The following is a 72,089-nucleotide window of genomic DNA, read 5'->3' as shown; positions in this document are numbered from 1 at the left end:
TTTCCTCTTTCACTCTTTCGATTGCCTTCAGGGTTGTAAGTTGTGGTAAGGGAAAGCTTCATTCCTAATCTGGGAAAGAACTCCCTTGGTTCCCCGGTATCTAGTTCACCTCAGTTTGCAGTGATCTTTCCCACACAACCAAGCTTCCGTGGTTTTTACTCTTTATGCTCTCCCTTCAACCTAGGTCCTCTCGTGCAAGAATTAAGTATCTCATCTAACTAGAACCGCAAGCCATTTATAGTGCATGGCTAGTGGATACGTAGGGTGTAACCCTTCACGATGTTGTACTTTTGAATACATTTGACAAGTTACACATGACTCTACAAACTAAGATACATCTTTATACATACCCTTCCACCATTATTTTTCTTCTAACTTGGAGAAGGTTGCCCACACACCCCTGTGTCCAGCCCATAGACTCTCATAAAACTCTTGCATGAGCTTTAGTTGAGCGTCTTTTTTACATATAACCCTTTTTTGTGTAACACCCTTTTGTTTAGGATGCTTCCACAAGTAACCATTACTCAAAAAGGACCCATATGCTTTCCTATGTATCCTCTTGAACTCTTGTTCCGACCAATCATCCTGTTTTGTTAGAGTACTCAAGCTCGGGGGGATCACTTAATAATTTTGTGACTATCATGTGAGTGCAGCAGAAGGGGTTATTTATTTTCATTTTTTCTCACCTTTTCACGTACATAAGGATAACATAAAATGAAATTAGGAAAAAAAATACAAATTGAATCAAAAAAAGGGTGTATTTTATTTGATAAAAATCTACACAAGGAGTTTTAAAATAGTCCATGAATGCACGCGATATACACAATTTATACATGGTGACCCCTCCCCCCGAGTACTCAAGTAGCTTCCAATAAGAATCCAATCCCCTTCATAAATCTCTTTCAACAACAATTTAAGTGGATTAGACATATAGACATTGTTACCTTTGGCATGAGAGATGGAATAGAACTTTGTGCTCACATCATCTCCCTCATCAATCATTTGTGACTCATCTTCATACCTTGATAACATATTTTCCATTGGATTGTCTTTACCTACAATGTGCTTAAACTCAATATTTAAGGACTTAATGTAAGCAATCCATCGCAACATAGCAATGTCTGGCATTGAAGCAGCTTGTAATCATCCCAAGAAGTGGTAGGCAATCTGTTTCTGCAACCATACATGCACCAATTAGGTACTCTTTCCTATTTTTCAAGGCTATAACCATACCCCATAACTCTCTCTTTATCTTTGAATAGTTTCTTTGGCAAGCACTTACTACCTTTGCTCCAAATCTCATCACATACATGTGTCCTTCTTGATTATCTTGCCTATTGCCCATCCAATTCCTATAGAACTGGTGTCTACTATGACAGTTACTTGCCTTTTACACTCATCGTCTATCTTTCTCAAAGTTGGTGCTGTGGACTGGAGCAAGTCCTTTAGCTTTTTCATGGCTTTTACATGTGCATCTGTCATTTAAACTTTTGATTCTTTCTAAGCAATTGATAAAGAGGATCAGCTACATGTGCATAATGTGGAATCCGAATAACATAAAAGACACATGACCCAAAAACCTTCTAATCTCAGTGATGCTGGTGCATATTTCTTTCAATCTTTGGATGGCATCTACCTTTATTGGACAAGGTTTCCTACTATATAGCCCAAAATGTGCCCCATAATGAACACTTCAGTGACACCAAACATAGACTTTTTTATTGGCAAAGTAAGATTCGCTTCCTCCAACCTATATCGAATTTTATCACAGTCATTTATGTGATTCTCCACAAACCTGCGACACCCTATAAGATCCAAAGATTCATCTTTCTCACCTTCTTCACATCCTTTGATAGGCAAATCATCAATAAAAGGCATTGTGATTTGAGGAATAAAGTCACGTAAGACCTTATTCATCCCATTCATCATACGTGCAACCGAGTCGGTTGATCCCTGTGGCAAGATACACATTCTTACCAAACCTAAAGGTGTCCTCATAGTTTTCAAGTCTCTGCTTTCAATTACAAGATGAAATCAATCATACCCTAAGTAGAGGTCCCCCATTGAATAGATTGCCCTCCTTGAAAATGCCTCTGCAAACTCATCCACAATTGGACCTGTACCTACATTTCTAATTGTCACCTTGTTCACTGGTTGCATATCTTAGATGAAGCGTAGAGTACCATTCTTTTTTGTAACTGTGAACCACCTATTTGAGTATGGAGCACAAGAAGGATCCAAAATCCCCATTTTGTTATTCTCATTCAATAGCTCTACTAACTTTTCAAATGAGTCTTTGAAAATCTTATTCACTCATGCAAAGATGGTCCATAAATATTATTTGTAATGCAAGCCCCATACTTAGCGTCAATAGAAGAAGAGTTAGTGGTGTTCTACTTCTCAAATTTTCATGATATTAGTGCATTGCCAAATAGTGGTAGGTCTCCTTGTGCTGATTCCTTCATCCCAATCAAACCACTATATCCAACACAAACATCACTGCTAAAATACTGAATACCACAATAGTGCCCACAAATTTATAGAAGTACTTGAGGATCTCCTTTTCCGATGACATGAATAAGGTTGACTAGAAATAAATCGACTCAATCTATACCCATCTCATAGCCAATTTTTGGCCAAGTGTAAATCCAAAATAAAAGAGAACAAACATGCTACCTCTTAATTACATAGCATCCACCCTAGGAGCATCATCATCCTTAGATAATTTGGTAATTAGACTCATATGACAAGATATGAAAGAGTATTTTTTCATACAATACTTCTGAAGCAATGTTGAAGCATAGTTCTTTTGACTATTGACAATGTCATTGGGAGATTTGAATATTTTCAAAAAAAGAAAATTACAAAAACCAAGATATTTCATAGCAAAATGTAGACATGAGTTGAGCTTTCACGAAACCAACAAGATGCTCATACAAGATATCGATGCATATGGATCACCATCTTTGAGAATCATACATATTGGAATCTAGTTGTGATTGTTGATATTCACAATAGCTAAGATAATTGTCTAAATTTTGATATAGAGACTTGGGTGCTTGTTTGTTGTTGAGAGATACCCCTCCCCAGGAGTCTATGCACAAAATATACAATTTACACTTTCATACAGTTTTCAATATACAATTTGAATATACATACGAGCTCAGAAGTATATTAGAGTCATGAAAGCGTTTGCATATGGGAGGAGTTATCACCATCCGACCTAGCATGGAGTTTAGGCCATGAGCCAAACTGTATCTAGAGGCCGAATAGTGCTACCTCTGAATGGGTTATATGAATGAAAGCGTACTCAAGAAAAAGAACATTGTGGGGGGTGAATATAAGTGTACCCAGTGCATTGTGGGAATAGAGAGAGAGAGAGAGAGAGAGAGAGAGAGAGAGAGAGAATATAGTGGAGAATGAAATAGAGTGCACAGAGAAATAAAAGAATGACCAAAGAGAATCTTTAAATGCCCCATCTAAATGAAACAGGCAACCATGTGTTAATCCGGACTATGTAGGGATCGACCGGTCCACCCATCCACTTCCACTCTACTATGGACAAAGAGAATTTCACTTTGAAAGGAGAGAGCCAGAACACCTCCAACCTACGTGAGCCAGACATAGGCTTAGGACACTTCACCTCCCTCCATGAACCTGAGCTCTAAAAGGATCCCAAATATCAATAGGTGGTAGGGTATCAACACCAACCATACCAATTTAGGCACCATGCCTCTTCGATGCCCAACAATGGGTGCTTAGGCAAAGCCAATGCAAGATCCCCAACGCGTTAGCCGTGTAGGTCGTTCAACCCCCTGATGCACTAAGCATGTAGGTGAGCCTAACAAAAACAAGACCTACACAGCACCCCTGATCCAGAAAATCCCCAGGTCAATGACCCTTTTATCTAAGGCTAATCTATGTAGGTGATCCTACTCTTGTAGCAATGCTGCCATCCGGAACATAACACATGGGTCCAATCACAAATTACAATAGCATCTTCTATATGCACAAACAATCTTTTTTCAAGCATTCAGACTGTAGAGGATCTCTACTCTTACACATCCATCATAAACCATCAAAACCACTTCATGATCCAATTCAAAACCATAAACCATAATCCAATCACATCACATGGGTTAGCACTCCACCCAACTCAGGGTGATGTGCATCCATTCCTGCAAGACCACTTAAGCACATAACATGGCTGCAAAAATTTTGGCAGTGTAACCATATTACAAAAAAAAGATCCAAGAGCCACACTGGATTCCCCAATCAACATCACAACCAAAATCCATGAGGGATCTCAGCCCTTGACCATAAGTCACATTCATACTGAACCAACTCCCATACTTGGAGTTTGGTACATTCACTATAATCAAACTAAGCCCACACACATGGCCTTAAGACATGAACTTTTAATGCATAAAACAAGTATGACTAGCAACTAAACATGATATCAAAATCCAATTTTGACAATATCCAATCATGCATAAATGATGCACCATATCTGCACTTCATCACCCCTCTAGCACATAGAGCTAGTTTTGGCCTAGAATCATGGAAAACAATCATACACATGCACATGAGGCATCCAAATCTATCCGAGAGGTTCCATATATCATATGATATCATTCCATCAACATAAACATGATGCAAAACGGCTCCGACCCTTGGGGTCGACCATAAACCATAACTTCACATATATGCTAAAAATAACTTTTTGTCATTTTTGGGTACATGCATAGCACGCAAATGAGAGTGTCCGATCCCAAACCAATGCATCAAACTCATATTTATAATATAGACTAACATCTTATCACATCACTTTGCCCATATGATACTCATGCAACAAACGGTAACACAAAAAGAAAGCCACTTTATTCATATCTGTCCGTATGGTTTGGGTTGACTAACCATATACCTTCATATACATTTATGGACATCTATCACTTGAAATCAACTCACTAAAACAAATCATAAATCATATACAAATAGATCGATTAACTCACCATGTCATATGGTACTCCCCCCAGGTAGCACTCCTACACGAGTATGTAAACCCAGTTATGGAATATTTAGTAACTCGCATTCACGAAGTGATATCAAATACATAAATACATTTATCATCAAGTTTAATCAATATTTCTAGTTGGCTAAGTGGATTTTCTCATCCACCGATGAATCTATATAGTGGTTCTCCAAGGAGCATAGGGTCAAAAATTTGACTAAGTGCAGTGGGTAGCAAGTTGTTTTTTTATCAAATCTCTTAGTTTTTCGTGATCACGTAAGACCCAAGAGACAAAATTTTCTAAATTATTTTTTGTATCTATGGTTTAAAGGGTTTGGCCCAATTCATAACGGGTTGTAAGAAATGACCAAAATAGTGTTCCTAACATCTACGTGAAGAGAGAGAGAGAGAGAGAGAGAGAGAGAGAGACAGAGACAGAGAGACAGAGAGACAGAGAGAGAGAGAGATGATGGCTATGAAGTTTAGACTCTCACCATGTTTAATATTGATTAGGTTCTATCAAAATCTTCTTGCTTTGCCGCAAGAGAGCGGTGATGAGAGCTATGTAGCTGTTTTTACCACGAAAGCCGTCGGAGAGTGCGTGCATCGTGAAAAGAGAGAGGAGTTAATAAGCAAATAAAGAGAGAGTATTCTTCTTCTTCCCACGAACCAGAGAGAAGAGCTTATGAATATGTCAATGAAAAAATTGCACCACTCCATATAATATGTACTTATCATTGTGCATTAGTAGATGCAACTGTCAGCACTAAAAATTGAGGCTTGCAGGTGAATTTATAGGCATAGGAAGAGGTTGGAGTGAGCCCCAAGCCAGCTACTAGTGCTACATTCTCAGATAGACTTAGTTGCATGCTTTTGGGCACTTTGCTAAAAACATGGCTTAGCTTTTGACAGTCAACTCTCCAAATTTCGCTTCAATACTTTCATTAAAAATTGACTAACTGGCTACTAATGAAACCGTTGTGACGTGTTTTGGTGAAATGGTGCGGGCCATCCCAAAGACTTTGAGAATTTTTTTTAAATGATTTTGTGACCCTTTTATGTACGTAAAGCATGCTTGTACAAAGTGTGCAAAGGCGGTGTGTGCCAGTTATCCCTCTACGCATGCGGGCCAGTTGTGCGGGGTACATAGTTTCGTTGTTTTTGTACATAGAGGTGTCGAGACTTCAAGGAGTGAGTTGATGATTTACAAATATGAAAAAAAAAACTGAAATTTTATTATATTGGGGTCGTGAATGAAGAGGGATATTCAGCTGTTAAGAAGAAACTATTTGCTGCTGCAGCCTGCGGTGAAGGGTGGGGGTTTTGGTGTAGAGGTGCCCCTCTTGCCTTGTGAGAGCCTGGTGTGATCAGCTGAGATTCTGTCTCTCCTCATGGTCTAACAAAATTGGGTGCTTCAATTTGCATATTGACCTCTCTTCATCTTGGTTTGAGGTATGGCAGCCATGTTGTGGTAGTTCCCTTTGGTGCAGCTACAAGGGTAGACTATGTCCTACAATTTCTTGCTTGTACATATGCAATAGGGCAAGCTTTCCCCAAGTATGGGTTTTGGTTGAAGCTATGTGTATATATGGGAGCGCCTATGGAGTCTCTACTAGCACATGGAAGTGCGTTTGAAAATAAGTGAAGCTCTTGGTTTTATGAGAAAAAGTGCAGAGATTCCCATTATTTTTTTCAATTTTTCCCTTTGGTTTTCTTTGTTCCCTTGCTTCCTTTAGTGCATCCAACTATATTGCAAGTTCTAGCAGTGCATCCAAGTATATTGCAAGTTGTAGCAGTGTAGCGGTGTAGAAGAAAGCTAGTCGAAGCTAGTCAGGGCTGAGTGCGAGTGAGGCTGTCACAATTTGTGAGAGAAGATCAGCCCACATTATCTTTACAGAGCTATTTTCTTCATCCTCTTTTCTTGGTGTTGGTTTGAGGTGTTGTAGAGGCCAGTCCCCCAATCCTTCACATAAATTGGTGCCCCCACCGAGGAGGAGAGAGTAGTGCTTTGCTGCTTTGATTGCCAGGTTGGAGTCCACTTGGGAATCAACTCTAGGCCTTCCTAATATTGGTTTTAAGATGATTTTGCAAGATTTTGAGCACTTGAGAAGGTATTTGGAGGCATGTGACCATGTAATTGAGATTTGTGGACAACTTGATGGCTATAAGTAGGGTTTTCTCTTCTTGTTGGCTTGCCGATATAGGCACTTTGAGTTCTTGAAAGTACTTCAAAAGTTTCTTATGTATGATGCTATGTATGACATATGTGGTAGTTGGGAAAAGATAAAGGATGCTCTCTTGGAGTTTAGCAAAGGCCTTGCAAGTGGAGAAGTAGGTTATGTGAATAAATATGCATCTCTATGGGATAAGGAGGACATTGTCTTTGATAGAACATGCAAAAGGGATGAGGTCATACAAATTGTGAATGTGAAGTTTCAATATGAAGAAGCTCATTTTCATAAGCCTATGGCAGAGTATACATTGTAGAAGCTTGAGGTAGGTCTTTGTGACCAAGAAGTCAAGAGTGATAATGAAGCATCATGTGATTGTGTGAAAGATGAAAGTGTAGATGAGATGGATACTTTTCATGTGGATTTAGATGCTACAAATTCTCTCATGGATACTTATCTTGGTGATGAAATCACTGACCTTGATGACTTGAATGATGATTTGGAGTCCTTTTCTATGAATGATGTTAAGGTGAATAAAGACTATGTCTCTACATATGGGTTATTTGATGAGCTCCCCATGGTTAGCGATAGTGATGAAAGTACTCATGCTACACATGATGCTTCGGTGTCTCATGCCTCTTTTGATAATGTGAAAATTGAGATCTTTGATGATGATCAATATCCCATGGGTATGCATGAGATGGTGTCACATGAAGATTATGTGTGTACGTTTGGCTTGTTTGATAAGATAGAGGACATTTCTAATGATGTTGAGCAGAGAAATAAAGAGCATGCATTCTTTGAGATTTTTAATATGGTGGAGGGTCTTATGCCTCTTATGGTTGGTTTTGAGATGCAAACAATTAAGAGAGATGCTACGAGGTATGATGTTGTTGTGGTTGGTGAGAAACAAGGATTTGATGTTAGTTTGCCTCTAGTTATGCCAAGCAAGGATGATATGGATTGTATCATGAGTCGGAGATGCCTTTGAAAAACGCGTAGCTCTCCTCGTGGGCAACACACTGCTGCTCTGTGTTTGCGATTCGGACCACCGTAGCTCTGTAGCACACACACACACTCTCACTCTCTCGCAGTCTCCCAACGACTCAGAAGATCAGATTATTAGAAGTCCCTTTACAAAGCTTTAGGTTTTGGCTTATATACTAAGCCTTAGAAAACCTAATGTCCGACAAAAATGACCTGATTTGTCCCTAGGTTTCTATAGAGCTTAATTACAACACTCTGAGCTGGCTTTGCTCATCCAACAAGCATCTGTGGCCAAAATACAATTGCCGACTTAAAATATGAAGTTCCCATAAACATTACAAAAGTGGCCGTAATGGCTCAAAATAATAATAACCCGATATTTGATGATGTCCATGAGCTTCTTCACATTACAGCATCCATTTTCGTCTTCATCACTTCATTAGCATCTTTATTTGGAATCTTTAGAGAATCTTTGAGGGATCTTTATGGAATCTTTGTGGAAGCGTTGTTGAAAGGTTGACCTTTCAACACTCTCCCCCTTCGAAGTCTTGTCGTCCCCGACAAGACCCTATGTCTGCAGTAGCCTTGATGAGTGTTTCATGTTTTGGTGTTGGTTGAAACTTTTGTTGTTGCAGTTGCTTCTACCAGATGCTTTGTATGTTGTAGAGGTACCTTTTTCTTGTACATATAGTGTAGTTGAAGCCATAGCTCTCCCCCTCCGATTGGTTGTTGTAGGGTGAATAGGTTGAGTGAGGTTTGTTGCTGCAGCAAGTCTTTATCTTGGCAGCTCTGTATTGTTTGTTCTTTGGGTGTCATCCTGCATGTGTACTTTTAAACTTGAAGCCTTTTTGAATTTTTTCTAGGCCGCTCCCCTTTGATTTTCTAGCTTATGAGCATGTCGTTGTTTGGGGGTGTCGTTGGTCTGCTTTTCTGTGTTTTTATAAGAGAAATAAAATAGTAAAAATAAAATGTGGCGTATATTACAAAATGAAGGTCTTGGATACCTGGATAGGACTAAAAGGAAAAACCCAGTGGGAAAAAAATGCCTTCACCATTAAATGTGAGGCTATTTGTACTTATGTTTGATGTAACCGAGTTTTGTTGAGTTAAAGTACTTATGGCCGTATGGCTACTATTATTGACTGGATATACATTGGATAAGTGTTAGTAGCTTGAAGTCAGAGTCGTTGTTGTTGAGCAAATGCTTATGAAACCTGTTACCGCTTCTTCATCGCCATTTTGTTGTGTAAGTGCATGGTGGAACACAAATCGTGTCAAATGCAAACGTCCAATGATGGGACATTATATATGCTTGCCCGGATAGATGCATGGGAAACAATATGCGGTGCGAGAGGAGTTTGAATGGGTGCTTCCAGGAGTGAACGTAGCTAGAGAAGCAAAAATATATTTGACTTCAAGAGCTGCCGTTACTCACAAGAAGGGTTTTTATCGACGAGGTTTTTTCCACTCTCCTCACTGTGTTCATGTGCGTGAGCGTTTTCTGCACTACTCTGCCACTCCACCATTTAAAATAGTAGACTTTGACTCTTATGCTCACCTATCCAACATGAGCGACCCCATTTTACAATATGCTCAACTCTTCCAGCTTGAGCTATAATCTAAATATCTAGACTCATAGACCACAAAAAATATTAAGACATGAAGCTTGGGTCTGACACTTGCTCATTTAGTGGCTTAGCTGCCCGACTCTTGACTCTTATGCCATGATTTTTAGGGCGACTTGACTTACTCTCGGGAGCTTTCGACCAAGAATAGGTTTTGAAATTCAAAACTCCCATCCTCGAAGAGAGGATTTGTAAAGGACCATACTGGAAATATTGGTTTCTTTTGCCATACCTAGGTGACCTTGGTTGTCAAAATTTCTTTTTGTTGTTGTTGGTCCTTTGGTTGAGAAGATTGGCTCGCTCCATTCTTCGTAACACTTTGTTTATCATGTCTTGACATTTCTTGAGAGCTAGAGATGACTTCAATCTTCTTCGTTATGTTTTGTTCTTTTGGCACCCATTTGTATCTGCATCGTGTGATTAGCGTGTCTTTGCAGATTTCCTTTGCCTTGACTGTGACATTGTCCTTGATTTTGTCTTCCGTGAAATTGCGATTATTTTCAAGCTAAAGTCGTTTGCTTGAAGAATGTTTACCTGGCATCTTTGGTGGCCAGATTCTTTGATTTCCTTGATAGTAACCTTGTGCTTGAAGAATTGTAGATGGCACTTCCCATTCTGTTTTTGATGTTGTATTGAGATGTACAAGAGTTCCATTTTTGGGATTATTTACCGATGAAGTCCTATGTTGGTATGAAGGCCAGCTAGATTTGAAATTTCCTGCGTACCTTTGGCGAGCCTTGTTGATTGGTCTCCTTTGGCGATATACATATGAGCTTTGTTGCTTTTGGGGATGCTTTTTGAAACCTTTATCCACCGCATAAGCCGAGGTCTGTCGTTTTTGTAACCAAAGATTCTTTTGACCCTCATAATAGCCTTGCTTTGCTAAGTTGTAGTGGGAGGCTATCCATCCCATGTATTTACCTTTCGTCAATTGGCTAGGATCATTTACCCATATTGGGTCCTTGACCTTGATTTCTTCAGCTTTGATGTAGACCTTTGAAGATTTTTGTCGACGATGATCTCGCAGTGTAGGGTATTTTGGTTGAAAGATTTTCTTTGGAGTCTGTCTTTCATGTGGAAGCATGTGGTTAGTCGATGTCGAAGGTCTGTCTTGAACTTTTCAGGGCTGGATTGAAGACTCTGATTTAAGAGGCTGCTTCTATTGGTAGGAAATTTGTGGGCTCATTTTGGCTTTGCCTTTGTCGGAAGCCGATAATCTTGGAGTAGTAGTGGGCTGGATTTCTTGAGAGCTAATCGTGATGACCATTGTTGAAAATTCAGGTTCTTCTGCCAATGTTTTTGCCCAGTGCTTGGACAAAATCAAATGTGTACTCATTTTGGAGGAATCCACCACTAGGAATTTGTCTTTGATTACCTTTCACCGTAGTGTAAGGGTAGCTTTTGCAATCCCTAAACTTGTGACGGCTATTCCATGTGATATAGGAACATGTACCTGAATTTCATACAGTTCTGGCTTATCTAGAAGTAACCACAGCCCATAAGACATGACATTAGTCGTGGCAGTGCAATTTATCTCTGCTATAAATTTGAATTTCAGTTTCTCATACACATCCAACGAGAATTTAATCTTCTTGTTGGCTGCCGAGTAGCTGATGTCCTCGTTGCTTTCGGTACTTTTCTTGGACTTTTGTGCCTTGAAGGCTTTGTCGTCCTCTTGTATGTTGAACTTCTTTGTCATTTCACTGGTTGTAGCATGTTCCAAGTGCTTACTATCTTCTGTTGTAGCTGCTTGTTGGTGTTCATTGCTAGTTTCTGACTGTGACGCCTTGATTCTTGATTTCAGAAGCTCTCTGTCACTATTTACTTCTTCTAGCACTTGAAGGTCATTCAATGGTGACTTTCCTTCTTGGAAATGTTTTGAAGCTTGTGTAGCAGGATGTTGAGGTTGACTCTCTTCTTCTAATGCAATGGTCGCCGTGGCCTTTGGTTTCCATTGTTCCATGGGTTTTTGTAGAGTCTCTTCTTGAAAATATTCATTCATATCCTGTATTGCTTGTCCTTGGTAGTCAATCTTGGACTCAGTCATTTCCTGTTCTTCTGTGCATTCTATGTCTTCAGTTACATCTTCTTTTAGCTTCTCATACTCTTTGATTTGTTCAATCCCAATGAAGAGTCCATAGTAGATAATTTATTTGGTAGACTTTCAGCTTCATCCATTGATTCTATTTGCATGTCTTCCACTTGTGACGTGGCACTAAGAATTTTTGTTACCTCTGCCACCTCTTCTTGTGTTGGCTCACTATCGTCAGAATCTTGTCTTCTTTTGCTCTCGAACCTTGAACAACGAGCTTCATCTTCATCACCTTGTGGATGCTTTGACTTGTCCTCACTGAGGTTCCTTAAACGATCTTGAATCGGCTGATTCAATTGATCTTTTTTGAAAGGCTGATTCTCTATTATAATGTCGTTGACACCCTTGACTTCAAGCAACTGTGTCTTGAGCCTATCTTTTGTGCTCTGCGACAAGATCTGCTTCTTTTTTGGAGATCTTGTTGGGGATTCTTTCTTCCATTCCCTTGTTGTCACTGTCTGAACTTTGCTTTTGGCTTGTTGCTTCTTCTTTTCCATGTAGAGCTTTTCTGGGCAGTTCTTCACTAAATGACCAATGGCACATTGGTCGCAATATGTTGTTATCTCAACATGTGCACCCTTTGAACAAGGCAGCTCTCCATAATACTGCTGATAATGGTTTCTTGTGGTATCTAGATACAGATATGACCTTTTCTTTGCATGCATGAACTTGTAGATTACGATTGACTTAGGTGTATCCACTGGATTCGTCTCTTTATCCTTCATCGTCTTGTCCTTGAGAAGCTGAAAATAGTTTCCATTATTACTTGCATACAAGATCAAATCACTATCCATGCTTTCTAGCAGTTGTAATGCTAATTCTTCCATCAGTATATGGTCTTTGACGTGGGGCTTCTGCATAGCCTTAGGTCTATGTTTCCGAGTTGATTTTGGCGAGTTCTGCACCGAGGGTGAAGATTGAACCAAATCTTTGTTTTCCGTTTCCCTTGATGGTGCTTTTGAACGGGGTCCAAGTATGTGACTTACAGGTTGCCCACAATTGCTAAACTCATCCATATTTTTCACATTGTCTATTTCATGGTTCCTATCGTATTTGTCGATTGACCTAACCTTTTACATTGGGCATTGTGAATTTCCAGTGGTCTCTCCTCCGGCTCGGCATCTTCCAATGCTTCTTGAAATTCTACTTGGACTCTTGAAAAGGACACTGCTTCTTGTAAAGCTGGACTTCTTAATCCCACTCTTGAAGATATAGGGTCTCTTTGTTGAGTTTGAACTCCCCCCATCCGAGAGGGTTCCATATCTAATGTTGGCATCTGTTCAATGCCTGATGATATGACTTCTTGTGCTTTGTTAAGTAGCTCTTGAGACCGAGCTAGTTCTTTTTGAAGTTGTGCTATCTTCATAGCTGGTACTTCTTGTGCTGGTCTGGTGCACGAGACTTGCGTTGTGTCTTTCCATGTGGTGTCTTGTGTTGTGCCTTGTTGTGTGTCATGTGGTGTGTCACTCATTTGTGTAGTGACAGCTGTAGGTGTCAATTCTTCCAGGTGTGTAGTTAGAGGTAATAAACCCATGACAAGATGGTATACATTACCACCTTTAGACATGTAGTCTTCTCCTCTTGAGCCAAACGCTTCTGCTATAAAGTAATGATTGTTTTCTACAGGAATTTCCTGACTTGTGACAGCCCTATAGTATCAACCGTCTTCGTCTCCATAGAGGGTACCAATTTTCCGTTTTCCATCTTGTTCTTTGTACAGAAAAATACTTGGAGGATATGCGTAGAGTTTTGTAAGTTGATCCTTGTACAAAATTTCTATCTCATTGTGGATGTATTTTCCGTGCCTCATGTAAATTGATCCCAGACAGTCTTCCATGAAATCTGGATGTGGGTGTAGTACATTTTTCGCTATTTCGACTTCCACATATTGAGATGTCCGAGTTTCCTCTATATCTTTCTTTGTCTTGATGTACAAATTCCGATTGTCATCCTCATAGCATGGCAGTCCTTTGTAGTATCCAATCAAATAGATCCAAATTTGCTCTCTTGTAATTTCTATGGATGTACTTGAAGCTTCTTCCTGACTGGTCTGATTCCTTTGAGACGCCATTGCTTTCGTCCTGACTCCCTTGTTGTATCTGTTCGGTGATATCTCTAATTTCTTGCCTCAATGCTAACAAAAATTATTAGCACCCTTGTGTCGATCTTTTTTGCTTGAGGTCCTTCAGCTTTTGTGGATGCCTTAATCTTTGAGTTTTCTGAATTGGGCTTTGCTTACACTACTTGAACTTCTTAGCTCCCTTGCTTGCCAAGGTTGATATTGTCTTGTCTGGCTACTTGCTTTTCCTAGAGATTTTTAGCAGGCCTTGATCTAGTGGAAGCACTGTGATAAGTTATGCAACTTACCACTATACTGCAACGACTGCTCCCTTTGTAGCGATTCTTGAGTTGAGCTAGCCTGTGTTCACTTTAGCACACAATCTGCAAAATTCTATTTAGCTGGCAAACTTTTTCACAATGAACGCAAAATTCTTGATGTGCCTTTGATGGCCACACTTGTTTCGTGGGCTCGCAAGTGACTTTAAGTTCGCTTTTAGCTGAACTAAACTTAAGCTAGCACAAGAGAACTATGCACAAGTCGCAGTGATTTGCTAGCAAAAATCTTGTGTTAAAGTTCTCCAAAACTTGCGACTATTGTTGCAAAATCAAGAGTCCTTGTGTATGGTCTTATTGCTACCAAATTTGTGTATGGACGCTCAAATTTTACACTAGGCCGTAGTTAACTTTTACACCTTCCCGCGGGTGACCAATGGTTTTGCCAAAAGATAATTTCAATCTGCTAACTTAGCAGTCTTCAAAACCGTGACCGTTTTCTCACAATTCTTTCGAACTGTTGGTTTTAGACACTCCTGACTTCCAGATGCATTTTGAGGCCTTAAACGACGTTTTTTTCAAAGTTGAACTAAATGGTTGCAACGTTTTGAGCTACGTTTTGATATAAAAACTTTTCCATTCCGATACCGTTTGTGAAAGTTATGGCCAAAACAGTGAAATGCAGTTTAGAATGGTCAAAATGAGTCCAAATTCAATTTTGAAAGAAGATTTGGGATCTTTGTGACACTGTGAACACTCCTGTATGGTCAAAATTACAGTTGGTCCCTAAAACTGGCCTAGAGACATCCTACATGTAGGATGTTGTAAGAAACTGGTCAACTAGGCTCCATTAGATCCTCCTCCCAACCTCCCTTTATAGGGTGGGCTCCTAGCCCCTTGCCCTAGACAGATCCCCTGTCCACACTGCCTAGCCCGGCCCGTGCCGTAGTCCTTGTGCCTAGCCTAGTTCTTAGGGTACAGGACCCGTGTCTTGACATTACTTCCCCCTTAAGGAAGAGTTTTTGTCCTCAAAAACACAAGTAGTAACATCTTCTTGAGAATACTTGTGTTCTCTTTATTGACGTCCCATAAGTGAGCCAGTTGTCTGTATGACTGATAATTGGTGCAGTGAGGAGGTTCAATGAAACCAAGAGGAATATCTTGATTTTCAACATTGTTGTCCGTTTGCAACCACTTTGGTCTAAATGGTAACTCCATATATAGCTTACTTGAGTGCTGTAAAGGAGGAACCACAACTAAGAGTCACTTGGGTTTAAATGGTAACTCCATTTATAACTCACTTGAGTACTGTAAAGGAGGAACCACAACTAAGAGTTGTCCAAAGGCATAACCAGTTTTTAGATCTTCTGAAGGTACTGGAATTATGCAAGGAAACCTTGGCCTTACTTTCCATGCAGTTGTGAGCCAAATTTCCTACTCGCCTGAGTATCTTGAACAGTCCGTTACATGTTCATCCCTAATGAAGGTTACTTGCCATCATGCTCTGTCAGCACACCTGGTAAGTCCTTGATGTATGAAAGTATTGACACAATCTCCAACCCCACCACAAAAGGTGTTCAAAGTCAAAAATCGTACATAAGCAAATTCTATAATAGGGAGAAAATCATCTATTTAGAAATGCGTTGTGTTAATGTATGCTCTTAGCAGATCCTTAGCAAAATATTACTTGTAATCTTCGTAATCTGCCTATCCCCTTGGATAACTGACAGTACTGAGGTGTGTTTTCCTCATGGTTACAAACAGTCGTCCCAGATGACTGATAAACGGGAAATCATAGTAGTGTTTAACATTGGTGAAGAATCAACAATGTCCGAAATAACCATCGTGGTTAACTTGAAAAAATCCACAAACGCCCAAACCGAGCCATGACCTCTATTGGTGATTTAGTGGATCCAAAAGTAATCTCAAAGAGATAGTGCACATAGAGTGCAAAATGCTTCATAAGCAACAACTTGAGGAATATGCATGCCGTTCCAAATCAGCCTTTGCTAAACACTAGGGCCCATAACACCTAGTGTGCATGCATTTAGCAAAAACTAACCCGAACCTGTATATCCATAATGATCCTTGACAATACTCATCAAAAAATGTGATGCGCCTAGCACACATGAACAGGAATGTAAATAGTTCTAAAAAGAACCTAAATACTTTCATTTGCAAACTTTTGCAAGCTTTGTTGAAATGTCTGAACCGTAATAGAAGGTGAAACAGTGATCACTTCTAGGTACAAACAATGAAACTCTTCATTTCCTATATGTATAAACAACCATCTGTAATGTTGTTTAGCAGCACTTGTACCTTAACAAGCCATTCTAAGTATCCGACAATTTCTGGCCACCGAAATTGCTCCTGATTCGTCGTGCTAAAAATGGTCAAGAAAACAGATGTGACCAGCACCTAGGGACTTTGTCGTGACACAGAATTGAAATAATGGTGCCATTGTTAGTCCAGAGACTCATATTCTCCACAGGTGGAATATGTCTCAACTAAGGATGTTTGAAAAAGAACATCCTACAAGTACAAGACGTACTTGTGTGTGGAGGTAGCTCTAAACACTTTACGACAAGAGTGAGAGGGACCCTCTTTATCATGCTCCACACTGGCTAAACCGAACTCCTTGAGTTCCTAGACCATGTTGTATCCCATGTGACAACATGTGCCAAATCGAACCCTACAAGTAAGTTCGTAACAACATAAGGCAGAACAATAGATTGGACACGGCCCAAAATACTTTGTGCCGACATGCCCTTGGCATGGCTCTGTAATATTCAAGCGTACTTATACGTCTTGAAAAACCAAGCAAAGCATACTGAAAAAGGAATAACACCAAATCAATAGATGCGTACCTGGAGATTTGAACGTAATGTTCACTTACCCGTATTCAAACGCAGAGGAGCACGTCTCCTACCTAAAAAAACAAACAAGATTTCACTGGGAACTGTAGGTGTAGCTTTTGCAATCCAACCCCTTTGGTTAAAAGCTACGTAGTCAATCCCCTTGGTAAGACTCTTTGTAGAAACTGCTCAACTAGCAAATAACGGTAACCAACATAGTTAACCGTGTACAGATTAAGTGGAATCCACTTGAAAAGTGTGTTCATCTGCTACCGCATGGTAGATTGCGGAATTCTTTCCTTAAAAGTATAACTGGGAGAGATCAATTGCGATCCTCAATGCAGATCAAACTGTCATAAAATCTAATATCTAACTAACCCAAATGATTTTCTCATATTAAATTGATCACTTAATGTGGGAGAATAAACGGGAACAAGTGTTAAGATATAGGTATGTGCTTTTAGATCTATCTCAACACGGGGCCAATGTAAAGGGGCCCAAAAGGGAGATGGTCTATCAAAGAGCAAGGCTAACCAATGGAGCATAAGACCTTAGGGTTAGCTTCATTGAAGACCTCCAATAAATGTGTGTAAAAGTCCTTTTGACCTTAAGTAAGCTAGGGCTGAGCTTGAGGTGGGAACCCGGCCCAAGCTCGAGGTGCTTGTCCTGCTTGAGGTGCTTGTCATGCTTGAGGTGTTTTTCATGCTTGAGGTGCTTGATTAAGATGCTTGAGGTGCTTGACTGGCTCCATGCTTGAGGTGCTTGACTTGCTGCATGATTAAAGTACTTGAGGTGCCTTGAGAAGCTTGCCTGAGATGCTTGTGGGAACACCCCCTAGTTCAAGTGCTTTGTCATGCTTGATGAGTAAGGTGCTTGATCACCTAAAGTCAAAATCATTCCTACAAGAGAGGGGGCGAGCCCTTTTCCTAGGAGCTAGAGAGAGAACACCCACTCACACACACAAGGGAAGCCCCAACTTGAAGAGGCAGCAAGGACACATGTCAGGCCCCTACCCATGTTACCTTCATGTGTTGCTTGAAGCCTATTGGCTAAGCTTCAAAGGGGTCCAATGATAAATTACATGAATTATCTAAATTTTTTTAGCATTTATCAAGTCCTCTCTCTCAAAGGGGAAAGGGGGACACTTGTTCCAAGGCTACCCATGTTGCTTGTAATGGCTCCTGCTTGTGATTGGCTAGGCCTGGAGGGGTCCAATGAGCTTCAGGCATGAGCTACAAGGGGGGGTCGACCCAAGCAAGCTAGGGGGGTGCCTAGGGGGTATACTCACCCACACACACTCACAAGCACTCTCATTGTGTGCTATGCAAAGTGCAAGAGCTCCCTCTCCAAGCAAGTAGAGGTTGAGAGCCTACACCAACACTCTTGGCTATGGAGTGCAAATCCAACCAAGAGCCATGCTTCAATGCTTAAGCTTGCCATCTCCTTCTTCTTCATTACTATGCTATTATGTATGCTAGCAACAAGAGTATGATAAGTGAGGAACTAATTCTTTCTCCTACGAAATGTTTCTTCTTCCTCTTCCCTACCCTCATTCCCTGCTAGCTCTCTACACCTTCGAAGGTGTTTGAGGTCTTGGGACTGAGGCTTGGGATAGTTAAAGCTTTCTTCAAGTTTATGTTATGTTTGTGGTGCATGAAGCCTTCCATCTTCATGGCATCACCTAGGTCACAAGGAACACAAAGACTGTATTGTAACAAGTCTCTCTTTATGGGAGAAATCATAATACAAATGCCTATTGGAGGGGGGACCGGCTCCACATAAATCCGGTCCTCAATTGTTGTCATGTTCTCTAAATTCTCTCTCTTGCAAAAGTATTGTCTATGCCAAGTTAACTAATTGCTATGATTATGTTGCTATCTTCAATTATGTCTACCCGCTATGCTCACAAAATCATTTCTTGAAAGTACTCTCATTAAATTCCGCTATTCTCAAATTGAATAGGCAAATTCCATTACACAAACTGTGATCCTTAATGCCTATGGGGTGATGTAGTAATCACCTGTCGGGTCTTACCCCAAAACAGTATGTCCATAGACACTCCGTAGTGCTATAGAGAGTGCAGGAGACCCACACAAGTGAACTACCGATCTCTTATGGACAGCCATGCTGTCACAAATGATTGATGTGTCTATACTCCGTGGTAGAGAGCAGCTGATGTGAGTTAAAGATTATCAAAAACTCAACTTGAGTGTCGTACTAAAAACATGTAGTGCAAAAATGACACCCTAAACATCCTTAATGACAAGACTCTTGCTTGTCCATTAACGTTGATGTGTACTTCCCTAGGTTGATCAATCCCCCAAAGAATGCCAATAATTGGGTCTTACCCTTGGTCAGGCTCTTAGCATGTGTGGCTCATAGCCCTTATGCAAATTAGTGGTCAATGGATGAACCAATGAAGACTAATTTGAGTAGCATCTTAGCCATGTTTTAGCTGAGAGTTAGAGCACCTTGGCTCAGGCTGACTCATGAGAAAAACACGTATCAAAAGCTTCTTAGAAGATTGTCATTTTTCCCTTAAAGAGAGAGAGAGAGAGAGAGAGAGAGAGAGAGAGAGAGAGAGAGAGAGAGAATAGCATGCTGGGCTGAGGATCTTTCCTTAAGGTTGTAGAGTGTGTACCCAGAATGTGTGGTCTTAGACATCTTATGCTTGAATTGCAGCTTATCCTATAAGGATTCCACAATCTATCTGTATGACCCGCTCATTGAGAGAGGTATCACATATTGACCTACCTTCCTTGTAGGGGTCGTGATTGTATGAAAATGACTTAGCATTGGCACGTTTCCTATGAAATAAGTGTTGTTGTATGTTGCCAGCAACCCAAACTGGTAGGGATTGTGGGAGCGAATATTCGCTAATTTGCTACTTTCCCAAACTTGTGTGCCAATGCCCTTGACTCCAAGTCATTGGGCAGTACCTTGGCACAAGGGATAAGCCTTGCTTCATGTAAAATTTCCAAAGCACTTTGCTTTGCACAATGACACTCATTGCCTAGCAAAGTGTAAACATGGAAAAAATAAGAAAAACTGAAACTTGGCTAACCTGGTAGTTGTTGCTGCAACCAGGTGTCATGAGATTTCCAAGGGAAAGCTCGCATAAAGATGGCTCATAGCCAAATCTGTCGTGCGAGAGAAACTTGTCACATATGGATATACACCCTCGTGTATCATATACATCCGTCTTATACAAAATGAAATAATTTGTAAACAGTTTGCTAAAGCCTTCCCAAGTTTTTATGCTCATAGCATATGCCAAACGTGGTGAGTCACTATGCAAGATGCATAAATAGAAGCCTTGCTTCACCTAAATCGGGTAGTGCTAATAGCCAACTGTGTGGCAAGCATCCTATGTTGGCTTGTAGAGACAGTGACAACGAGTCGGCCATGCCAAGCAACTTGCTGCCCTCAACAAATCCAGTAATAGGCCATGCATGTCACCTTGAGATACTGAAAAACCGGCCCTTGACCCTGCCTTTGAAGCAAAAAGTAACTTGTGACGAGCGTGCTCCATTAAGGAAGCCATGCTTCATATAAGGATGTCTGGCCTCATTGCCAATAAATGTTATTAGCAATCGATGACATAGCAAAAAGAGTCGACCTGCTTGGCATTATGAATGATAGCCGTGATCATTCATTCCATTGAATACGATAGTTACGAAGCACATGCGCAATAAGTACACCACTTCATGCTGTCAAGGGCCTTGCCCATTTCACAACCAATGTGGTATCATGTGAAAATTGTAATGCTGTTACCTGCCAGGTTTGATTGGCATTGTTCATGACAATCACCACCCCTAGCATTAGTGTCTGAATCACCACATAGTGTGGTTAAATGTTGTATAGGTAGAGAAGCCTTCCTTCTCTACAAGCCCAAACTCAGGGCTCTTGCCGGTCGCCTTGAAATCGGCCATGACGATCAGCGATCCAACCATGCAAAACAACTTTGCACGCATGAGCCGAATTAGCCACCGGCCATGCCGTTGCATCAAAGATGAATCTTGAAAATTCGATATGTATAAGTCTGCAAAATATCATCACATAGGGATTAAGAAAATCCTTGGAAGTACGAAAAGGCCAACCTGATGAGCATAGAGTTTGTCCGTGTACGCGGCAAACATATCCGCCCCTCGAGCAACAATATCGTCTTAGAGAAGCCCAAACCAAGGCCGTGCCTTCAAATGCTTTCAAAATTTTGTACAACAAGTCGGAGATTTGCCGTGATTGCCTTGGAAAATTGTCCTCGAATGCTCAATGCGGCATCCCGACTATCGGCAACTTTGATAGTGTTAAATTCATCTGAAAATTTGTTGCACGCGGCCATGCAACTATGGTCCCTTTGCGGAGGCCCTTGCATGTTTATGCATGCCATGACAACCGCCGTCCATGATTTGCCTGTGTGCGGGAAAGCTCCCCTACAAGGGGTGTGTGGCCCAAAAAAAAATTCAACTGGACGGCCTGTATGTGAAAACTCACCTCTAAACGATGGCGGAGACAAGTCGCAGGCAGCGCAAGGGGTAATCTTCTCCAACCAGCGGCTACGGCCCTCGTTGACCCTGCACGAAGAAACGAAGCTGCATCCCATTGCCCTTGCGATCCTACTGAGCTCCGCAGTGCCGTGTTTGGTGCCGGCCGAAAATGCGCTGCTTCCCCGCTTAGGGTTGCTGCCCACGGTCCTGCAGGATTTGATTATACCTCCCCGACTTGGGACAGCAGCACACGATGCTTGCTTCCCTGCCTCCCTTGTCGGAGAAGAGCCATGCAATCGGTGCTTGCTTCCATGCCTGCCTTGTCGCAGAAGAGCCATGCAATTCCATGCACCAGTTTCGCCATGGCTGCGAGAGAGATTGAGAGGGATGCCTTGCAAGAAAGATAGAGGGAAAGAGAAGACCATGCTTCTTCCCCTCCTCCATGCCTCCTTCTCCACCTGAGCTCTGATACCAGTGTAAGAAACTGGTCAACTAGGCTCCATTAGATCCTCCTCCCAACCTCCCTTTATAGGGTGGGCTCCTAGCCCCTTGCCCTAGACGGATCCCCTGTCCACACTGCCTGGCCCAGCCCATGGCCATAGTCCTTGTGACTAGCCTAGTTCTTAGGGTACAGGACCCGTGTCCTGACAGATGTCTATATGCTCAGAATTTAACACACTTTGGTCCAGAGACTCCCCTTAAGTCTAGCAACACAATGGTATGCTCAGAATTTTATTTGGACCTAAAAATGGACTTGAGACATCCTACACGTAGGATGTCTTTTTGCTCAGAATGACTTGAAATTTTCACCCCAGCTTCTCCTTGATGTGTTGATCACAGTGGTGTGCTCATAGGTTGGTTTGGAGTCCTAAATCAAGCTGGAGACATCCTACGCGTAGGATGTCTAAGTGCTCAGATTTTGTCCAAACTTGATCCCAAGAGTCTCCTAGGGCTCAGCAACCCAATGGTATGCTTAGATTTGAATTTGGATGCCAATAGGTCAAGATTTGGGCTGCATAAGCTTCTAGTGCACTCCAAGAGTAGGATGTCTGACAATTCCTGTCTTTGCTTGGTAAATAGGCCAAACAAGGTCCAAATTCACTTTTGAAAAAAGTTCTGGAATCCTTGAGACACTTAGAACCTCCCTATATGGCCAAAGTAGAATTTTGACCACTTTATGACCCTGGAGACATCCTACGCGTAGGATGTCTTTTTACTCTGTTTCAGCTCAAACTTGCACTGTAGCTTCCCCTTGATGTGCTAAACCCACAACTACTTTTACTTTTTGATTCTGACACCTATAGGTTGGTCAAATGATCAAGAATCTGTTCCAAAAGCCTGATGTCTGTTCTGATGAATTCCCAAGTCAAATCAACTCCAAATTGGACCAAATTTGCCTAGGAGGCTTATCTAAGGCTACATGGCAGCATGGTATGGTCACAGGAGAATTTTGGTTTCAAAATCATGCAGTAGACATCCTACGCGTAGGATGTCTTTTTGCCCAGAATGAACCCAAACTTGGACCAAAGATTCCCCCAGTCTTCAGCAACCCACTGGTATGCTTAGATTTGAAATTGGATGTCAAAAGATCCCAAAACTAGCTATTCTTGCCTTTTGTCTATCCAAAAACGCTAAAGTCTGTTCAATCTTCCTTTCGCTGACCCAAATGAGATGAAATTTATCACATGCACTCAATACAACATTTAGAATATGCCTTTGGAGTCATCCTATGGTTTGGTCTCAAAATTAGGCCTTAGACACAATTTGGGTAGGATGTCTGGCAATTCTCGTCTTTTGGCTTTGATCTGTCAAAATTTGGTCAAATTTCCACTTTCCATGTGAAAATAGGGTAGAACCTACCTTCTAAACACACTGATAACCTCAGATTTTGAAAAAAGTGCCCAGATCCCCCTGTAGACATCCTACGCGTAGGATGTCTAGTGCTTATTTTTTCAGACTGAAGTGTCCCTGATGTTTCCTTATGCTCTCAGCAAGTGCAAGTATGCTTCACAATTGCAAAAACATGCAAAAATCACTCAATTTAAGCCTTTTCTGAAATTTTACGTTTTCTGACTTCGCCTTTTGGCTTTTGGTCATTAAAAATAGGGAACAACACCCAAGTCAATATGCTACTAGGGTAAAACCTACCCTCTGAACCCACTGGTTACCTCAGTTTTCCCAAATTCCCTACCAAAAGTTCCCTGGAGACATCCTACGCGTAGGATGTCTACTGTCTTAAAATGCAATTTTTTTTCCGGCAGTAGTATTTTCTATCAGCAATAATCACAAAAACTTTTGGACTTCAAATCATCTTCTCTGATGAGCCTAACAGCAAATAAGACATGCATAAAGTACTCTAGATCATCAATCAAGATATCCTACTTACCCTACTCCTACTCATCAATGTGAGATGGTGATTTTGATGTCTTGGTTGCTTCCTGGCCTCACACGGACTCTCAAGTCAACCTCCCACCACATCTACCACTCCAACTCCTACTCTCCTACCTAATACTACCTAAGTCGAAGGATCTAGGCCAGACTCACGCTCCCTAGACTCCCTCTAAGACCAAAAGAGTCCACCACTCTCATATCCTATCTAAAAGAATGAACATACTCTGGCAAGCCAGAGGGACCTCTATCCTCAAGGACTAGTCTCGGTCACCTACTTAGGGCCCTCATCCCCGGCAGCGGCGCCAATGTTGGACGGATACATGTGAAAAACCTGATGATGCATCATCCATAAAGGGAGGTTCATCAACCTTTGGACATGATCCCTTTGACTGTTTTCCAAACTGGCATGCTGCACACACTTTATGCATTCCATCCACCTTGAATTTGGGCAAACCTTTTACAATCTGTTTTGATTGCATGATGCTGCGCGATCTTTGCTCATTGACATGGCCAATGCGTTTGTGCCAAATGTCAACATCAGCCACAACACCTGTGCCCTGTGCAAATAATGCAGCTTTTACCTCAGGCATGTCTACATTCAGCGTAAACATTGTGCCCACACATTTGCCCTCTGTGATGAGCTTACAGCCATTCTGGAAATCTTCTACATAACAGCCATTCGGATTGAAGCGAACCTGCAAACCCTCCTCAACCATTTGTCCAACAGAAACAAGATTCTTTGTAATGTTTGGGACATGAAGTACATCTGCTAAGTACTTTGATTTCCCACTCTTTGTATTTAGGGGTATGTCCCCTACATGAGCAATGGGGTGAGCTGTGTCATCTCCTGTCTGCACATAGCCTGACACATCTGGTTTGCGCATATCTCTAAACCACTCTCCACGAGACGTCATGTGATTAGAGGCACCTGAATCCACATACCAAACATCATCTTGGGTGGAATTCTCTGCAGTCATTGTATTCATTACATGCTGCATAACAAACATGCGCTCGTTTTTGCTGTCATCTGCATCTCTACTAGTAGATGCATAGTTGCCCTGTTCTCTCTTTCCACTTTCTTTTCCCTTTGGACAGTCACGTGACATGTGACCTCTTTCACCACAAGTCCAACATTCTCTGCTATCTGGAGTATGTTGCTACCTGCTTGATCCTGCACCACGACCTCTTTGACTCCCCCTGCCTTGAGATTGGTTTCCCCTGCTACCTGTATTGTTTTGATTTGATTGAACTTCTTGAAATTGGCCCCTGCAACCTCTTGGGCCTCGACCACGACCTCTACCTCTACCTCTGTTGGAGTTAGAATAGAAGGCCTGTTCAGAATTATTTCTGCCATGAGATGAAGATGTGTCAAGGTTCTTCTCCTCAAGAATAAGCATAGAAATCAAATCTTGGAACATGGGGATGTCGTCTCTTGTATTCATGGAAGACCTGAAATGTACATACTCATCTCCTAGGCCATCCAAGCATGCACGGACGATGTCATCATCTTCCACTGAGACTTTAATAGATCCAAGAGCCTCAATCATACTCTTGATCTTCAAGGCATAATCATTGATTGAGAGGTTGTTCCTCTTAACCTGATTTAGCTCCGACTTTAGTTGAATCTTCCTGGCCTTGGTGTTCACCTCGAACACTCTGCCTAAGTTTTTCCATGCAATGGCGGGGGTTTCAGCATCCTGTAGATAGCCCATCATGCCATCTGTGATACTCATAGAAAGCCAATACATCACTTTGCTCTGGCCTTGCTACCAGTCCCTCAAAGCTTTTCTTTGTTCTGCTGTAGCATTTGCCTCGGGAATCTCTGGTTCCTTTTCCTTGTCTCCTTCTACATAGTCCCAATAACCTTTTCCTTTTAGGAAATTAGTTATTCTGAACTTCCATGCAGGGTAGTTATTTTTCTCAAGCTTCTCAGTAACAATCTGACTGAAACCGTCAGACATCTTGAAGCACTAAGACAAAATAGCTGCAATCTGCAAAAACCTGCAAATCTGTTGAACCTGCTATCGTGGTACCTGTAACGCTTTCTACACTCAACGAGTGTCCACAATCAAGCGTACATACAACCACGTACTTGTACAGTAAATCTCTGTGTACTGCACTTTGGAGACCTCTTCAGAAATTTGTACGAAGGGATTGCGAACGAAGGGATTGTGATGCTCTTGCTCTCTTAGCCTCTCTTGCCTGCACCAGGCTCTGATACCATGTAAAGAATGAGGATGCAAGAGAGCTACACAAGACAAGCACAAAGCACACAAAGATGGAAAGCTTCTTCTTCTTCTTTACAGAAAAGAGAGTACAAAAATGACTAAGTGCTAAAGCTGAAAAGTAGCACATATGTACATGCGGTCACTAAGTGTGAACTCGCTAGAAGCATTCTAGGCTGGCACTATAGGTGTAGTCCAGCTGTAGAATCACTGGCAAAGATCCTCCGTGTCGGTCACCTAACGTGCCAGTGAGTAAATGCCGTAAGCGACCAAGACCCGTAGTGGATGCCAGCTCAAGATGTAGAGCTCGACATCTCAACACATCAACGCGTAGCTCTCCTCGTGGGCAACACACTGCTACTCTCCGTCTGCGATTCCGACCACCGTAGCTCCTGTAGCACACACACACACTCTCTCACTCTCTCGTAGTCTCCCAACAACACAAAAGATCAGATTATTAGAAGTCCCTTTACAAAGCTTTAGGTTTTGGCTGATATACTAAGCCTTAGAAAACCTAATGTCCGACAAAAATGACCTGATTTGTCCCTAGGCTTCTATAGAGCTTAACTACAACACTATGAGCTGGCTTTGCTTATCCAACAAGCATCTGTGGCCAAAATCCAATTGCCGACTTAAAATATGAAGTTCCCATAAACATTACAAAAGTGGCCGTCATGGCTCAAAATAATAATAACGGGATATTCGATGATGTCCATGAGCTTGTATCTTCACATTACAGCATCCATCTTCGTCTTCATCACTTCATTAGCATCTTTATTTGGAATCTTTAGAGAATCTTTGAGGGATCTTTATGGAATCTTTGTGGAAGCGTTGTTGAAAGGTTGACCTTTCAACACCTTGCGAGAGCATGGTGTGGTGAGTTGAGAGTGTGTCTCTCCTGAATGGTCTAATGAAAGTGGGTGCTTAGCTCTGCATATTAACCTCTCTTCATCGTGGTTTGAGGTATGGTAGCCATGTTGTGTGTAGTTCCCTTTGGTGCAGCTAGTCAAGGGTAGACTATGTGCTATAATTCTTTGCTTGTACATATGCAAAAGAGCAAGGTTTTCCCCAGTTTTCCATCACTTTTTTGAGTTTTTTTGCTGAGCTAGTCGAAGGTAGACCATGTGCTACAATTCCTTGCTTGTACATATACAAAAGGGCAAGGTTTTCCCCAATTTTCCATCACTTTTTCTGAGTTTTTTTTCTGCACTTTGTGGGTTTTCAAATTGGACTTGATTTGGATGGGTGTTGGTCAAGCTATGTGTATATATGGGAGCGCCTAATGGAGTCTCTACTAGCACATGGAAGGGCGTTTGAAAAGAAGTGAAGCTCTTGGTTTTATGAGAAAAAGTGAAGAGATTCCCATTGTTTTTCTAAATTTTTTCCTTTGGTTTTCTTTGTTCCCTTGCTTCCTTTAGTGCATCCAAGTATATTGCGAGTTGTAGCGGTGTAGAAGGAAGCTAGTCGAAGCTAGTCAGGGTTGAGTGCGAGTGAGGCTGTCAAAATTTGTGAGAGAAGATCATCCCACATTATCTTTAGAGAGCTATTCTCTTCATCCTCTTTTCTTGGTGTTGGTTTGAGGTGTTGTAGAGGCCAGCCCCCCAATCCTTCACATAAATTGGTGCCCCCACCGAGGAGGAGAGAGTAGTGCTTTGCTGCTTTGATTGCCAAGTTGGAGTCCACTTGGGAATCAACTCTAGGCCTTCCTAATATTGGTTTTAAGATGATTTTGCAAGATTTTGAGCACTTGAGAAGGTATTTGGAGGTATGTGACCATGTAATTGAGATTTGTGGACAACTTGATGGCTATAAGTAGGGTTTTCTCTTCTTGTTGGCTTGCCGATATAGGTACTTTGAGTTCTTGAAAGTACTTCAAAAGTTTCTTATGGATGATGCTATGTATGACATATGTGGTAGTTGGGAAAAGATAAAGGATGCTCTCTTGGAGTTTAGCAAAGGCCTTGCAAGTGGAGAAGTAGGTTATGTGCATAAATATGCATCTCTATGGGATAAGGAAGACATTGTCTTTGATAGCACATGCAAAAGGGATGAGGTCATGCAAATTGTGAATGTGAAGTTTCAATATGAAGAAGCTCATTTGCGTAAGCCTATGGCAGAGTATGCATTGTAGAAGCTTGAGGTAGGTCTTTGTGACCAAGAAGTCAAGAGTGATAATGAAGCATCATGTGATTGTGTGAAAGATGAAAGTGTAGATGAGATGGATACTTTTCATGTGGATTTAGATGCTACAAATTCTCTCATGGATACTTATCTTGGTGATGAAAGCGCTGACCTTGATGACTTGAATGATGATTTGGAGTCCTTTTCTATGAATGATGTTAAGGTGAATAAAGACTATGTCTCTACATATGGGTTATTTGATGAGCTCCCCATGGTTAGCGATAGTGATGAAAGTACTCATGCTACACATGATGCTTCGGTGTCTCATGCCTCTTTTGATAATGTGAAAATTGAGATCTTTGATGATGATCAATATCCCATGGGTATGCATGAGATGGTGTCACATGAATATTATGTGTGTACGTTTGGCTTGTTTGATGAGATAGAGGACATTTCTAATGATGTTGATGAGCAGAGAAATAAAGAGCATGCATGCGTTGAGAGTTTTAATATGGTGGAGGGTCTTATGCCTCTTATGGTTGGTTTTGAGATGCAAACAAATAAGAGAGATGCTACGAGGTATGATGTTGTTGTGGTTGGTGAGAAACAAGGATTTGATGTTAGTTTTCCTCTAGTTATGCCAAGCAAGGATGATATGGATTGTATCATGAGTCAGAGATGCCATGATGTTTATGTGAAAACTATATTGGGTACCTTTGAAAAAAAAATGAGCATCCTTACAATGCTCTTATGATCATGAGGCCAATAGTTTGTGGGAGATGAATAGCTTTAACTAGCATCGTTATGAACATGGTAGCCAACTCATTGTATGTTCTCTCTTTTATGATGAAGTGTATGGTAGATATGTTGGGAGGTATCATGCTAATCTTCATGAGTTTGAGAATATTTCTTTGTCAAATGAGGGAATGCAATTTTATGTGTATGACAGGGTAAGCTGCAAGCCTCCAATGTGCTCGTCTTTTGGCATTTTGGGTTGAGAAGAGCCTTTGAATGGTTTATTTTGTGTGGTTGGATGCTAGATGCTAGATGCAATTGCATATGGTGATAAAAGAATTATTTTTTTTTCATCTCTCTTTATGTGCATATTCTCTTACATGCAGTGCAATCTTTGAAGGTGCTTATAAGAAGTTGCAGTATGCATATGGAACACTTGAAAGTGTTCCATGCTTGTTGGGGGGACAATATGTGACGTGTTTTGGCGAAATGGTGCGAGCCACCCCAAAAACGTTGAGAATTGTTTTTAAATGATTTTGTGACCCTTGGATGTACGTAAAGCATGCTTGTACAAAGTGTACAAAGGCGGGGTGTGCCAGTTGTCTCTACGCATGCGGGCCAGTTGTGCGTGGCACATAGTTTTGATGTTTTTGTACATAGAGGTGTCGAGACTTCAAGGAGTGAGTTAGTGCTCTAAAATATGAACAAAAACTTAACTTTTATCAGCTTGGGTGTTGTGAGTGAAGAGGGATATTTAGCTGTGAAGAAGAAACTATGTGTTGCTGCAGCCTGCGGCGATGAAGGGTGGGGGTTTTGGTGTAGAGGTGCCCCTCTTGCCTTGCGAGAGCCTGGTGTGGTGAGTTGAGAGTGTGTCTCTCTTAAATGGTCTAATGAAAGTGGGTGCTTAGCTCTGCATATTAACCTCTCTTCATCGTGGTTTGAGGTATGGCAGTCATGTTGTGTGTAGTTCCCTTTGGTGTAGCTAGTCAAGGATAGACTATGTGCTATAATTCCTTGCTTGTACATCTGCAAAAGAGCAAGGTTTTCCCCAGTTTTCCATCACTTTTTTTGAAATTTTTTTTTAGCTAGTCGAGGGTAGACTATGTGCTACAATTCCTTGCTTGTACATATGCAAAAGGGCAAGGTTTTCCCCAGTTTTCCATCACTTTTACTGAGTTTGTTGCTGAACTTTGTGGGTTTTCAAATTGGGCTTTATTTGGATGGGTTTTGGTCAAGCTATGTGTATATATGGGAGCGCCTAAGGGAGTCTCTACTATCACATGGAAGGGCGTTTGAAAGGAAGTGAAGCTCTTGGTTTTATAAGAAAAAGTGTAGAGATTCCCATTGTTTTTCTTTACTTTTTTCCTTTGGTTTTCTTTGTTCCCTTGCTTCCTTTAGTGCATCCAAGTATAGTGGGAGTTGTAGTGGTGTAGAGGGAAGCTAGTCGGGGATGAGTGCGAGTGAGGTTGTCAAAATTTGTGAGAGAACATCAGCCCACATTATCTTTAGAGAGCTATTCTCTTTATCCTCTTTTCTTAATGTTGGTTTGAGGTGTTGTAGAGGCCAACCCCCGAATCCTTCACACCATGACTAGACTATGTCGCACCGTTATGTCCCAACATAATTATGACTTTTTCGTACTGCCCTGGCTTATTTATAGTACCGCTTTTTATAAAAGTAATTATCGTAAAAATTCCATTAGACTAAAAATAATATTTTTATGTTTAGGGCATCTTAAAAAGCATGTTGCTTTTTAAAAACATCGAAAAGCACGAAAAGCTAAAAATAACGTAAAAAGCAAAATTTTCTTAAATTGAACCATGGGTTTTCCTTATCCACTGGAACAAGAAAGCAGACTCGCTTTTCATTTACAAATCATGAAAAGCTAAAAATAGCATGAAAAGCGATTGAAAAGCAGATTTCTACAAAACTGAACCATAGCTTCATTGAGACTCGTAGATTAAGGATCCGGCTCTGCTTTTTGCAAAAACGCATCGAAAAGGAAAAAAAGCATGAAAAAGCTCAAAGAACTAAAATTTTCTGAAATTGAAACAAACATCTATCTGATCTACTGGAACATGGAAACGATATTGCTTTTCACTTTAGAACCATACAACACTCCCAAATAAGCATTCTAAACCAAGATTTTACACATATGAGAATCTATTTTTCTTATTTTTAAAGGAGACTCAAATTTTGGGGATCTTATACCCTCCCACATTTGAAAAATTTGAGGTGTCCTCACCTCGATATGAATTCTTGGTAATTTAGTCTCATTACATCATCGCGTTCCCAAGTAGCATCTTCCTTAGGATATGTCGACCATTTGACAAGGTGGTCAATAATGATTCGATTGCAAAGAGGTTTACCTTTATTGTGAAGAATCACTTTAAGATACACTTGAAAAGTTCCATCGATAGAGGTAGATAATAGAGAATCATCAAGAATGTGATTTCGATCAGGTACATACCTCTTGAGCAAGCTGAAGTGAAAAACATTATGTACCTTTATGTGCGGTGGTAATAAGAGTCTTTAAACTTAATCATTGATCCTCTCTATGATTACAAAAGATTCACAATATTTGACACTAAGTTTTTTTACATTTACCCATTGATAAAGAGCTATGTTCGGGTTTCATTGGGTTTCACTCTCAGAAATACCATATCTCCTTCTTCAAAGAGTCGAGTAGATCTTTTCGGTCAGCGTAACCCTTCGGTCTGTCTTGAGCAATCTTAATATCTTTTTGTATAAGGTCTGCCTGTAGTTGTATTTTATTTAACATGTCTTTGGATGCTTGAATTCTTATGAGAGGGTCTATTCATCTTAATGGAGTAAGACGATTTTGTTCATACAATGCTTGAAAAGGAGACATCCCAATCAAGTGTTGGAATGAGAAACTATACGCAAATTCAACCAAATACCTTGCTCATGTACAATAAGCTCATAGCATGTCCTCAATGTTCTAATTGGTTCTTTTTGTTTGTCCATCAATTTGAGGGTGATAAGCAGTACTAAAGGCCAAATGGGTTCCTATAGCTGACAAAAGGCTTTCCAAAAATTTGAGGTGAACTTTGCATCACAGTCAAAAATTATATGGCGTGGTAAACCATGATACATAAAGATACCGTTCATGAAGACTTGAGCTATGTCTTGAGCCGTAAACGTTGTCTTGATTGAAAACAATTGGATCATTTTTGTAAGCATATCAACCACCACAAAAATAAAGTCATATGCCAAAGATGTAGGAAGTCTTGTAATGAAATCCATGGATATGCATTCCCATTTTATTTGTGGTGCATCAATAGGTTGAATCTTACCAGGGTATCGAAGTCGTTCAAATTTAAAATGTTGATATGTTAAAAATCTTATAACATATTCAACACATCATGCTTTAATCCTAGCCAAAAGAAACTCTTTCTTACAGTAGCGTAAGTCTTAGTGTACCCTGGATGTCTTGGAATAGGTATATCGTGAGCTTCTTGTAGTATTTGAAGTTTGATCTCACCACATGATTTTGGATACAAAGCTGGTTATTGAAGTAAAGATCATTGTCTTCAACATAGAAGCCTTTGATTTGCTTTTCTTACTTCTCTGTGTGATTATTCAAGTTTATACATACTGAATCTTTGAATAATATGGGACCTGAGACATATCTTCCGGAATAAGGTCAATTAAAGAGGTAGTAAAGGTTGTGATAGCTGCTACTGTATTCTTTTTACTTAAAGCATCGGTCACGAGGATTTTCTTTCCATGCTTATATTTGATTCTAAAACGATATTTGTATAATAACTCCATCCATCTCCATTGTTGCATATTAAGATCCAATTGAGTGTAAATCCATTTGAGGGTTTTACGATTTGTATGTAATTCAAATCATTTTCCAAGAAGATAATGTCACCGTACTTTAAGAGCATGGACAAAGGCCAATAATTCCAAGTCATGTGTAGGATAATTCAACTCATGCATACGTACCTTACGAGATTCATAAGCTACTGGCCTTCCTTCTTGAGACAGAACATCACTGATTGATTGTCTCTACTTGCATCAGTGAGCACAATGAATGTCTTTGAGAAGTCTGCAAGCTGTAATATTGGAGCATTCACCAAAGCTTCTTTAACACTAGGTTGGTAATGGGACACTTTTATGTCCTGAGACACTTTTATGTCCTGTTAAGTGACCATTTTCCTTGAATTATGTCAAGAGTTTCAAAATGGATTTTGAGGTGCCATCTATCTAGAAAGTTGTCTCATGAGCTGAAAAAAACTCGACATTTTTTTGGAATATCAATTCCATCTTTAACATTGTCCTTGCACAACATTTCACAACCTAAACTGTGTGAAAAAATGGGTCCTGTTTTTGGCTTTTTTCAACTTTTTGCAACTATACCACTCTAGAATTCATGTTTGTGAGGTCTATAATGCTAGACAACTATCTTTAGTAGTCCTCAACATGTCCTTATGCTTCTAGGGAGAAATAAATGTTAAAGTTGTAAGTTATGACCAAATTACAAAAATTGTCAAATCCTGTTTTTTAGCCAATTTTAGCTCTTCTATTATTTTTTTGGTGGCTTTCATGATATCCAGATGTAGTTTTGATTTTCTATGTCGCATATTGTAACATAAAGCTAATATTCCTTGAGTTTTGGGGCACCTAATACCCTATTTTGCATAGTAGACAATGATGGTTGATTTTTTCAATTATAGAAGAAAACGAAACATTCTAGTATATCAAGTATAGCTTTTTCAATATTGTTAGTTTCTTGTGACAACTACATGCATTTTGTAGGAAGTAACCATATCTAGTCATAAGGATCAAATTTGGCTACATATTGAATAGTTTCTATGGGATTCTACGACTCATAATGTTGAACCCAGTTTTTTCATGTTTGCTGTATTTAGCACTTCATCTTTGTCCCCAAGATTCCCCTTGGTAAGAGATGTATTATTCTTTTGACATGCTCCATGGCTCCTTATGAACCTAAAGGACAATAGGGAACTAAGAAAACATGCATATATTATTTGTATTGAGCGTGGCTATAGAAACTTTGATGATAGGTTTGTAGAATGGTAAAAATTCAACTTTTTTGTACCTATTTGTTTTGGAAAAACAAAAAATAGTGAGTGAGAATCAATCATATGTTCTGATCACCAACCCATTGAAGTTAACTAGGGAATTTATCTCAAGTCCTACAAAAATCCCTAATCTTATTTTTATGCAACAAAACGTAAGAAATGACTGTTTTGATGAAAATGTATTGGTCCATCAACTTTGGAGGCTTGGTGTGACCAAAAGATGAGAAATTTTATAAGTTTCTTATTTTTTCCATGTGTAGTAGGCCTTGAAATATAACCTCATGAAAGGATTTTACAAAATGAGTGGATCTACTATGGTTTTGGAGGTTTTTTTCAAAACCCTGAAAGGACCCTTTAGACTTCTTAAGTGTATTAGTCAATGGAGATGCAATCTTAGCATAGCCTTCAATAAAAGTGTGATACCATCCTGTTAAACCAAGAAAGCCACATACTTCGCTTACTGATTTTGGTGTAGGCCAAGCTACAACAGCTTTGATATTACTTAGATCAGTAGAAACACCATCCTTGGATACAATAAATTCCAAATGATCCACTTTGTCAGTGAAGAAGGTGTAATTACTACCATTAGCATAAAGTTAATTCCAACGTAGAAGTTCAAATACTCATCATACATGTTGTTCATGTTCTTCTCTATTCCTTGAGTAAATCAGGATAGCATCAAAGAAGACAAGAACAAAATCATCAAGATGCTCTCTAAACATGTCGATCATAAGATGATTTAAAGTTGCAAGATCATTGGTAAGTCCAAAAAGCACAAATGTCTATTCATAATGTCCAAAATGAGTGTTGAATCCTGTCTTTGGTATATCCTCTTCTTTGATTTGGATTTGGTAATACCCTAAGATCAATTTTGGTGAAGATAGAAGCTCCATGTAATCAATAAAGTAACTCATCAATCCTTGGTATTGCATACTTATTCTTGAATGTTACCTGATTCAATCCACAATAATCGATAAAAAGATGTAGAGTGCCATCCTTCTTTCAATTAAAAAGAACACGAGTACTCTATGGAGAAACAACAAGTCAAATGAAGCCTCATATAAGAAGTTGAGTAAGTTTATTTTTTAGTTTTGCAAACTCAGGTACTGACATTTTGTATAATCTATGAGCAACAAAGTTGAGCTCTTGGAATAAGCTCTATTGCATGATCAACTTCGCGCTTAGGTGGTGTTTAAATTTAGGTTTTCCCCATTTCTTTATGACTATAACTCTCATGTTTTGGTTATTTACAAAAGTCAATGAAGCATTTTTATAATGTATGTGAGCATCACTAGTCTTAAACCAATCCATTCCTAGGATTCCATCATAAGACTCCTATGGGTAAGAATCTAAAGTGAGCAGAAATATTGTGACCATCCAAAACAAAATTCAAGTTAGCCACTGAAGTAGAAGACTTAACCTTTCTACTCATAGCTAATTCCATTGTAAGGTCTGAATCGGGTGTTCATACAGAATGAGGTTTCTAATGTATCTAGGAGAGATGAAAGAATGTGTGCTCCCAAAATCAATAAGGTAAAATGGTTACCTTTATACTCTATTGGGGTTTGAATTATTGAAAATTATTCAGTCACTCCTATATGTTTGATCGCAACATGAACATATGCATTTGTTTGATTTCCTTCACCTCTAGCACCTTGAGCTCTATTAGCTTGAGCTCTTTCTTATGATCTTTGATTTTCTCCTCCTCCTAGATGAGGTTGACAGTTGAAGTTATTCCCATTGTTGTTGTTGATGTTGTTATTGGTGGGCGGTCCATTTTGGACAAAGTGGATTCCTGGTCTAAATTTCCCTTGGTTTTGAGGTTGTCTTTGATTTTGAGTAAATTTCTATTGATTGAAGTTATGTTGAGCTATAGGTGGTCTATGTCTAGAATTTTTAAAGTTCTAGTTTAGGTTGAAGTTTCTAGGTTCATTAATTGTCCACCAACCCTGTGAAGCTTGAAATGTTGTGAATGGACAATCTCTAGACTGACGGTCAGGATCAAGACAAGTATAACATAGACAGTCAAGAAGATCCATCTAAAAACAAGACAAAGAGAGAGAGAAAACTTAATACACATGTATACCAAAACTGAGTCTATGCTCTTTATTCATCAGAATTTGATTTTTATGATTTCCTTACAATACTACTGATGTTTTGGAGCCAAATATTTGAATACTCTTTTAACTCTCATGACTGGGTATTCTCTTTAGACCTCCCATACAACAACGTGGTCTATAGTTATCTTCTATTGAACAGTGTACTGCAAGAACGGGACACCTGGGTGGTCTACAGAAGAGAAGGGGTCCCTCCAGAGCCACTCACCAGGATCCCACTGTACTTGTGCTAGTGGACAGCACTCCCAAGCCCATAGCCTCCAGTGTCCAATCTCAAGAGCTGTTGGGTCAGGATCTATGACACAAGTCCTCCCACAGATATCCACTACTCGGATCCTCTGAAAACAACACTCTGCCATCTACGGGGCCTCTACTGCAACTCGTTGTAGGCCTCCCCCACCCTGAAGCTCGACGAAAAGGGATGGAACAGGCCCTGACTGAGATGAGAAGCTCCAGTTGTGTGAAGTCTCCCATCCACATGGGTGCTACTGGCTCTTTTCTTTCCCTATGACAACTGCAAACGTCTTCGCAACTTTAGCAATCCTTAGAATTTGGGAGCGCATTGCCAAGTAGTAGTATATATCTTCTAGACCTAGCCACATCCTAAGTTGAAGAAGTTTGAGGTTGACAAACCAATCTCTCGGACTATCATTGATGTAAATAAAGAACTGACGGAAGGGTGGTCGACACTCTTCTAATAAGTTGTGTTTCCTAGCATTGCAAAGACTTTGGTACCAATTTCTAGATAAAATATTTTCCTCACATCTCTCAATAACCGTGTTTCCATATTGTTGAATACTATGGCCAAGACCTTGTTCCCCTTGCTAAAGCATTTAGACGTCACCTTAGGGGCCATTTGTTACTACAAAACAAACATTCAAAGAAATTTTTGATACCGTTGTTGAACGCTTCAACCACTTCATTATAACTAAATATCGCATAATCCCATACAAGAAGACAAGTCAAGTAGGTACCACCAATCAATTTCACTCATAGATGCAGCGTGCATACAATATCCTTTCTCAAACAGCATGCATGAATGCGTGCATGGTGTGTAACTAACCCGACTAGTATTAGGCTTCAAGATATCCCCATAACCTTAAGCATCGGCTCTGATAATAGGTGAGAGATACCCCTCCCCAGGGGTCTATGCACAGAATACATAATTTATACTTCTATACAGTTTCAATATACATGCAAGTTCACCAATCTGCACATAGAGCTAGTTTTGACATAGAAAGGTGGAAAGCAATCATAAACATGCACATGAGACATACACATATATCCAAGAGGTTCCATACATTGTATGATATCATTTCATCAACATAAACATGATGCAAAATAGCTCCGACCCTTGTTTTGACCATACACCATAACTCTATATATATGCTAAAAACAACTTTTTGCCATTTTTGCCCAAGCCAATGCATAAAGCTCAACTTCATAATATAGACTAACACCTTATCACATCACTTTGCCCATATAGTACTTATGCAATAAATGGAAACACAAAAAGAAAGCCACTTTATTCATGCTTGTCCGTACGGTTTAAGTTGACTAACCATATACCCTCATATACAATTATGAACATCTAACATTTGAAATAAACTCACCAAAAGAAACCATAAATCATATATAAACAACTGAGTGACTCACAATGTCAAATGGTACTCCCTCTAGGTAGCACTACTACACAAGTCAATGTAACAGGGAACGGGTGGAACACAGCCCAAACGTTTCGAAACGACGTTCCGAACGAGTCCCGTTCCTGAAACGGAGTCAGGAATGAAACGCCGTTTTGGAACAAGGTGTAACCGGAATAGTGTTCCGGAAGGGTAACATGAGGTGGAACGACGGAACACGGGGCGGAACGGGAAAAAGTAGGCATTTGCGAGCAAAAAAGTAGGCTTTTGGGGACATATTTGGGGCTGTTTGGGGAACATATTTGGTGCAATTCAAGAGCAGGTTTGGTGGTAGATTTGGGGGCAGTTTTTGTTGTTTAGGAGTTTATTTGGGACTAAGCTAAATGGAGGTAGTTCAAGCCTTACTTTAGTCAATGTTTTTGGACTCGTTCTCTGGCCCCCCCTCCTCCTCCCCGTTCCGGTCCCATTCCTAACCCTCCCGTTCCCGTTCCGGGTAACTATGACACGAGTATGTAAACCCGGTTAAAAAATATTTAGAAACTCGCATTTACAAAGTGATATCGGAGACCTAAATACATTTATCATCAAGTTTAATCAATCGCTTTAGTTGGCTAAGTGTATTTTCTCATCCAATGAATCTATATAGTTGTTCTCCAAGGAGACTCGGGTCCAAAAATTTGACTAAGTGCAGCGGGAAGCAAGCTATTTTTTGACCAAATCTCTAAGTTCTTGCATGATTTTTTGCATGACACTTGAAAGAGAAAATCTTATAAATGATGTGTTTTATATGTGGTTTGAAGGGTTTGGCCTCATTCATAACGGTTTGTGAGATATAACCAAAACAGTGTTCCTACCTCCTACGTGATGTGAAACAAAAATCGATTTTTATGTGCATACATGACCATAAACGCATCGTGCATACATGCTTGATAAGTCCATACATGCATTCATATATGAAAAAGCAACCACCAAGAGGGTAGCTACTGAGAAAAACAACATAGAGAGAGAGAGAGATGATGGCTATGGAGTTTAGAGCTTTTCATTGTGCTTTAGGATTGCTTAGGGGTTGTCAAAAGGCTTATTCCTTTGCCATAAGAGAGCAGTGATGAGAGATATATAGAGATTTTCACCACAAAATAAGTCAGAGTGTGAGGTCCCCAAACTCGGAAGATTGGGACGACTTGATAAATGGCCTTCCTTTATTCTCAAGTTCCATTGACGACACCCTACTCCGTTTTCACGACATAGAGATATGAGCAATAGAAGAGAGGAAGTCCTCTATCCGTCATGATCGTGGACATAAAGGTCATACACCTCACGTCAGGTAAATAATCAAGGGATTTTCAAAGGGAGTTAATTCCTATATCACAAAGATAAAATATCATTGACATACTTAGGATCTATAAACACTGCCTTTTTTCCCACGTTTAAGAGGCACGATCGCCATTCATAAATCATAAGTGTGATATCAGACTTATACTTAACTAGCTAATAATCTTGTAAAAAGTACCCAACTAATCGGGTCCATCCGTCCATAGACATAGATCCGTTAGGATACTAGCCTCCCACTTTCCACACCACACTCACGCGTTCTTCTTGTTTTCTAATTACTACCACACTATTTTACAAATACAGACAGCGTTTCTTTATTAATTTTGGCCACACGTTCGTTCATAAATGCCTTCAAACAATACCAAAACAATTCAAACAAGGCCTAATGAAAACATTCCTATATTTTCACAAACAAAGAATTATGCAATTTCTCTTATAAGTTGCTGCTACCTGCGGATTTTCTATGTCTAACCAATAGAGCCTTTGCAAAGATTTATTTATTTGCTAACCGAAATTGGGCAACCTTCCCATCTCGCTAATCGCGAGGCATCTCACTAGCCGCGAGAGAAAAATGGAGAGCCGATAACCTCAGCTTAATCTCTGCTAACCACGGGATCATCTCGCTAATCGTGAGGCATCTCGCTAACCGCAAGGCATCCTGCTACCTACAAGGCATCTCGCTAACTGCAAGACATCTTGCTATTCACAAGTAACAAAAGATACTCTTTCAACAATACTTCTTTTTAGATGATTTTTCAAACATGATCAACCAATTAGTCATATCAAACAGTAATAACTTATCAAACAATAAGAGTTTATCAAGTAATAACAATTTCTCAAACAGTGAGAATTTATCAAACAATTCTTTCACTATACTATGAAACATATATTTGTTTCTTGTGATAGAATCACATTTCTTAGATGGTTTAAGGAAATCCCTATGCTTGGCTTCCCAGGTCAGCATCAATAGCAATATAAAATTATAAATTTATCTTATCGGATTAGCGATATGTTTGATTACCTCCCGTATTGGAGGTCCGACGGCTTCAACTTCTTCCACCACCAATACATCTGCTTGAGCTACGGCTGGAGTAGATGATACCAGCTTCCTTTGCACCTTTCTTGGAGATGGAATGGCAAGAGCATCCTTGGAGCTTCGAGTGACTCACTTTGGGACCATCGTATCACAAAAGAGAAGAGGGAAAAACTTCGCCGTGAAAAGTAGAGTTATGGCTTCCTTGCTTGCCAAGAAGATGGTAAAAGAGAGAGAAAGAAAACTCAACAATCCGAGGAACGACATGATGGTGATAGAGATGGAGATGGGTTGAGGGTGAGAGCTTGAGAGAGAGAAGATTACCTCCGATGTCAAGGCAAGAGAGCTTTTGCTTCTTAGAACTTATGTGTATGTATGTTGAAAGAGAGGGAAGAGGGGCCTTTATATAGGCTCTCAAGAGCCTGTTACCATATACATGTGGTAGTGATGTGTGTGAACACACTAGGACCGTCAGGGGCATTTTTTCCCTCTTTAGGAGGTTTTTTTCCCCGAGCATTGTATATACGCCCATCACTGTAGGGCTATCTATCTTTCCATTGCACACTAAGTAATACACTCTCTATTGTGTGCCTTGAGCTTCCTTCGTCTTCTCCAAGCTGTGTGCATTTCTCTGCAACCCTAATTCCAACAATTGGTATCAGAGCAGGTTGCGTCCTCCCAGGCTTAGTCGCCAGCTGCTCCAGCACACGCCTGCTCACTTTCTCCGATTTCAGTGAGCTTTGGTGAGCGTTCGCAGGTCGACAAATACTTCGGGTAGATTCGTAGAGCTCAATCTGCTCAGATTTTTTATTTGGGCTCATTTCGGCCTCCGTTTCCACTACAAACAGTACTGCACAGGCTATTTCATCATTTTGTGCAGAATGTCTGTCAGTGCCGTTTTCTACATAACAGGTGCCTTATAGTCTTCTACGGTTTGTGGTATATAGCACGTGTTGTTCTCGCTCCGTTTCTCCTATTTTCGGGCATTTTTCACATCAGGTGCAGCATTTACCATGGTTGACAATAACAACACAGATGTGTTCAAGATGTTTGCTGCTAAGGACAGGTTGAATGGGGACAACTACCCTATGTGGGCTTATATGATGCAACATGTTCTTGTGTCAAAGGGCATCTGGAACATTGTGCAGGGCATTGATGTATGTCCTGGTTCTGAGGATGTAGGCGATGTTGAGGATGTTGCAGGTCTTGCTGCAAGGATTGCTGCTGTTAGAGTTGTTTTTCCTACAGCAAAACACGCTCGTTGGGATGTTAAGGATGCGCAGGCTCATGCATTAATTTCATTGTCTGTAAGCGCACCATTGTTCCTCACATCCGTTCAACGACATCTGCAAAACAGGCTTGGGATATATTGGCTCGTCTTTATGCAAGTCGCAATGAGGCTAAAATTGCTTTGCTGCGTAAAGAGCTGGAGTCGAAGATTATGCATGAGGAAGATGATAGGGACACTTTCCTTGCTAGTGTCAAGGATATCAATGAGCAACTCATTTCTGCAGGTGAAGTCATTTCAGATAGTTCCCTAGTGCAGACTGTTCTTGATACCTTACCAGATTCTTACCAGACTTTTGCTAGTACTTGGAGACTTATAACCCAAGGAAATCCAAAAGTTGTCAAGTTTGATGCATTATGCACATTTTTGTTGCAAGAGTCACATTCCAGAAAAAACAGGACTAGGCAGCATGCAGTTGAACACGCTTTTATTGCTTCTCAAAGAAAGGGTGGTAACAGCAATGCAGCCACTTCTTATGGTTCTGCTGCGAGTGGCAAAAATTCTATTCCTAATGCTTCTGCTGGCAGCAATTCGCCTTGAAATTCTGGTGATAAGGGCAAAAACAAGATGCGTTGCCATTATTGTAAAGCTAATGATCACTTGATCAAGTCCTGTCCTAAGTTGAAGGCCAAAGAGGCTAAGAAGAACGATGGTTCAGTTAGGGCCACATGCATGTTGCAGCTTGTGCATAGTGATGTTTGTGGGCCCATGCAAACTCCGTCCTTGGGAAATTACCTGTACTTTGTGACTTTCATTGATGATTACTCCAGGCATGCATGGGTATTTCCGCTTAAAGTGAAGTCCGAATTTTTTATGTGCTTCAAACAATTTCTGGCTATGGCTGAAAATGTCTCGAAATGTACTATGGGCACCCTCCGTTCCGATCGGGGGGGGAGTATATGTCTCATGAATTTAATGCATTTCTGGCTAGTCGTGGGATAAAACACCAATGTACAGTGCCTTATACACCTCAGCAAAATGGTGTTGCTGAGAGGAAAAACATGTCACTGACGGAAATGGCACGATGTATCGTCAAAAGTCAAGCTTTGCCGCATTCTTTTTGGCTTGAGGCCATCATGTGTGCCACTTATGTACTTAACAGGTGTCCTACAAAGCTTTGCAATCTATTACTCCATATGAAGCATGGCATGATAGAAAGCCTTCTATTGAGCACATGCGTGTTTTTGGCTGTTTGGCATATGCTTTGGTGCCACAAGTGCAGCGCAAAAAATTGGATGATAAGGCTGTCAAATGCATTTTTGTTGGTTATAGTGCTGAAAGCAAAGGTTACAGGTTGTATCATCCATAAACAAAACGTATTCTGGTTTCACGGGATGTAGTGTTTGTGGAAGATTATGTTCATCCGTTGCCGTCATGTACTAGAGACAGTACTGTAAGCTCACAGGACATTTATGACACTTTGTTGCCTCTTTTCAGTAATGGAAATACGATGTAAGTTCCAATGAGGCAAATGTACAGCCTATGGGGGTTTCTGAAAATGTTATACACCAGCCTATTACTGATGCAGATGTACATGATGTACTTGATGAGGAAAGGGTTGAAAATGAACAGCAGGCTAGAGGCATGCCAAAATGGCTGGTGCACACTTTGCGTGACAGTAAATTGGATGCACCTTTGTCTAGTCGTACTCGTTCAGGCACTCGCCATGCATCTTATGCATCAGATTGTTATGCTTTGGCTGTGTCTAGTTTACATGATGTTGAAGAGCCTCTGTCTTTTGATGAAGCACAGAATTCAGAAAATTGGATGGCTGCCATGCAATCAGAATATGATGCACTTATAGAAAATGACACATGGACTTTATGTGATTTGCCTACTAGCAAAAAGGCCATTGGTACAAAGTGGGTTTACAAGTTGAAACGCAAGCCGGATGGTGAGATCGATCGCCATAAGGCTCGACTTGTTGCAAAGGGTTATGCACAACAAAAAGGCATAGATTATAAAGAGACCTTTGCTCCCACTTGTCGTATGACTACTGTGTGTTTTCTATGTGCATTGGCAGCTCATTTTGGTTGGGATGTACATCAATCAGACATTGTTACTGCTTTCTTGAATGGTGACATATTTGAGGAAGTTTATGTAAGGGAGCCTCGCGGTTTCGTCATAAAAGGACGAGGACAAAGTGTGCAGATGTAAGAAGTCTTTGTATGGGTTGAAGCAATCTCCTCGTGCTTGCTATGAGAAAGCTGACACTCATTTGGTTAAACAAGGCTTTCGTAACAGTCCAACAGAAAGCACATTGTATGTAAAGCGTGAGGATGATGTACTTCTCATTGTGGTTCTTTATGTTGATGATTTGCTGATCACTGGACCAAATGAGAGACATATTGCTGAATTTAAGACTGATTTGAATGCTACTTTCAAGATGAAAGATTTGGGGCTGTTGCATCATTACTTGGGTATACAGTTTAAGCAGTGTGATGGTGGTATTGCCTTGTGTCAGAAAAGTTACATAGAGACATTGCTATGTAAGTTTGGACTTGAGGATTGCAAACCTATTGCCACTCCCATGGAAACAGGTTTGAAGTTGAGTCTACATGATGCTGGCGATCCTGCTGATGTCACTCTTTACCAAACTGCTATTGGCTGCCTCATTTATGTATGCAACACAGTCGCACACGTCAGCAGATTTATGCATAGCCCAGGGTCTAAGCATTGGCAGGCTGTCAAGAGGATTTTTTGGTACCTTAGTGGCAGTTTACATCTTGGCTTGTTTTATCCCAAGGGGGGATCATTGCCGCCAGACTTACATGCTTTTTCGGACTCAGATTGGGCTGGTTGTTTTGACACGCGAGTGTCCACAAGTGGTTTTTGTTTCATGCTTGGCAGTTCATGTATATCATGGTTGAGCAAGAAGCAACCTACTGTGGCCACTTCAAGTTGTGAGGCTGAGTACAGGGAAGTATTCATAGCTACGGTTGAGTGTGTATGGCTCAGACGCCTTATGGCTGATTTCGGTGTTGGACAAGACACTGCCAACACTATCTACACTGACAGTCAGAGCGCATTGGTAGTTGCGAGGAACCCAGTTTTTCATGCTCGCACAAAGCACATTGAGGTGCATTACCACTATGTCAGGGAGAGGCTCTAAGCAAGAGAGATCAGCTTGGCTTATGTGCCAACACAGGACAACGTTGCAGATCTTTTCACAAAGGCATTGTCTCGTGAGAAGCTTGAAGCTTTCTGCAAAGCTTTGGGCTTACTCCCCTTTGTGGATTGATCATGTCCTCACGGCATGGCACTTCCCTTTACTCATGTGCCATCCCTCGTTCACCGCATCACTCCAGGGGGGATTTGTTACCATATACATGTGGTAGTGATGTGTGTGAACACACTAGGACCGCCGGGGCATTTTTTCCCTCTTTAGGAGGTTATTTCCCCAGAGCATTGTATATACGCTCATCACTCTAGGGCTATATATCTTTCCATTGCACACTAAGTAATACACTCTCTATTGTGTGCCTTGAGCTTCCTTCGTATTCTCCAAGCTGTGTGCGTTTCTCTGCAACCCTAATTCCAACAGAGCCAAAATCACAAGTTAAAAATAGCCAAAAGCAGAGAGTTAAGTTCGCACCCGTTCGCGGATTATTATTTTTTTTCCGGACACGCATTCCAATGCGCAATTTTGAGTCTCTAATTTTAGGAGAAGCTTGGCTTCCAAGAAAAGAAGCTCTAAACTTGACTTACTTTTCTTGCTTCTTAAAAAATACTCTTTCTTTCCTAAAAAGATTACTTCTACTCCTCTCCTAAAAATAATTTTTCTTTCCTAGAAATACTCCTTCTCTCCGAAAAATACTCCTCCTTTCCTTAAATTACTTATTCTTTCTTAAGGGTCAACTCATAACTTTAGATATACTCTTGAGGCTTAAGTTTTCGACATCAACCTGTTTCCAAGTGAATAAGAGCCATAATTAATAGTTTCAGCAGAGTCTTATTTTTGATCCAATTGTTCCGATAAAACTCTCTAGGACTCGACAAAATACAAACTTTAAACACTTTTGCAAAGTAAATGAAATAGTTTTTACTTGTAAAATGTTGGACACATTAGATGGAGAGCGTGTACACAATGAAAGAGAGAGGAGATAATAAACAAGTAGAGAGAGAGTATTCTTCTTCTTCTTCTTCCCACGAACGAGAGAGAAGAGCATCTGGGGATGGTGATGAAGAGCTTACACCACTCCGTATAATATGTACTTATAGCCGTGCGGTAGTAGACGTAATTGTCAGCACTGAAAACTGAGGTTTGTATATGAATTTATAGGCACAAGATGAGGATGGAGTGAGCCCTCAGCCAGCTACTAGCGCTACCTTCTCAGCCAGACTTAGCTGCATGCTTTTGAGCACTTTGCTAAAAACATGGCTTAGTTTTTGACAATCAACTCTTCCAAATTTCCCTAACTTCAAACCATTTATGCAAGAGGGTTCCAAAATTCTCGCGTGCTTGCTGCTACTGTGAGCCATGCTGCGCCATCGCTCCCCCCCCCAGCGTTGTCTGCCTCCTCCCGCTGTCTGCCTCCCTCCCCCCTGCCTGGCCTCAGCCCCCGCTGCCCCCCCCCCCTCGCGTTTTCCCCTGCCCCTGTCCGTACACCCGCCCTCAGCCCCCGCTGTTGCCGCCGCCCGCTGCCCTCTCCCTTGCGCCAGCTATGCTACCCTTCCCGCTTGCCCGAGCCCGCTACCCCCCCCCCCCCCCTCCGGCCGAACGCCCACCCGTTTTGCTCTTCCTCCTCAACGGCTCCCTGCATTTTGGCCCTTTCGGCACTGGTTCAATTCCTTGGAGCAGTGTTCGACGCGTCTAATTGCGGCATCCTCCCGTCGCCCTCTTCTTACACCACAGCAGTAGACATAGATGGAGGCTCCAACTTCGCCACAGAGGGACTCGCGAGAAGCCCCCTCGCCTGACCCCACTGAGCCCACCATTCAACTTGCTCTCTCACCGACAGAGCAAGCGAGCCTTGCTGTAGAGGTAGAGCGATTGCAGGCGACCTCGGTCATCTGCAAGATTCTCGGCACCCGACCTAGCAGAGGAGAGCTGCGAGACCTTCTCCAGGCCCGCCTTCTCGCAGAGGTGGGCAAGATCTTGGATGTCAGGCAGGGCTCAGTGGATTACTATGCAGGTTAAGGGTGGCCTTGTGGGTTTCTTGAACATCTATGCGCCCAATGTGACGAGTGCTCGTGCAGAGTTTTGGTCACAGATTGTTGAGTCGTTGCCGCAGGCCGAGCATTGTGTATAGGAGGGGACTTCAACATGTTGGAGGACCCTTCTGACAGGATTGGTGGCAGCCATGCATCGAGTCGAGTTGGCATCTTGGGAGAGGTTGTGTATGACTTTGAGGGTCTCGGATACATGGCAGCACTCTAGTTTTGTGAGGCCCCCAGACAGACTTGCCTTCTCTAGATCGGACCGCAGAGTGGAAGGAGTGAATCTATCGCGGATAGATCGCTTCTACACTAGTGACTTGGGGGGATCAATGGGCATCCTGGCAGGGACCTCCTTCTCGGACCATGCACCAGTGATCCTCACAGTGGCAGACAGGCAAAGGAGTGGGAGCACGATGCTTTGCATCCCAGAGAGGGTCTTGTTGAACTCAGCACTCAGAGAGAGGGTAGAGGCTCTCTGGACAGAGGGTATGGAAAGCCAGGATTCACCTGCAGACAGAGTGGCCTCAGGCCTAGCTAAGCTTAGTCACTTTTTTCTTCAGGAGTCCCTCGGGCTGCAGCGGAGAGGCCGAGCAGCGTCTCAAACGAGGCATTGCTTCACTACAGAGGATGCAGGAGCAGCATCCAGACAATCCATGGTTGGAGGATCAGTTACAGCAGGCTCAATAGGAGCTAGCTAGCATAGAGGAGAGGTGTCATGAGTTTGCCTTCCACCGACAGGCATCTCAGTGGACTCAGGTGGGTGACAGAGTGACTGGTGCCTTTTTTGAGACAGTGGGACCTCGGCACTTGCATGCCAAGGCCAGTCAGTTGAGGAGGCCCGATGGGTCAGTTGCTTGTGAGCCCAAGGATATGCCTGCAGTTGCTATTTGTGAGCCCCATTCAGAGCGGCAGGATGCATGCAGGGAGCAGGTTTGGGCACAGATGCCATGTCTTGTGACTGAGGAGATGCGCAAGAGGCTAGAGATGCCACTCCAACTAGAGGAGATGCACACGGTTCTTAGGGCCCTCCCCCGTGGTAGTTGTCCAGGTGAGGATTGGTTGACTCCCAGCTTTTTCTTAGAGTACTGGGACCTGCTTGGCCCAGATCTCTGTAGTAATTTTCAATACATTTTACACACATGAGTGATGCCTGGCAGCATGAGTGAGGGCCTGATCTACCTCATTCCCAAGGAGGGTGGCTCCTTGACAACATCTTTACTTTTTGGGAGGCTCCTGCCCTGGCACGGCTCCGTGGTGAGGACCTCGTGATTCTTCTTCTCGATTTTGAGAAGGCATACGACAGAGTTGACTGGGACTTTCTAGAGGCAATCTGCGCAGGATGGGTTTCTCGGATGCTTGGATCAGCGGGGTGTCAGCCCTATACAGACATCATGGAATTAGCTAAAAAAGGAAAGCTTACAAAAGAGATTCTCCATGAAGCAGGTGATTGCAAATGTCTAGAAATAGGATGGAGTGATCCAATGGACTCAATGTCCATCCATGTCTACATTACAAACTGCAAAAACGATGAAGCCGTTGTCGAGGAAAAGCATAGGCGTGAAGATGGTGATGAAGGTCCTTCAAAAAGAGCTACAAGAAGTGGAGGAAGGAACTAGAAGTGGCCATGGAGGAGTCTAAAATAGGGAAAAAGAAGGAGCCAACAAAAGGTGAGCCAAAAGGGCTAGCTTCCAAACTACAATTTGACATTGAGCTTGCTACAGACTAAGTGCTAGAGGAGAGGATTTTTAATAGCAAGGTTGAGTTTACTTAGGGCAGGTGCTTGGCATAGCCAAGTGTAAATTCCATGAAGATATTATCGACATCATCAAGAGAAAGAGGCAAACACTTGGAGAGGCTATTTGTTCACAAGCTGAAGGTGATGCTGTAAAGACACAAGGAGTACAGGTACAAGCTAAAGAAGGTGATGAAGCTATGGTAGGATATTACCAGTCTTCTTGAAATGTAAGACAAGTGAAATTTGTTGATGATGGGGAAGAAGCTCAAAGCATTCCTAGGAGCCACTATTCTAGAAGCCACTGGGCATGAGCTCCTATAGAGACATTGGTCAAGGTAGGTGACCTTGAAGAACCATTTTCTGCCTTAACTGACCAAGGGTCTGAAATAAATATAATGTCAAAAAGTCTTTACAACGAATGTAAATAGCCAATGGACACAAAACATGGTTGGATGGTTAAAGTGGCAAACAATTCATGTGAATTGTATGCAGCATGCTCAAGTGTAAAGGTGACAATAGGTGACGTAAAGGTTGAAAAAAAATATTTATACACGACACATCTTCTACATTGTGGAAGTTCGAATGGAAACAAAGGTACTGGATGATGGTTCAACTTTTGCCAGGATACGAAGCAAAGATGGTAAACATGCTGTTCAATTTCTCACAGTTTGTATAAATCATGAAAGTAATTGTGACAATCTTAGAGAATCCTCTACTAAAGGCAAATAAAGAGTTTCATGATCATAGGAAAATGATGGGTGTTGGCCAAGTACCATTGTAAAGCGGGATTTCACTGGTACAAAACAAAAAGGTTCTTCCCTAATCCAAAAATAAGTGAGTTTTTCTATGCGCTCCTTGGTAGAAAGGAATGTATTAGTATGTTCTACAAAACTTGAAGATTTGAAGAGATGTGAGAGGCAGTATGTACATAATGTACAAATAGGCATGAAAGAGAGTGGGTTGCTAGAGCGTATTAAAAATGTTTTGGGTTTGTGTGAGCAAGTTTCTTTTGTAGATGCTATAGGCAAGCTTGATTCTATAATGGAGTCTAGTTTGTATCTTGAGAATGAAGTTGTGAAAGTATGCTCTATGAAAATGTATCAAGGCATACAAGCCTTTAAAGAAAACCAATGTTTCAAACAGACAATTGGCCTAGAAGTCCATGGAGTGTAGCAAAGAAGGTGAAACCAATAGCTTCCCCCTTACCAGCCAACAACAAGCAGTGTTATACCATACAACCAGTAATGCCACGTACTGTCAGGCAAAGCCAACTTACACAGTGGGCCTTACCAAACTAAGCGACAAGGTAAATCAACCCATAAGCCCGGGTGCATATATCATCCAAAGGTAAATAAGGAGAGAAAAAATCAAAATACCAAGCTTAGTAAACAGTAGCCCAACCTGTGTCGATTGTGTTGCAAGCTCCATGATTGGTGTAGCAGAAAGTGAACACACACACACACACACACACACACACACAGAGTTCAAACTTTTTATGCAAGTAGAATACATACAAGGCTAAGTGAGAGGCAAAATGCACCCTCACCTCTTTAAATAGAAGAAGGTAGATCACGATCACTCATGGCATGTAGCATGCAGGATCCTTATCACCCCAAGCAATGAGTAGGCCAGGTGTTGTTTCTTTTGGGGAAACCAAAAAACATAGCCGTCTTGGATGCAGTCCGGCACAGTAGAGCAGAGCACTCATAGCGCCTTTAGTATGGCACGGTAGGTGGGGCCCAGTTATAGAGTAAAATACTTTTAACCATGTTAATAGCTGCCAACTAAAAGACTTCCAACCATCATAACCCTATAGGGGTTCCTTCCCATGGTGGATACCAACTTAGTGTAGCTAGGAAAGATATAATGCCATATTTTAAGTGGAAATACATAGCCAGGATATCTGCAATAGGGGGTAGTATAGTTTTTTTAAAAAACCATAAACAGAGAGATAAGTGCCACTGTGTGTGTGTGTGTGTGTGTGTGTGTGTGTGTGTGTGTGTGTGTGTGTGTGTGTGTGTGTGTAGCTGTTTTAACTTATATAATAAGACATAAATTAACTTTTACATTCAAAAGACAGCTGGCTTTAGAGAAAAGGAAAAAATTAGTAAAAAACAACTCAATCTTAGAATTATCTTTGTACATGGCATATGAGAACGAAGCCACATTCTAGTATACAATGATAATACTATATTAGGGAATTTGGGAACTTCCCAATTCCCATTTTCAACAAGAGATTAAGATTTGACCATATGGTCAAATCTTAGCCAAAGTTTTGAGAGCATTGCTTGGAAGATCTTTCCAAGTACTACATTATGGAAGGCTTTGGTCTTAAAAAATAATTTGAGATTTGTCCATATGGTCAAATCTTCAAGAAATTGGTGATTCCCAAATTGGCTCTAAAGTCTCAAAGTCTCTAATATGGTGTTTGATAGTGATCCAATAAAGAATTACTTCCCAAGTGGTAGGAACAAGTGTACTATCTGACAGACAATAGCTTTAAGCCAAAAATATTCCAAGAAAGGATAGAGTCCTCACGTGCATCCATCCAAACAAGACAACAAATACGTTAGTCTTGGATGTGTTTTACAGGTGTCAATGGACTATATCAGTTGTTATCCATGTCCAACTTACAACTTTTTTTAAAAAAACTTAAAGCCACTATCCTAAGTGTTCATGTATTTTAGTCCTTTGGTTTTTGTTACCCCAAAGATTTTTTAAAAGAAGTGCTTATAAGTATGGTATTTGTATATCCCCATTTTCTTTAGACTTTGAATAGCATATATATCATTTTGACCAAAAAGGCCACCATCCCTCGTGAACCAAGTGTCTTAATCCCCATAACATCTCTTATATCAGTCTTTCAATACTAGAATTACTTTGCCAATTTTGTCAGGCTCCAATTTCTCTAGCTTTTTTAAGTACCATGAAGCCATAAAGTATCCAAAACAATGGCTACAAATATCTCTCAACAAAAAATATTCCATTTTAAAGGTATCAAAACTCGGGTATGTTATCATGCCAATTCAGATTTCTCATGCCCATTTGGGCTTACGAAATTCACCTTACCTCAGTTTGCATGCCAAATGAGAAGAAAACACACAAAATGAGCTAGTGAAAAGAACCTATTCATAGCTTGTCTATCAAAAAAGAAAAGTTTAGTGAAAAGAACCTATTTATAGCTTGTCTATCAAAAAAGAAAAAACCCTTATTTATTTACGGTTCTGTCAGCGTTCTGCTATATAAGACAATAAACGAGATCATTAGCAAGTATAACAATCCCAAAAATGGCATAAGGGAAGAAAAAACCCCATTACACCACGCAGTAGTATGTAGATTTTTCCACGCGTCAGATACAGAGTAAAGAAGCCACAACTTTAGGCTGCGTATTATCATGACCAACCAGACAAAAGTTAGTACCAGGTATCGAAAGATCTCCCAATTTTTTACTGTCCAAATACTGCAAATCAAGCACCACTACTCTGGTTATGCATGTGTTCGAGAATCCTCAACAACAATGAATTTAAGGCACTATACAAGTTATCAAAAACCCTTCGTTATAAGAAGCCAATATCCTACCAAAAAAAACCAACAATAATCTGCGTGATTAGTATGGTTTAAAAAACCTTTAATCCCATCAATATTTATTACCAGTTTTATCAAAAAAAACAGGTGTCATAGACCAAAGTGTTTCACCATCCTCCCATAAAATACCAGTTTATGCACAGTATGCAGTTATGGTAGAGTTCCCAACAAGGAAACCAGGTTAAGCCAGGCAGTACCTATGCGATACGTGTAACAGTAATCAAGAAGTTTTCATGCAATATGTACAACACCAAAAATTTAGGTCATCAAGGTACCCTTGTCAAGGTGAATACCAATCTGTGACGGTAGTTCAACGACCTCAATAGTTGCACAGTGTTAAAGCCCTCACTCCTTGCTTTGAAATACACCCACGATCCATTACTCAGTGCCTACGATTTCCCAAGCCGCCTCTATGGCCACTCCTGCTCGCATACGGGTAGTTGAGAGGGAGAGAGAGCAAGTGTAGGAGTTAGCATAGGCTACTGTGTATTGTAGTATAGTCAAGGGGAACAGAGAGAGCCAGTGGGCGTGAATTTTAGGGTAATGAAAGCCACGATCTTTACATAATCTCCTTAGGGGTGGGTACCCATTAGGTATTAGCAGGAGGAGGGTTATCCCCCATTTTTTCAAAAAAAAAACACCGACATGTACGATAGTTAAGGTATACACTTTGGGGATACTCATAGAGCTCAATATTCTCATCTTTTTTATTTGGGCTTATTTCCACCTCCCTCCTACAAGTGGAAATTTGAAAAGGCGATTTCATCCTTTTGTGCAAAATTGTTGACAATGCATGTTTTTTGTCTTATATGGGTTGTGATGCATAGTTTACAATGATTTTGTGGATTTTCTTCTCTTTACACATAATTTTTTGCATCAAGTGGTCTTTGGCCATGGGGGAAAACAATGAGGCTTTGTACGTGTTATGTGAGAACAACCTAGATGGAGACAACTACCCATGTATGTGATAGTTTTGTATGCACAACGCACGTGGGAAGCCATGGTGGGTCATAATATATGTCCACGGTTCACTAATACACGTTTTATGGAGAATGTGACATGTCTCAGTAGTTCTATTACTATAAGTTCTAGGAATCTTGTTGCTTGAGTTGTTTTATCTACCTCTTATTAAAATGGTACGGATGTGCATGCTCATGTGCATAGATATGACTTTCCATAGAACATCCAGTTTCTCCACATATTCAACTAGAGAAAATAGAAAAATAGGTCCTGGATATTCTAGTTGCATTGTATGTAGCATGTTTAATGGAAATAATTACTTACAACATAAACAAGTACATTTCAAGGTTATGGAGGCCAGTGAAGAAATGGATTCTTTTCTTATGAATAATCAATATGTTAAGGAGCAACTTAATGGTGTTGGTATCAAGGCCATTCTTTATAGTTCTCTTGTAAGAGTGTTTATGATGCATATCACTTTCCTACTAGATCTCTTTTTCCACTTAGAGACTTGTGATCAATTAAGTTTGGCACTAATTTCTATGTTGTTACATGAGGCTTGTAGTCGCCATAAACTAAGCAATGTGCTACTCATCGAGCCTCTATAGTTTCTCAAAAGATGAGTGGCATTGTTTCCATTTCTAATAGTTGCTTTGAGTAGAAAATCTATGAATAAGCCTTGCACAAACGATTAAAATTCTAAGGAATATGGTAATAAGAGCAAGAATAGTGTAAATGGAATTACCAAAAGGCAATTGATCTCATCATAAAGACATGTCCTAAGCCCGAGGCAAAGAGGCTTGTAAGATAGAGACCATTACATGTGCTTCTTCTCCTTGACATTTAACTAACCTGATGTACAATACAAATAATTCATGTAGTGCACATAGTCACTAGGACCCTTCCATTCAACATGCATGTATGGCAAGAACTACAAGTTCATGTATGGCACTTCAATAGTGGTGGTAGGAAGCATATTACAGCTAATTGTCATATGTTCAATTCTCTTGAGGTTTTCTTTCATGGGAATCCTACTACTTGGGCGAACAATGTGGCTATGAAATCAAAAGAGCTGATAACATATACTCATTGTTCATGGGAATCCTACTACTTGGGCCAACAATGTGGCTATGAAATCAAAAGAGCTAATAACATATACTCTTGTTGTTAGTGGAAGATCTTGCAAGGTACTTGGGCCAACAATGTGGCTATGAAATCAAAAGAGCTAATAACATATACTCTTGTTGTTAGTGGAAGTTCTTGCAAGGTTGGGACATTTGTGGATGATGATGTAGTGTTCATGTTCATACCTTCGATGATAAATTTGAGGCATTTGGCACTTTTTTTTTTGGCTATAGGAAGTCAATGCACATGAAGAATATGCTACAAATTTCACTTATGTAGCTTTTTATGCAAATGTTATTTCACATTCAAAATTTTGGCTTGCATGCTTCAATCACCTCAATCGTACGCAAAGTGTGACAGAATACTTGTATGTTGCAACTTGTTCATAGTCCTAGAGATACGTTTTTGTATGCTTGATGCCAATGGAGAACATTGAGTTCCATGAAAGGCCTTAAACTCAACTCAATAAGATGACTAAGTTTAAACACATTGCAGTGTAGCCATGACCTAGTAAAACTCTTAAGAAATTATGTAAATCTAGTGTTGCAAGGTTTTTCTTTCAAAATATGAAAACCACTTAAGGAATAAAAGTTGAGCTTAATGGCTTTTAAATGCCTAGTGCTTGGGAAGTCTAAATATTCAACCTTGGCATTCGAGAATTTAGTGATAGAAAAAACTTCATAAATTTATATCATTGTCGTGAAGCTAAACTCCTTAACCTATCTCCCTATAAAGTAGCAAGAGGCTTTCCAATCAATCAAGGCCAAATGTACATAGCAATGCTATAAATATATTTTTTAGAATAAAGCATATATAACTGTCCTACTGGCTTCAAAAAATATATATTTACTACCTATATAGTGCATGAACACTTTAAAGAGAAGAAAACGCTAAAGAGAAAATAAGCAAACAAAAACGTGTATCAATGTGCACTCAATCATCTCTTTATATGGACACAAAAAGTCTTCTGAGTTTCCATTTTTGTGAGTCTTTTCATTTCCTAAACTCGCCCTTCACTCATGCACTTACGATGTTTTTGGCCTTTTATTTTTTCAAGATTGGAGAGACGTAACTGTGTAAGACCTACTACTGGCTCCGCTTTTTAAAAAAATCATTACTTGAAAAGATTCCCCTCACGCTGCACCTTTGCTGAGAGTCCTCCCCTACGATCTTCAACACAGAGCCCGCCTACTTTGCAGGCCTTTGGTCCAACACGGAGGCCGCAACCACATGCCAATTTCGTCTCTCTTCTCCAGCGTAATGGGTGCTGAGCTTCTTGTTCTCTCTCTCTCTCTCTCCCCCCTATCCTCGTGTGTGCCTCCTGGTACTGCTGCAGATATGATGGCAGAGATTGTCTATCACAGGCTGCTGCTGATGAAGCTTCAGAGAGTAGGCGGAGAACAACAGATTTTTGCTGTGAGAGAGAGAGAGAGAGAGAGAGAGAGAGAGAGAGCTTGCGACTCACTCTCTGTGGATGCCATGAATAGAAACAAAGGAAAAGAGTTGCCTTCTGGGATGCGATTGTCTGAGAGGGAAGAGAGCGCATCCCTACAAGATTCCCCACCAATTTAATTTATAGGATTGGGTACCCCATATAAGTTAGGAGTGTTGAGATTATCCAATGCAACAAGTTGAATTCGAATCACCCTTTATATGGTTCTCATTTAGACTAGTATCAGAAGAAAATAATTCATATGGTTGACATGCAAGGTGGTCTTGGTTTGATTGCTAATGCAACACATACATATAGGAGTCGGGGATTGTCGTTAGTTTCCCTTGGACTCCATGGGGCTTCGCTTCCCCAAGAAGCCAAGAATATCTACTCTTAAGAGCAAAGCCCTCAAGAGACCCACATCATTGAAAGTTATGGACACGACATTGACCAAATACCTCAGGTCAAAGGCCCAAATACTACGAAACTTGCTTCGGCCGTCCCTTCAAAGTTTGATCCACCGAGTGGCTTATCGCTCACCACGCTAAACTGTCCTTGAAACCCATCGGTTTTCCCTTCTCTGGTGAACTTTTGGACATAGCCCTTTGTAACCCTAATGTAACTAACGACAACTATTGGACACAACCTTCTGTAACTCTAATGTAACTATCAACACTATTTTCTGAATAGTGTGCCCCAGCAAAAGAGATAGATTCTTCCACTGCTATTAAAAACAATCAAAGCATGACCCATCCCCAACTCCTTCAACAAGAAACCATCTGACACACCAGGATTTCCGCGAGAACTGAAATGATGAAAGTGAACAGAAGTGTACTCGATTTACTATTCCGAAGAGTCTGCACCAACAATTTTGGCATTATTGACGCCTGAGAATGTATTTGCATGAAAAATGGGTCTTGTTAAGAACAATCTTTGGGTGAAACCACAGAGTGACCCTTTAGCTGCGTTCATACGCGGCAGACTTGCTTAAAGCAGCATGCAGAAGTCGAACCAACCAAGGGAGGTAACCTCCCTGAACTCACACGCAAACTGGGTAGCACCCCTTCCCAGCAAAGACCTGCAAGTGCTTGCAGCCAATGGCTTCCTGCAAACAGAACATCCTGAACTCAATGTGGCTTATTATGGCATTTGCCATTCCAAAATCTCGATAAGAAAGTGCCCGTTTGTCCATCGTAATGAGAACATGTGCTTTGCTACAGCCCCGAAACATGCCCAAAACAACTCTTAATGAAGTATGATGAGATCAGGCATGCAAAACAACTCTTAATGAAGTATGATGAGTTCAGGGACGTAATCTCCCTGAACTCGCACACAAACTGTGGAGCCCCCTTCCCAGCAAAGACCTGCAAGTGCTTGCAGCCGATAGCTTCCTGCAAACAGGAAATCATCCTGAACTCAACATGGCTTATGGCGTTTGCCATTCCAAAATCTCGATAAGAAAGTGCCCATTTGTCCATCGTAATGAGAACATGTGCTTTGCTACAGCCCCGAAACATGCCCAAAACAACTCTTAATGAAGTATGATGAGATCAGGCATGCAATTCTTCAATGGGTTATAGTTGTACATAAAGCTGGGCTGGTTCCTTTACTGTGTTCTTCCATTACACCAAGGCTAGATTGGGACAATATGAAACTTGACGAACAGTTTTATCTCAAATTTTGGCAAATGGTAGGCCAAACTGAGCTTCATTATGGGTTAAACCAAAAAGATGCTGTACATGAGAAGGTATTGCATGGGCATATATTCACGTGCATAGATCATTTAAAATAATAGGTAACCCACAGTCCGCCACAAACTGATAATTTCTTCAGAGAACAAAAGACGAGCTACCGTGCACGTGACAATGGTAACTCCTGTGCTTTACACATGATGCAAAATAGACACAAATTTCTCCCCTTAAAAGTCCACTTTGGGTGCAACTGTCAATCATTCACCAAATACTGAGCTGTTTCACATAGGTTAGAACTCCTACCAAAACCCTTGCTCAAGCACACATCAACTCCTACCAAAATGCCCTTTACAACATGGCTACAGACAAGAAGCTAGTAACAGAAACCAGATGTAGAACATTAGCCAAAGCAGATCACTTGCAAGTTGCTCCAGAAATTCTACCAAAACCCTTGCACAAGCACACATGGAAACCGAAACAGTCATAGACTCTTCATTCATAAGAATGGCAAACAGAAACCTAGATGCAGAACATTAGCCTACATGTTCTTCTCATTTCACTTGCGACTTCTTTCAGAAATTCTACCAAGAACCATTCAAAAGCACCACTCAGACTTCACCTCAAACACTGGCTACTTAAGGATCACTGCAAAAGTCACTTTACAAAGCACAAGAGCACCAACAGGCAATCCTACATGTCACTTTCGCAAGGTCAAAAATTAAAACAACACATACTTGAATCCACCATAAGCTTGTCACAACAGACTCACGTTCTGAGACCTTTCAACCATTCAAAGCTCAAAGGAAGAGTTCTTCTCAGCATAGAAAATAAATGGTAAAACCAATCTAGAAATGCTGACGCAGACTAAAAATGCATCGACCATAGATGTCTTAAAACACGTGGACAAGAACGAGACCAGACTGCAGTAGGTAAACTTGCCTATTAAGAGCATCGAATCAAGCAAATAGCAAGTGCCATGGGTGTGTTTTATGTAACAAGGCAGGCGCACAAGTCCGTACGAATGAAATGAAGAAACAGAATGTCTTATTACACAAGTGAAGCATAGTGGTTGTCTCCATGAAATTCAGAGCCATGCCTTGCTTGTCATCTATTTCTTTGCTGTATAGTTCGATTTGTTGGCATCTCCTCCCCCTCCACTTTGACCTGCCTTCTTGGCTAACTTTTCTTGTAAAGCCTTTGCATCCCTGAGTACGAGTTGAGACTTTTAGAGGTAGAAAAACTCTATAAATGAATGTGCAGAAACTGAAAATATGACGACACAAACCTTTCCCTTCGCTGCTCTGGAGTAAGATCATCCTTCTTTGTACCATTTTTTGAAGTCCTAGCTTGGGCTCGCTCGCGGTCTTTTTCCCTCTGATTCCCGCGTAGGTAGGAGTTAAGGGGAAAAGGATACTAGGAAAGTAGTTTGCAATGCACAAGCAACTAGCAAAAATCTTTAGCCTTATATGTTACGTGGATGCACAGAACAAACTGCCATGCAAACTGTGGTGTTACTCATACAAAATAGCATGCCTTCTTCTTCCTGGACAAGCCCAGCTTCATTACCTCAAAAACAGATGATTCACAAAGCACTAAATGTAAGCAGGACGTTTCTGCCATGGCATTCCAGACACTCAGCTACATCTCTTATGTTATACAGTTGCATCTGCAGAAGATTCTGAGCGCCTTGACACATACATTAAATAGCCATCCATAATAATTCACACACACGCTGAGAAAGGTGATGGACGTTATCCCTTTCAACATATTGCCTTAGGTGGCTAGGAATCCGAGAACAACAATATATACGAGCTTACATGTTCTCATTCACTTGATTTTCAGAGACCCTTGCACGCTCTTGGGGAGGGAGCTCACTCTGATAGAAGAAACACAAGCAGAACGTACAAAGACAGAAAGGATATGAGTCATGGTGCCTCCGCAAGGACTTAATTCTGCACGCCTGGTCGAATCAACCGAACGCAAGATGGTTGGTACGCAGATCGGGCGTGCGCGTGAGCGTGCGTGTGAGAGAGAGAGAGAGAGAGAGAGAGAGAGAGAGAGAGAGATACCTGCTGTGCTCCCGGTCTGCTCGTCAACAAGAAACATTTGCTCACTGAACGCTATATAATAATGTGTCCTTCCATTAAGGGCTCCTTCACATGAAGATTTATATACCCCTGTAAATGTTTGTCTATATAAAAGGCCCCCGTATATAATAATGTGTCCTTCCGTTAAGGGCTCCTTCACATGAAGATTTATATACCCCTGTAAATGTTTGTCTATATAGAAGGCCCCCGTCACCCTCGTCCCCGCGATGGGATCTCGAGCGGAGAATTAGGCGTGTGCAATGCAAGGTCGGCTCGGCCATTCAATTTTACCCGGCATGTCCGAGTTTACCTTTTTTGTGTTGGTTACTTCTGCCCGTGTCCATGTTTACTTATAATGCATTTGTTTCCCATCTTTATCACCACACGCGCATATGGGAGGGTTGGATAGGCCACACACCTCGGACGGCGCCCGCCAAGGTTCAAATCCCATAAGGGGCACTGAGGTCCATAGTTTTTTCAACCCTCCAACACCCTCGAGATTTGCGTGCACAAGCGCTTACTATCGATCCCACTGCTTTACGTCATTTAATAGCCCGTGGACTTTAATGTCGATGCCCTCGTCCGCCCGGACGGACGAGGCGCAAGTTGACCTCAACTGGCAATGTCACATAGACTGGTAAATAGATAACTTGCAAGCTATCGTGGTCTGCCAACTCATTCCACTCTCCCTACCGCTTTGTCCAAAAGGTCAAGGTTGACCAGCAACGCCCACTTCAGCCAATCATGGTGCAAGCTTTTACCTCACCGACATTGCTCTCTTATGTGCGTCCACCATTGCGTGTGGCAATACCATTTCCCAAGCCTACCTACATTCTGATTACCACCCTAGACAATCCTAGACACCTCAACAGTGCACGTGGCAGTAGTGTTTGACAGTAGTCGGCACTAATTTTGATTTTGATGGTCTGCTAATCTTAAACCTTTTAACAAAGTATGGGAAAGACCAATGAATTGAGAGACCTCCCCCATAGACCCCCTAATGGTTGTAGCAGATAGAGGCTAATCTTAGACCTTTTAATGGTGTATGGGAAAGACCAATGGATTGAGAGACCTCCCCCATAGATCCACTAAATGGTTGTAGCAGAGAAAGGCTAATATTAGACCATTTAATGGCCTATGGGAAATACCAATGGATTGAGAGACCTCCCCCATAGATCCACTAAATGGTTGTAGCAGAGAAAGGCCCTTCATCTCTTGTGCGAACATGATCCATTTCGCTTCAAACATTTTTTTGCATATGTTAAAAATGTATCCGATTGTATTGTGGGCACGCTCCATTTTTATCAAGGGGAGCATCCTCCATAGCCTTGGAGTCTAAACTCAATAAGCCAATGGGAGAAACCACCAGTAGAGGAGGAGCATGGCATGTCAATCTACTTCCTTTTACTCAACATGGATCACTTGTTATTAGAAGATCTTGTTTTCTTGTTGGCTCATCCTTATGTCGTGCACCCAATGATGTCTTTGTGGTTGATTCTATGTTAATTGTCACATTCTAAATGTCTTCAGAGCAAAGTACATACACCCTATGTTGTCCAAAGGGGGGGGGGGGCTTCAACTCTTATTTTTAGGTGGTTTGTCAAACTCCTCCATATGTTGTCTATCAATTTGGCTAAATTTTTATGTAGTGTGTCTTATGGGGTGGAATGTTAAATAAAGCATCCTTTCGTGAGAAAGGTCTACTAAAGCATGCATGCTATAGACCACTAATTGAAAGTGGTTGGGAGATTGGGAGGTAGAGAGTTCAAATGGTGAATGAGTCTACAAAATCTTATAAAACTATGTGTAATTTATGGCTTTAATAGAGAGAGTTTTATTGTTTGCACATCCATCCAATTTAGCAACAAAAGGAATTTTGAATATGTTGGAAGGTACATCCATAGACTTGAAGGACCGTATGGCCTCGTAACCCTTCTCATTTGAGTCTCTAGAGAAGACCATGCACATGTGGTAGCAGATGAATGCATATCAGAGGAGAAGGTTGGTACTTGCAAACCCTTGGTCCATATGGCCTTGTAACCCTTCTCTCTGGTCTCTACCGGTCTAGTGATCACCACTGCCTCAGGGCAGTTCCTTGCAAAGTGACCAATTCTGCACCATTTGTAACATGCATTGGGGAAGGAGGCAAATGCTAGCTCTTGTCAAAATGCACCAATATCACCCATGTTGATGTCCACATATTTGGGAATATGTTTGCTCATGTTTCACAATATAAACACTTTGACATCCAATCCAGCTCTAATCCTTTGCAACCTCGGGATAAACAACACTCAGTCCATCGTGGAAGCAATGGTAGGAACAAGATCATGTAGCAAAATAGGAAGGCTCTTTAGCGTAACCCACACAGAGCAGAAAGCCATCATCTCCTCATGTGGGTAGAACTCCAACGTCCATGGCATGGCGTAGGTGAAATAGGATGCCCCCTAGACCCCTCCTCTTATAACCAGATCCTAAATTGATTGCTTAGAGGTGCAAGCTACCACATAAAACACATTACCCACAACGGTAAGTGACTAATCTCATTTTGACTATTAAGCACCATGGCTGCCCACTCCCATACGCCTTGAGTCATCATCCGACTGTCCATGAAATACAAAACCACAGATCTGGCACGACAAGCCTCCAAGTCCTGTAAGGCCAACTTTGAATTGAAGTCAACATTCATGACATAGTCGTCATAGTCCTTGTTATGACTAAGCACAATCGCCCCATGGAGCATCTCCTCAATCATAGTGTGCACTTCGAAAGAAGAGGGCTTTAAAACTTTACCCAAGCTTGCTAGTATCAGAGTTGTTTTCACAAGCTCATTTTCTTACCTTTGAATTGAAGACAAAAATTTTCTCTTGTGTCGAGGAGGAATCCGACTCCAAGACATGAGGTTCATCCCCAACCAACCTAGAATTCCCCCACATTAGTTCCCTCCCAATATCCCCCATCATGGCACCTTGGGCCATGGCTAGAAGAAAGTGAGTGTACCCCTTCCCTAAGCCATGGAAGACTAATGATTTAAAAAAACAACTCTTGTTAAGTCCCTTAGAAACGGTGCTTATTAAGTTTCTCCCTAATTCCAAGACCAAGTAAAAATAATTGTGCTTTGCATGGACTACAACATTAATCAACTCGTAGACAAGTTGGATGCTTAAATGCACTCAGCGATGCATGCTCATAGCACTAAGTAGTGGCAACTGAAGGTGCCGCGGGAAGCGGGAAGCGTGTGCGAGTGCAAGTGCGATAGCACACACACACACACACACACACACACACACACAGACCTTCTTTGGGTGGAGCCCACAGCAACGTTATCTAGCTCTGCACCTCCTTATTCTATTGTATTAAAGAATAAGTGTATACATAGTTAAGTTAGTAGATGGGTTAGTAGTAAGTGGGATGTCTGGCCAGTTAGCCTGAATCCCAACAAACTCCAACTTGAAGGCCAACGTAGCCCAAGCGACTTGCTATGTACAACCATGAAGCAATCTAGTGGCTTCAACCTATACCCATTAACTCGTTGAAATGTGTAAACCGCTCCAAAGCTAAGCCTTTCGTCAAAGCATCTGTTGGGTTGTCGTTAGTGTGTACCTTGACCAAATCAATGAGCTCTTTGGCCAAGAAATCTCTCACGAGATGATACCTGACTTCAATGTGTTTCGATTTGGATTGATACACGGGATTCCTTGCCAATGCAAGAGCACTCTGACTATCACAATATATCACTAGAGTCTCATCAAGGCCAAGATTTTTGACCAAGCGAGATAACCATACAGCCTCTTTACTTGCATCCGACAATGCAACATACTCTACTTCCGTAGTGGAAGACGACGTACAATCTTGAAGACATGATCTCCAAGATACAGCTGCTCCAACAAATATGAAGACATAGGCAGATGTCGATCTCCTATTGTCGACACAACCCGCATAGTCTACATCCGCATAACCCACAATGGATGCATCACTGTTCTCGAAGTGTAAACACCTACCGACGGTACCTTTGAGGTACCTAAGAATGTGCTTCACTGCTTCCCAATGCTTGCTCAATGCTTGCTGCCAGGATTTGCCATATATCAGCTAACCACTCCCGTTGCAAAAGCAATGTCTGGTCTTGTGGCCACCATAACATACATGAGATTGCCCACTGGCGAAGAATATGGTACCTTATCCATTTCAGCTCGCTTAGCATCAGATTTGGGTGCATCTTCCTTGTTGAGTTTCAAGAATGCCTGCATTGGGGTACTCAATGCTTTCCCCCCCTGCATATTGAAACGCTGCAAAAATTCCTCAATGTATGTTTCTTGAGATAACTCAAGAATACAACGTTTGCAATCTCTTTTGATTCGCATGTCATCCCCCAAATCATTCATTGCAAAATTATTGCTAAGTGTTTTCTTCAAGTTGGCAATTTCCGCAATGGATTTCCTAGCTATAAGCATGTCATCAACATACAAAACTAGAATGATCATCGAGCCATCATCTAGCTTTCTTGTGTACAAGCAATGATCCTCTTCGCTCGTTTTATATCCTTGAGACCTCATACATGCATCAAATTTATGATACAATTGCCTCGAATTCTTCTTTAAGCCATAAAGTGCCTTTTTGAGCTTACATACTAGCTGCTCACGAGATGCATTCTCCTGAACAAACCCTTCAGGCTGTTGCATGTAAACATCCTCATCGAGATCCCTGTGAAGAAATGCTGTCTTCACATCCATTTGGACAAGTTCCATGTCCTCAATCACTACAAGGCCAAGTATGGTTCTAAGTATTGTCATCGTAACCACAGGCGAGAAGATTTCATCAAAATCGACTCCCTTTTGCTGTTTGAACCCTTTGGCTACAAGTCTAGCCTTGTACTTTGGATTTGAATCACTTGAGGTAAATTTTTTCTTGTAAACCCATTTGCAAGGTAAAGCTTTCACATCATTTGGCAGTTCTACCAAGTCCCAAGTGTCATTAGCCAGAATCGAGCTATACTCAGATTCCATAGCCTGCTCCCACCACATCATCCGTCATCATGGCTTCTTGGTAGCAGCTTGGCTCAACGCAATCGGTCAACATGATGTAATCAAGACCTGGCTCAAAACGTGCATGTGGACGAGAGACTCTAGTAGACCGTCTCACACCTTGACCATTGCTATCCGCTCCCTCTGGAGCATTGCTAGTGGAAGGTACATCACTAGCCCGCTGAGTTGATTTCACTGTCTCTAAGGCAACATCCTCAAAAGTGACTCTCCGAATTTCTATTTCCTTGATAGGTTGTTTATGCATCTTCAACTCATTTAAGATCACATCTGAACTACGGATGACTCGACGAGATTCCGGGTGCCAGAGACAATATCCCATCTCTCCGTCTGCACCATATCAATGAAAATACATTTGTGTGACTTTGGCTCTAACTTCTATCGAAGTTGTTTAGGTACATGAGCATAAGCTTCACAACCAAAAACATGTAGATGGTCATAGTGGGGCTTACTTTTAGACCATAACTCTTTTGGAATCTCATAATTCAATGGCGTACTAGGCGAACAATTTATAATGTGCAATGTGGTCAAGACGGTTTCTACCCAAAAGCCTTGTGTGAGATTTGCCCTAGAAAGCATGGCTATGACCCTTTCATGAATCGTATGATTCATGCGCTCATCAACTCCATTCTAAGTTGGTGTGTATGGTGCAGTAAACTGCCTTTTAATCCCTCTTTTAGCACAGAATTTGTCAAACTCCTTGGAGACATACTCTCCACCGTTGTCAGTCTGCAACCTCTTGAGTTTCTTGCTAAACTGATTCTCAACAAGTGCTAAAAATTTCTGGAACACAGGAAGAACTTGATCCTTATGTTTCAAAGGATATGCCCACACCTTTCGAGTAGAGTCATCTATGAATGTCACAAAATAACTGCCTCCCCCCCCCCCCCCCCCCCCCTAGAGATTTGGTTGACATAGGACACAAAGATCACTATGCACTAAATCTAGAGGTTCAGCTCGCTTTTGACCCAATGGTAAGTGCACGGACCTAGTCTATTTGCCATAGATACAGTGCTCACAAACAGGAAAGTCAACATAAGACAAGACAGGTAAGTAGCCAAAATGAGTCAGAGTTCTCATTCCTTTTTGGCTAATATGACCTAGCCGGCAATGCCACAACTCATTAAACGGTAGCTCGGCTATAGATATGTAATCATAACCAACATCTGACACATGCATGGAATACAAGGTACCATGCTTCTGACCACTGAGTACAACAAGACTACCTTTCTGTACTATCCACGAACCATTGCCAAATGTGGTGTTGTAGCCCAAATCATCAAGCTGACCAATAGAAATCAAGCTTTTAGTCAACTTGGGCACATGCCTGACATTACATAAAGTAAAGTGCGTGCCATTCATTAGATGCAACTTGACGTTTCCGACACCCTCAATGTCTAGTTCATAAGCATCACCAAGTCTCACTTTGCCACAAGAGTGAGAATAAGTAGAGAACCACTCTCTATGTGGTGTCACATGGAAACTCGCACCAGAATCTACTATCCAATTCTGTGCATACTACGCATCTTCTGTAACAAGATCCTCGACAGGTAGATCTGCTATGAAGACCAATACGTCAGAGGTAAGTGGCATAACAACCGCTAGAAGAGTCTCTACAAGAGGAGCATTTGAAGACTCTAGCACATTGATCTCCTCTAACTTTGCTTTGCCCTTGTTTGAATCATCAGACTTAGAAGTTTCACCGGATTGTTTATCCTTCTTGCTTTGCTGCCATTTCCTGCAATCCTTCTTCACATGCCCTTTTTTATGGCATTTATAGCACTCGACATTACGCATAGAACCCCGAGACTTACTGTGTGAGCCCCCACGTTCCTTGCTTTTGGCACAACTTTGAGTGCGACCCCTCTGTCTATCACTAGCAACATACACATCACCATCCTTCTTGCCTTCAAGAGATTTTCTGCAAATCTCCTCGGTAAACAGACTGCCAAGGACGTCATTGTGCACTAGATCGGTACCAGGTGCTGAGTTGTTAATCGCAGTACAGAACGTATCCCAAGACGAGGGTAAACTACATAGGAAGAAGATACATTTGATTTCCTCATTGAAGACCAAACCCTGAGTGGTCAACTGAGTGAAAATGATATTGAACTCATTAATGTGAGTAGAAATAGTGCCCTCTTCCTTCATACGAAGGTCAAACAGCTTCTTCATCAAGAAAACCTTATTAGTGGAACTTTTGTTCTCATAATTGGAGCACAACTTATCCCATACATCTCTAGTAGTCCTTTCTCCAACTATAGTAAAGTACACAGATTTGGCCAAATGCAAACGGAGGGTAGATTTGGCCTTAGCATCAAGTTTTTCCCACTCAACATCTTTATACTCGCCCTGTGGGCGCTCCATGATAAGATCCAGCTGGCCTTTTTGTATAAGAAAATCTTGAATCTGCTCTTTCCAGATAGCAAAATTCGTCCCATCAAATTTTCGGATATTGTAAATATCCTTTTCACCACTAGATGACATGGCTGCAAGCTAAAGATAATATGGCGATAAACACTGGTAATTATGGAAAAAGTTCGGCAGAGTTTCCCTAGAAAAACTGACAAAATCTCAATCCAAAAATGTCACAAGAGATCAGTAACGCATAAAAAGTAATGCTCTCAGAGCATAAGACAGACGCATCAACCACTAACTGTGCATAAAAAGTCAAAAGCTGACCAAGACTGCCAACACGGCGTCAAATGCACCTAGCCCTCTCTATAAATGTCCTATGGAGAGGCCACGAAAAAGGGGTACTCCAGCAACCTGTATCACCAAAAGGATCTCAACATTAGAGAATCCCCCAGCTCAAGAAAACCTCACGCTATCGACCCTCACAAAAGGTTATGCAGACAAGAAACCAGCCTAGTTTCAGAAAGGGCCTCCGAACCGAGTCTCAGAAACGGTTGGGACTGCCAGAAACAAGCCAAATCGGCTCCACAAAAGGTACATATGGCAGTTTTCGCAACTCAACGTACATCCACTGTCAACAATACTGCAAGGTGCAGTATACGCGCTCAAACAGGTGCCAAACAAAATGTACAAGCAGTAAACAAATCCCTGCGGGGAGTAAAACCGCTCTCAAAAGAGCTCAAGCACTATCAAATTAAGTGCCAAAACACGATGGAATGATCCAGTGGACTCATTGTTGGTGCATGCCTACATTACAAAATGCCAACAAAATGAGGCAATTGTAGAAGAGAAGCGCAGACGTGAGAATGTTGATGAAGGACCATCAAAAAGAGCTTCTAGAAGTGGGGGAAGAAGCGACTCAATGCCTTCTCAAACACCCTCAACACAAGGAGCATCTCCACCTGAAGTACTCATGGAGGAGTCTACAACAGGAAAGAAGAAAGAGCCAACGAAAGGTAAGACAAAAGGCCCAACTTATAAACTAAAATCTGATATTGAGGTTGCTACAGATTTAAAGAAAGTCTTGGAGGAAAGGATCTTGAATAGCAAGATTGAGTTTACTCTGGGAGAAGTTCTTGGCATTGCAAAGCGTGAATTCCATGAGGAGATCATTGACATCATCAAGAGAAAGAGGCAAACCCTTGCTGAAGTTTCTCGTCCACATGTTGAAGGGGAAACCTCAAAGACACAAGGGATGCAACTGCAAAATAAGGAGAATGATGGAGCTGTGGTAGGATGCTACCAATCTAGTGGAAGAGTGAAGCAAGTGTATTTCTCAAATGATGATGAAGAAGTTGAAGATATTCCTAGGAGTTACTATTCACGAAGTCATTGGGCAAGGGCTACTACAGAAACTTTGGTCAAGGTAGGTGATCTTGAAGAGCCATTTGTTGCCTTGATTGACCATGGTTCAGAAATAAACATAATGTCAAAGAGTCTCTACAACAAGTGCAAATGGCCGATGGACACAGATCATGGCTGGATGGTAAAAGTGGCAAACAATTCATCCGGTGAATTGTATGCAGCATGTCCAGGTGTGAAGGTAACAATAGGTGATGTAAAGATTGACCAAAACTTCTTTGTACAGGATACATCTTCATATCATCTCATCCTTGGACAACCCTACATTGTGGGAGTTCGAATGGAAACAAGGACGATGGTTCAGCATATGCTAGAATACGTAGCAAAGATGGTAAACGAGCTGTCCAATTTCTCACAGTCTGTATAAACCATGAAAGAAATCGTGACAACCTCAGAGAACATCCTCTACCAAAGGTAAGCAAAGAGTTTCATGATCATAGAGAAATGATGGGTTTTTGCCAAGTACCATTGTAAAGCGGGATTGCAGTGGTACAGAAAGAAAAAGGGTCTCGCCTGATCCAAAAATAGGTGAAACTTTCTCAATGAGCTCCTTGGTAACAAGGAATGGATCAGTATGTTTTACAAAACTTGAAGATTTGAAGAGATATGAGAGGCAATATGTGCATAATGTACAAATAGGCATGAAAAAGAGTGGGTTGCTAAAGCCTACTGAAAATGTTTTGGGTTTGTGTGAACAAGTTTCTTTTGTAGATACTATGGGTGAGCTTGATGCTATAATGAGGTCTAGTTTGCATCTTGAAAATGAAGTTGTGGAAGTTTGCTCTATGGAAATGTATCAAGTAATAGAAGCTTTTAAAGAAAGCCAAACAGTTGGCCCAGAAGTCCATGTTGAAACTAAATACAAGAGTGTAGCAAAGAAGGTGAAACCAGTAGCTTCACCCTTACCACCCAACAACAGGGAAAAGATTGAACAGGCTTCTTTACAACCAAGTTTGCGGAATCCTAAAAAGATCGGGCATACCTTCACAAAGGAGTCTTTTCAAGAGTTGCAGATTGGTTGCGAGGAGTTTCTAACACAGGAGGAGACAAAGTGCTTCAAAGAAATGCTTTCAAAGCATGGTAAGGATTTTGCATTTGAGCCACATGAGATAGGATGTGTTGATCCTTATATTGTAGCTCCTATGGTAATTTTCACAATACCTCATGTGCCTTGGAATCTGCGGCCTATTCCGGTTCCAAAGGCTCATTTGTCAAAGTTAGTAGAGCTACTGAATGAGAAAATCAAAATGGGAATCTTGGAGCCTTCTTGTGCTCCATACTCAAACAGGTGGTTCACAGTTCCAAAGAAGAATGGTTCTCTACGCTTCATCCAAGATATGCAACCAGTGAACAAGGTGACAATTAGAAATGTAGGTACAGGTCCAATTGTGGATGAATTTGCAGAGGCGTTTGCAGGGAGGGTAATCTACTCAATGGGGGATCTCTACTCAGGGTATGATCAATTTCAGCTTGCAATCGAAAGCAGAGACTTGACAACCATGAGGACGTTTATGTTTGGTGTCAAAGAAGTGCTCATTGTGGGGCACACGTGCGGGCCATATGGTAGGAAACCTTGTCCATCAAAGGTAGATGCCATCCAAAGAATGAAAGAAACATGCACTAGCATCACTGAGGTTAGAAGGTTTCTGGGAGCATGTGTCTTCTATGTTATTTGGATTCCACATTATGCACATGTAGCTGATCCTCTTTATCAGCTGCTTAGAAAGAATCAAAAGTTTAAATGGACAGAAGCACATGTAAAATCCATGAAAAAGCTAAAGGAGTTACTCCAGTCAGCAACGACTTTGAGAAAGGTAGACTATGAGTGTCAAAGGCCAGTGATTGTGACAGTAGATACCAGTCCTACAGGGATTGGATGGGCAATAGGGCAAGATGACAAAGAAGGACACAGGTATGTGGTAAGATTTGGAGCAAAGGTACTAAGTGCTCGCCAAAGAAACTATCCACAGATAAAGAGAGAGTTATGGGGTATGGTTACAGCCTTGAAAAGTGGGAAAGAGTACCTAATTGGTGCATGTGTGGTTGTAGAAATAGATTGTCTACCACTTCTTGGGATGATTACAAGCTGTTCAACACCAGACATTGCTATGTTGCGGTGGATTGCCTACATTAAGTCCTTAAATCCCGAGTTTAAGCACATTGCAGGTAAAGACAATACAGTGGCAGATATGCTATCAAGGGCAAGGTATGAAGATGAGTCACAAATGATTGATGAGGGAGATGATGTAGGCACAAAATTCTATTCCATCTCTCATGTCAAAGGTAACAATGTCTGCATGACTAATTCACTTGAATTGTTCTTGAAAGATCTTTATGAAGGTGATTGGCTTTCTATTGGAAGGTACTTGAGTACTCTAACAAAACAGGATGATTGGTCTGAACAAGAATTCAAGAGGATACGCAGGAAAGCATATGGGTACTTTTTAAGGGATGGTTACTTGTGGAAGCATCCTAAGAAAAAGGGTGCTACACCACAACGGGTTATATGTAAAAAAGAGACTCAAGTAAAGCTCATGCAAGAGTTTCATGAGAGTCTATGGGCTAGACACAGGGGTGTGTGGGCAACCTTCTCCAAGTTGAAAGAAAAATATTGGTGGAAGGGTATGTATAAAGATGTATCTCAGTTTGTAGAGTCATGTGTAACTTGTCAAATGTATTCAAATGTTCGACATCGTGATGGATTGCACCCTACATATCCACTAGCCATGCACTATAAATGGGTTGTGGATCTAGTCACGATGCCTTTAGGACTCTGGCAGATGAGATACTTGGTTCTTGCATGAGAGGACCTAACTAACCAGGTTGAAGGAAGAGCATTAAGAGCTAAGACCACAAAAGCTGTGTGCAAATTCCTTCTTGATGAGGTGATTTGCCGTTATGGTTGTGTGGGAAAAATCACAGCAGATCGAGGTGAACTGGATGCCGAAGAAGCAAGGGAGTTCTTTTCTAGATTAGGGATCAAGCTTTCTCTTACTACAGCTTACAACCCTGAAGGCAATGGAAAGAGTGAAAGAGGGCATCCTCCTATCATCAAAGCTTTGGCCAAGGCTTGCGAAGGAAGAGTTGGTGAGTGGCCGAAATTGTTACCATATGCTTTATGGGCTGATCGTACAACACATAGCTCAGTAGTTGGCTACATGCCTGCGGAGCTAATGCATGGTCAAAAGCCAGTGATGCCGATTGAGGATACAATTCCCACATGGAATGTACTACCTTGGCAAGAGGGGCTTAGTAGGGAAGATCTCCTTGCACTGCGTATAAGGCAGCTAGAGAGAAGACCTGGAGACATTGAAGCTGCAAAAGAACGACTCAAAAATGCAAGGTTGAAAAACAAGGACTATTTTGATAAGCGACATCGACTCAGGAGCAAAGCAATTGACAAAGGTGATCGGGTTTTAGTGTATGATAGTAGCCTTGATAACCAGCACACAGTCATGCGTAAGTTCTCAAAAAGATGGTTTGGACCATATGTTGTAAAGCATGTGCATGAAAATGCTACTTACAGCTTGTCTGAACTAGATGGTACAGAAGTAAAGATTCCCATTGTAGGAAAAAGGATTAAAATGTTTAAGAGAAGAGGAGACAATGATCTAGAAGATATTGATGAGGAAGAAGAGAAAAACACAGGTGAAGATCAAAGTGAACATGAAGCTCTGGAATCATCCAGTGAAGAAGAAGATAAGGAAGATGTACAAGAGGTCTAATCTTACAAAGAGACAATGTGGCACATACCGGAGAATGTGCAGGTTTAGAGGGGGTGGATGTCGTGCTGTGACACGTACATAGTGGGAACGCATGCTACAAGATCTATCTTGTATTTTTTTAGATACATAATTATATTTCCTATAGTGTACATATGCATATTTAAGTATAATAATAAGCCTTCTATCTCATCCTATTATTTTTCTCAAGGGTAACCTATCCTTACTTTACCATCAGAAAATACTATGGGAAAAGCATC

General features: G+C 41.2%; 1 protein-coding gene across 2 annotated transcripts; it reads right to left on the bottom strand.

Moving 5' to 3' along the window:
- Positions 1-58,128: 58,128 nt before the first annotated feature.
- Positions 58,129-59,382, bottom strand: LOC147427766 (uncharacterized). 2 transcript variants are annotated; one of them, XM_086497300.1, is made up of 4 exons: positions 59,277-59,382; positions 59,131-59,167; positions 58,493-58,593; positions 58,129-58,412 (listed from the first exon to the last, which is right to left on the bottom strand). In XM_086497300.1, the coding sequence occupies exons 2-4, from the start codon at positions 59,134-59,136 to the stop codon at positions 58,316-58,318; spliced, it is 204 nt and encodes a 67-aa protein (XP_086353426.1). In that variant the 5' UTR covers positions 59,137-59,167; positions 59,277-59,382; the 3' UTR covers positions 58,129-58,315. The 2 variants fall into 2 exon arrangements, with proteins under 2 accessions (XP_086353426.1, XP_086353425.1); XM_086497299.1 differs by having other exon boundaries at positions 59,131-59,302.
- Positions 59,383-72,089: the final 12,707 nt, after the last annotated feature.

Source organism: Adiantum capillus-veneris, chromosome 23, assembly GCF_014529385.1.
Source record: "Adiantum capillus-veneris isolate H3 chromosome 23, ASM1452938v2, whole genome shotgun sequence".
Classification (NCBI taxonomy): Eukaryota; Viridiplantae; Streptophyta; class Polypodiopsida; order Polypodiales; family Pteridaceae; genus Adiantum; species Adiantum capillus-veneris.
This window is presented reverse-complemented; position numbering and strand designations above follow the sequence as displayed.

Bases quoted from the DNA above. Each gene is read 5' to 3' on its own strand.
- LOC147427766 (XM_086497300.1), bottom strand. The intron at 58,413-58,492 runs GTTTGTGTCGTC...ACTCGTACTCAG, and splicing joins CCAGAGCAGCGAAGGGAAAG to GGATGCAAAGGCTTTACAAG.